Raw genomic sequence first — 72,089 nt, 5'->3', positions numbered from 1 at the left:
AAAAGCCAAGATCACACCATGATCATCGCATGAAGGAAGTGATGTGACTGCAATTCACACCAAATTAATGCATTTAGGGACTAGCAACAGCATTCAAATTGCACCAAAGCATTTGGGGGGGCCTATATTGTATATGTATTCTGTATTATGACTTATATATTACATATTTACTTTAGGCTAGTCTTATTGTTTATTTTATTTATTTATTCATTCATTTTTTTTAGCTGAAATACAGAAATCGCCTGGTAAAAAGTACAAAAAGTACAAAAAAGTACAAAAAGTACAAAAAATAAAAATAAAAAAATGCATAGGTTGCATATGCAAACCAGTTCCCTGAGAAACGGAATGAGATGCTGAGTCATGGAGTTGATGCTATAGTGGGAATGCCATCAGTGTGACCGGTGTCTGAAGCATGTGTAAACACCTGCCAATAATCGCTGCCCAACAACAGTCCATGTTGTCACAACCGGTGTGTATAAAAGGGTGCCTGTGTTACACGTAATCAACTCTTGTATTACGCACAGACAATTCCGAGGCATGGCAATAAGATGCAGCGTCTCGTTCCCCTTCTCAGGGAACCGTGTTGCATATGCAACCTAGACGCTGAGCTGTGTCATGGAGTTGACGCTCTGGGGAACAAATATGCCATGACGAGGGAATTTCCTGCCTCACTAAGCTGTGAATATGCAAAAACATAGTGGGTATAGCATAAATTGACTCTACGGAATACTCAGCCGGAGTCAGAAGCACGTCGACCCCAGGGTGCATCAGATGTGACTCAGATATGGCACTACGTCCTAAGTCAAAATTCCCAGATACTAGGGGAAATTCCCATTCTCTTATGCTCCATAGCAAGGGAAGACCTGAATATTACACCTTCCTCCCTCCCTCCCTCCCTTGTGGGCCAGGCCTCAGCTTTATATGGCCCTAAGAGCACAGCTCTATGGAAAAATTCCCAACATAGCCTCAGCTGTGCTAGGTACTGTATATCTTACTAGGGAGCAGCCTAACGAAGGGAGCGTCCTTTACTGTTACCACACCACAGGGGAGCTCCCGTTCTACTTAAACACCCTTAGTGTAATTAAGGGAGAGCAGCTCATATTCCTGACTTGAATAAAGGCATTTCTCCAGCACTCACTATAGTCAATGGCCAATATAGAATGCTACAATAACTACTCATCAGTTAGATCACTGATCAACTGGAGAGACCTATAGAATCACCCATCCAAATGTTAAGCTTCGCTTGTGACATCCTGGACTGTCATTGACCACTGATTATTGGTGTGTGTTTACATTTGCTTACACTGACACAACGGTTACACTGATGGCGTTTTCCCCATTGCATCAACTCCATGACGCATCGTTGATTTTCATTATAGCCATTGTTGTCGATTCATTGTCATGACAATGTTAAATGACACAGGAGATACAGTTGGGTGACCCCCAGTCTGATCTTAGAGATATCTATATGACTGGAACCAGAGGGTCTCAACATCATAATTCAAACACTGAATAGCAATGTGGGTGACTGACATTTTCATAACAGAAAAGGTTGTCTGGGCTGTGCCAAACATTGGCACGTGTGGTGCAGACAAATCAGGTTGTCTGGATGGAGCAGCATTGTAAGTTAAAGTCCTATAGGACAATTGCATGGCACTATGCCAAGGTCATGGGTTCAATTCCCAGAAGAACTGATAAATGTATTCTTTGAAGGGCCTCTTTGCCAAGTTTCTAAATTGCTTTGGATTAAAGCATCTGCCGGATGAATAATGATAATGTGAATTGCTGCGAAGCAGTTTTGCAGTTCAGCCTACATAAAAGGCAAGAATTATCTAAATGTATCGTTGTGCATATTTATAAACCACTTCAGCAACAAACAAACAATAAATACATGTCAAGGAATATCAGAATCTGAGACAGAGTTATTTTAACCCAAACAGGTGTTTATTGACAGAGAAGATATGCCAAGTTAAGCAGGTGAGTTATGATGCAGTCAGAGTAATGATGAGCAGATGAATAATGCATATCTCTTTCCTTTTTACCAGGGTAACAGAGGACTGGTGCTGACTAGAGCTTGAAGAGTGGAGAGCGCATACACCTATTTGCAGAGAATGGTCAGTAGACAGGTACATATAGTGTTTTGAACAATTAAATTACATGGGCTTGCTAAAGTATTACAAGGAGATAACTGGGGATACAAGGAGATAACTGGAGTATCACTAGAGATTCACAAGAAGACTTTACAGGTAAGTAGAGGAGGTAAGTACCAACAGACATGGGGCTGTGGGAGGTGGAGACCTAGGCAAAGCTGAGAAGACAAAGAGTCAGGGTGACACAGCTGATCTGGATGGCCAAGTCGGAGGGACTGAGGCAGAGACCTGGTAAATGGTGGGGCTGAAGCGATTGAGGTCAACGGTGCATCCGGAGGGAAGGTGGAGCTTGAAGGAATGAATAGCTAAGGCTTAGCCGGAGGCCTGGAATCCCAGTGGGATGATGGTCCATGGTGGAGAAGAGGGAGCATGGAGCCAAGGTGTCTCCTCCGATGGGTTGGAAGGGCTGAGGTGGAGTCCAGGGCACTGAGGCAAGATATGGAGCTTGGGTATTGTCACACCAAGACAGAGCTGGGGACCAAGAGGCCCAAGGCGGATCCAAACCATTGTGCGGCACGACTGAATGAGGAGCTGAGGGGGTAATGGGAGCCAGCGGAGGTGGGGCCAAGGGACTGGCTGGTTTAGGTAGAGGAGGTAGGAGAGGGCGGCTGGGTGTACCATCATCGAAAGGAGACATGGAGCCGGGCGGGAGATGCACGAGAGAGACTAGTAGCTGGACAGGACCAGCGGAAATGTAGGGGACTTGGAGCTGGGCAGGACCAGTGGAGACGAAGGAGACTTGGCTTAGGAATAGGATGTAACCAAAGAGTCCAATATATTGATCATACTCATAGGAAGCAAATGGTCAGACACGACGACTGGCTCCGGCTCCGGGGTGACCTTTCACATTCACGGCTGGTCTTTGGCAGGCGGTGGCTCTAGCTCTTGACTTGTGTTGGGCTCTGGCTCAGGTTCTGGGTCTGGGGTGGGCTCTGGTTCTGTGACAATGGTGTGTTGGTTAAGGGACTGTCTGGGCTTGGGGTTTCTGGCATTAATTGGCTTTGACTCGGTGTGAGGAGAGTGGAGAAGGACTAGGGTGGTAGTTCCAAGGCAGGTAGTTTCTCTGAGATGAAGACTGACGGCACCAAGAGGACTGAAGTGGGCTGGGGAGGCTGAAACTCAATGGTGTCTTCTTCCACTTTGCCACAGTACATATTCTATATATTCTAGATATATACTTCACAGGTAAGTAGAGTAGGTAAATCGTCCATTATCCATAATGGAGAGCAGACCAAGAGTGACTTTGAGGTGTGTCCTCTTATCCTGGTGTAGATTGGTGTGCTGAAACAGGTGATATTCGAGTGAATGCAGGTGAGAGACAGGAGGGATGCTGGGAAATGTAGTTTCTGACTGGATGACTAGACTGCTGAAGATGTACAGATAGAGAACATGCGTTACAATAAAATAAATTAGAGCTAAATTAATAGGTGGTTACAATAAATACTGTATTCAGAATTTTACTCTGAAATCAGTTCAAGCTATGTAATTTCTGTTTCTAACAACATATTACTGAGGAAATAACCAGATAATGCTGAATTGTGGGATCCTTCAGTAGTGAAATACCCACGCAACCATTATTCTTGAATCATTTTACTGTGTACTGTATTCAGAATTAATAGAGTTTTTAACTCTATTTAGTGTTTTTAGAAGTCACTATTATGGTGATTTATGTTTCCTTTGGGACCTTAGATCTCAAAGTTAATTTATTCCAAGCAGTGTATGAGTGCTGCAGTTGAATACACGGGTACATGGAGAAAATAAGCTAAGCATTGTGTTTTTGTGATAACTTGCAATCCATATTTTGCAATTACACATGCTGTTAAGTTATGCAGCAAAGCTGGGAACCATCACCATATCTGAAAATTATTTTAGTTTTAGGTTAACAAATTATTAGATCTTTACATATTTATTAACACAAATATTTACATTGGTGTTAACAAATTCCACAAAAAAATAAACTATTTAATAAAGTTAAGTGCCTTTATACATGTTAACTTAAAAATAAGCACTTACTAAAACTGATGTGTATGGTATAAAAAAAACCTTAATATTCAGTAATACTGCATTTATTGATTTGACTGCACTGAACACTATTGGATGAGAACTAAAACGGAATTGAGCTTGATTGATGACAGTACTGTCTTTTTTTTAAAGCTGCTTTACCTGAATTGACAGTTTCATAATTGACAAAAAAAATTGTTTTAACTGAACTGAAATTAACTGTCTTGAGCTGAATAACAACAACGCTATTGTCTTCTGTAAAGCTGCTTATAGCTGAATTGAACTTCATAATTGATTAACTTTACAGTTATTGAACAGAACTGAATCACCATTAAACTTACCACAGCTGAACATTGACTCTCTTTGTTATGGAACAGAGACTTAAAGAAAGTTTATAGTTAAACTCCTAATGTACACATTTTGTATTTATCCTTTTAATGTACACATTTTGTTTAGTTTTTTTCTCTTACTTTTTTTTTCTTTTTTTTTCTGTTGTATTACGTACAGGATCTTTGAATTACATGTGACCTAAGATTTAAATGTTCACAATGACCGAAGAAATAAATTACTACTACTACTACACTCGAGACAAAAAGTTACAAATGAGAAACAGGTTTATTGAAAGAATGACGGTGAGCACTAGAGGTAAATAGTAGTGGAGAGTGTTAGGTGACGATGGGAAATACTGACAGGTTATTGTTTTCTTGCAGATGATGGAGGTAATGGAGGTAGTGGATGCTGTGGTGAGAGATCGCTGGAACACTGTAGAACCGAGAGAGTTAAGTAGCAGGATGATGATGACTAGAACCAGGAAGACGAAGGAGACACTGGAAGATAGACGAATAATCCTGACATCAAAGGTTAGGTGAGAAAAACCGGGAGTGAGTCCTTAGTCACAAGACCAGACAATAGCCGCGTTTCCATTACAGATTTGCGCAAATGTTTTGCGCTTTTATCTAAATATCGATACAAAACTATTGCGAAATGACGGCGTTTCCATTAAACCGATGTTATGCGACTAAAACGTCCTTTTTTCTCTCGCGATAAAGTCATTCTAAAAATCACGGCAGCGGACGTTGGTTCATATAATCTCACAGCCACGGAGCCACCGCATTTGACATTATTATTATTAATGGAAGGAGACGTACGTGTTATCCAAGCATTAATGGCAGGGAAAGACCCTTATATTCCAAACTAAATATAAGGAGTTTCTGGGTGTTTCACCCTCATTTCTGCGCTGAGGTTTTGATTGTGGCATTTCTTTGAAGTTTAGAATCCAGTATTCCTATAGGCTAATTATTGTTTCTTTTATGAATTTAATAAAGAACTCTGTCTCCTATTCCAAACGATCCATGTAGGCTACTTTTGTGTCCATTCGTTTTTTCCTTTTTAAACCCGTAATTGAAAAACGAAAAATAAACGGTTGTCTTTTTAAAACGCAAAGTTGAACACCACAATTTTAATTTAAACTGGCTACACCAACTGCTGCGCAAAAAAGTAAATATCGACGAATTTTCAGATGTTTGTTTAATGACTTTTTTCCCCTTTATTAAACATGTAAAATATTCACAAATTAATATGGAAAACTTGTCGATTTTACTGGTTTTCTAAGGCCAAATTAGAACCTGGAATTGACATTTTCCCGCAGTGCTGAATAAGAAGAGCCATTAATAGCTATTATTAAACTATTGTTCTCTAACTCGGCTAAAAACATCTCCATCTCCGCTGTTAAGCAGATGCGCTTTTAGAGAGAAATGCACCTTTCATACGGATTACTTAATCAGAACAAAATGTATTAGCTTTCGATTCGAATTTGTTCGTTTTAAAGTGGACATTTCAAGCTTTAGCCTACATAGGTTATATTTTGTTTCAGTTCTCGCGCTCCAGTTCAGGGAGATCATGAAAACGCGCCTGATTGTTTTATTTTATTTTACAAAAGCACAACATTTTCTTGTTATTGTTTACACAAATAAAAGTAGTTACAAATAATGTATTATTATTTTCTGTATGACCAGAAATTATAGAGTAGGCTATAGGCTATATTAAGTTGTTTCACTGTTAATAGGAAAATGCAAGTGTTCACGCCCGCGCCTCCGTGCCATAGTGCGCGCTCCACACTCCACACATACCCTTAGATATGCGTCAAAATATTGTGTTTATTTGTGATAATCTCAGCTCTGTATTATTATTGTCTAAACCGTATTATGAATGACATTTGACGAATTGCTTTGTTCCTTTTTTGGATAAAAGCGTCATCTAAATATAGCCTAGTAAATGTTATAATAATGATGATAATTATTATTATTTGCGTACATGGACCCCAAACACACCGCGTCTTCTAAGTCAGGTGACTGTAAATGCGCAAAAACTGTTTCCATTGCAGTTTTGCGAAATATTCCTTTTTCGAATTGGCTGAAAAACCTCCTCATGCGAGCGTAAAAACTTTTTTGCGATAAACGAGAGTTTTTGCGAAATTGACGTGTTTCCATTGAGCGTATTTTCAATTCGCAATTTCAATTTGCGCAATTTGAAGGGTAATGGAAACGCGGCTATTATGTGAGTGTGTGAGGAGAGTGCTTTTATGCTGACTGTGCTGATGATCAAATGACGTGTTTCAAATGACACTATTGCACTCTAAAAAATGATGGGTTGTTTCAACCCAAATTTGGGTCAAATATGGACAAACAAAGCCGTTGGGTTACATTTTTTAATTAAAAATGTTAACCCAACGGTTGGGTTAGTCCATATTTGACCCAGATTTGGGTTAAAGCAACCCAGCATTTTTTATGTTTTTTTCTAGAGCTGATGTACAGCAGAATTTGTTCATTATTTTCCTGTTTATTAATGTGAAGCTGTTTTAAAACAATCTGTATTGAATAAAGCACTATAAATAAAGGTGTCTTGACTTGACCGGCTCAAAAATGCATGCATATTGCTATTATTAAGGAATATTAGACATATTTTCAGTGTGTACTTAGAACATTTTAATACAAGCATGCCAAAAATTGAGACTGAAAATATAAATTTTGATCAGAAATACCTTTTTATTTCTGTTTTGTGTAAAGGACTTTATGAGGTCTTATATTTACATAAATTGTGCTTGCATCTACTATTTCCTTTAAAAAGTTTATAACATATTCCTCCCGCTGCAAAACTCAAATGAATATCTTTCGTATGTAGGACGGCCAAGTTTATTCTCAAAGGTCAACTTCAGTGCTACAACACACTATTAACTTGTTTTATTCATTTATTTGGTGGTGGTGTTCTCTGCCTTCACTTCTGGCCTTGGACTGTGTCAGGGATGTATTGTGCGTTTGTTAGCAGAATATCTGTAAGCAGCATAAATGAGGGTGCTCATGCAACACATCATCCGAATGTTAAATCAAATTCGACACAGTGCTCAAAGAAACGCATTAAGCTTGAAGGGCCAGCTCATCACTTGTTAACAGAAGATTTATTATGATAGTCTATTATGATACTCAATGAGTGTGAAAATTGAAAAGTTGTTTTGTGGTTCACGAGATAAGCAAGGTAAGCAAAGCTAATGATGTCTGGGTCATTTTTAAATGCCCTGAAATAAAGAGAAGGACACTCGAAACTAAACTTTTCAACCTCTGGCTGACACTTTAATCTATAAAATGGCAAGAAATGATGATGATAATGCAAGAAGAGAGCTTCCAGTGTTCCCATGATGAGGCCCTTTAATGCTAATAATATATTATTACTTTTAATATACCTGATATGCAGATAATTTATTATTATAAAAAAATGCTAAAATGAAATAACAATGAGCAATACTTTTAATAGCATTTATTAATCTAGGCCTTTTTAAAATAATAGTAATAGAGTAACATTTCAAGCTGAGTTTGTTATATTATGAACGATTATGAATTAACAGGAAACTAGTAATAAATCAATTTAAATATTAAGAAAAGCTGTGAAATGTTTCTCCTTGTTCATTAAGCTCTAATGTTAAGTAATTGAATTGTATTGTAACATATATATTATAGTATAATGTGTAAAATATATTAGAAACATCATCTAGTAGTGGAAAGTGGATGACAAATCCTGAATTTTAATAAAAATGTATTTCCATCATCCAAAACACTACCTAATTCGTTGTCAAGATAAATTAAATTTCTTTCTTTTTTTCTTCTTCTTCTTCTTCTTCTTCATCTTAACGTATCTGCCTGTTGTAGTACAGTATATTTGCCCTGGAAAGCTAAATCTAGATTGATAAAAAATAAAAAAAATAAAAAAATAGATAGATAGATAAATTACAGACAAAAAACTATAACAAATATACTTGTCTATTTAACTCTATTTATTGCTCCAACCAGGAACCAGGAGGCATTAGCTGTCAAATCAGTCACTGCTCATTGTACAGTGAATTTCAGATTCTTTTGTCCAACAAAATAAAGGTATCTCACTAGAATGACAGTGTCTCTGAACGATAGGTCGACTTCATGTTTCTCTCTCAGACTTGCACCAGACATTTCCCAGACAGCACAAATACGAATCTGTCATTCCTTGGAGAGCGGCAATCTTGATTCATTGAGCAGGTCACTTCAGAGGTCAAGGATGAGCTTAGACAGAAATCACAACAAGAACAGTGCAGCCGCAACAAGAAAAAATGTAGGCTACATTATAATACAAAAAAATTAAAAATTAAATAAGTATAGAAATATGGCGTTTCATTATGGCTCCGGCTGCATCTGAGAGAGCATTTTATTTTTTAAAAATAACACGGCGTAGTTGAGAAATGAAAGCTAAACAATGACGACAACCCTTCCCCATTTCTCTACATCGGAGATAAAGCCGCTATGAGAAGCTTCGGATGAATGAAAGCCATGAATAAGCTCACTGAGATTACTTCATGTAAATGTAGGCCTCCTACTCATCCCTGCAGGCTTGAGCACTTACTTGGCAAGACTTTTCCAGAAGGCTGTTTTTACCTGTCACAACAACATGTGTGCCACACAAAGCCCCTTCATCAATTAGAGGCGTGATTATGGTAAGCCATGCACGAGTTTTGTTTATTCTTCTCACACAAGGGGAAGTCGTCCACGCCGTCTGAATGCCGCTTATATCACGTTCTGTCTTCCTAGCAAGCTTGATAGGCTTTTTCAAGGCCTGCGGTGGTGACTGTGCTTTAAGGAATTGGTTATTTGTCCACAGAGACAGAGAATATTCCCAATCCAGTCAACTGTGAAAAAGCAACATTTACAAAGCCTCCTGTGACAAAAAAGCTATTACAAACAAATTAGCCAGAGTTACGAAATTGTTTGCTAGTTTGAATGACTGTGTGTGTAAATTGTGTTTAAAAGGAATAATTAATCCCAAAATGAAAACTCTGTGATCATTTATTCACCCTTGCGTCGTTTCTTCCATGAAACACGAACACCATTATAGTATGTAAAGCAGGGTATGTCTAGTAAACTAGGCCGCAGGGGGATAATGTAAAAAACAAACAAACAATGTAATAAATAAATAAAATATTAAAGCGATATCATACAAGCAAGAATGGGTTATGGCTGCATATCACTTGAGGAAAGGATTTAATGACAGTCGCTTGTGTAAGGGGATTTACAGTCAAAGACACAGAACTACATATGATAAATGAGGACCCAGAGTCAGAATTATAATACATTACAGAACAGTTTTACTGAAGAAAGTTTGCAGTTTCATCAGGCAGAAGTCAGCTCCAAGACTCACAAGGAGTTTGCAGGCCGTCCCGCTTACAGTTACAAAGATCACAGCAAATATACCCTTCACCAAGGTTTACGTCATTACTTCAAGTTGAATGATTCTCACTGGCTAAGAAATAGATACACATACAGTAGTAATTTTCCGCACTAATGCAGATAGACTGAAGCATATCTCCATCGATTATGCAGCTGACACTCGGACCCTGAAGTTAGGCACGTCGTGACCCTGCAGGTCGCAGATTTGGGTTGCTGGGCGCCAGCCTGTCCCGAACAACAACTCAGTCAATCTCCAATAGTGCAGTGGTTCCTTAACCTGTAACCAAGAAGACTGACACACACACAGACACACAGCTTTTTCAAGGTTGGATTTGGCCAGGCTATAAACAGGAAAGTCTTCTCAAAACATCAAGATCATACGTTCTTTCTCTCAAGGAGAGGACACTTTAATACAATGCAGTAAAGTCTTCAACTACAAAATGGTCACTCAAACTATTGGCTCCAATGACCCTTGTGACTTATAGGTTTTGGTCAGGGTACCCTAGAAAATCAGATGTATGTATGTACATTGTAAAAAAAGATTAGTTGACTCAACTTAACTAAGTCAAGTCATCTTGTTGCTTTGACTGAGTTAATTTGAGTCAACTTATAGTGTCAAGTTTATTACACTTCAAAACACAAATTGATGCATAAACTTGACACTAAGTTGACTCAAATTAACTCAGTCAAAGCAACAAGATGACTTGACTTAGTTAAGTTGAGTCAACTAATCTTTTTGTTGAAGACATGTTGAAGACATTTCTCAAAAACAAAACGAGTCCATATTTCATTTCTGGAAGCCGGGCTAAATGAGCAAACTCTGTTACTGCAGAGAAGTCTTTCAACTCATTTGATTTTTAGAAGGAATAATATTGATTAATACCTTGATTATAATCACTCATTACATATACATTGAAGCAGCAGTGGATTCCAGAATCCACCCCTTCAATTGTTCAAGAAAGAATCAGTTCAGTGAATGATTCAATGAATCAACTATATAGATAGGCAATTTTTTCCGGGATTGTCAGTTTTATTCCTGAATTAATCAATGGTTTTAAATGAATAATTTAATCAATTAATCAATTAATAAATCATGATTATTTTAGGCTAAAGGCTTATGGCACCCATGACAAAACCATTGCTGTTATATCTGTAAATCCGACTTGTACGTGAGCTTACTTCTTTATTGTTCTCTTCACCTCGTTTCACATCACCGAACTGTGTGAAAAACATTTAAGCATTCACGTCACTTCCCGTTCCCAACCCTTAAAGTAACCAGCATTAATCATACCTTAAGTAGAGTCCGCTAGATTAACAGTGCATGTAGAGAACCCTGCTGAATGAGTGTTGATTGAATGGATAATAGCAGGGGTTGCAGCATTAGCACACGAGTTTTGCTGTGTAGGACCCTGAACTGGAGCAGACCGACAATGTGGTTCAGCTTTTGACGAGTCTAGTGGAGCTACAATTTCCACATCTGGACTTGAGGGTATGTATATTGTATGTCCGCACTCGAAGATATATCTGTCTCTGCCCCGTGAACTTGTGTGCATTCTTGTAACATGTCCCCACTGCTTACACTTGATTCATGTGCCAGGTTTATTTAGCAGCGCACTGGGAAGCAGAATCGATTTGAGAGGCCAGAATTACAGCTTTCTCTAAAGTGAGATCATCTTCCAATATCAGCCGCTCCCGTACGAGTGTATTGTTTGTTTTCTCAATTATCTGAACTTGTATCACCTCGTCTGAAGTACAAAAACAGCACGGTTTTGCCAGCCCTCTTAAATCAGTGACATATTGAGCAATCGACTCACCAGCGCGCTGTCTGCTCTGTCGGAACAGCCGCAGTTTCAGCAGGAGACTCTGTTTTTTCAAAGTGACGATCTAACAGTGTCACCGCAGCAGCGAAATCATCCGCGTCTCCGAGTGTGCGAAACTCACGCTGTCCTTTGGCTCAGAGACAGTGAAGGAGTATGGCCTTTTTCCTTTCCTTTTCCCGCTTCGTCAGGACAGCATCGAGGCCCATTGCTAACGGGTACGTTTCAAATGACCTTTTCCATTGCTCCATGGGATCATAGGCTCGCCGGGATAACGGGATGCCAGGATAAAAGAGGCTCGGGGGAGACAACCACACCATGGGAAAATCATCTGCCATTCTAGTCGCCAATTGTTATGTCTGTAAATATGACTCGAACTTGACCTGTTTGAAAAACATTCAAGCATTCACGTTTATTCCCTTTCCCAACCCTTAAAGTAGCCAGCATTCATTCTATCTTATTAAGCAACAAACACATTACTTTAACTAAACATCAGATTATTAGACTACCTAAGCATGCAAGGATTGCTGTAGACCAGTGCTTCTCAAATCATGAGGACTCCAGCACGGTCTCCCTCAAAACATCTAATTCAATGCTGCATCCCAATTCGGCTACTTATACTACGTCCTAAAAGTAGGTACTGCTTTGTGAAGAAGTACTTTTCAGTGTGTATCAGAAGAGTATAGGCAAGCTTTGGGACATACTATTCCGCCTTAATTGCATCTTTAACCGACCGCTCTGTCACTTCATCATCTTGTCACAGTTAATATCCTCCACATTCAATTTAATTTAATTTCCTACCGTATTGGAGAGAAATGTAGAAGCACATTGATCTGCCAGTCGTGGGCCTTTCATGCAGAGAACTCTCCTCACGTGTTTATGATGCATTTGTAAGTTAACCAAACAGATCTTCATAAAAGTTCACAATGCTGTTGCAGATGAAATATAATGTGGATAATATTGAATAAATATTTTTCTCGTCAGGCTAGATACTGAATATTATTCACTCAAACAGCTTATCTTAACCTCTCTACTTTGCTCTCACACATCCTCCATGTTTGTGTTTTTTTAGCACTTTTTATGTGTGTTTGTAGTTCTAATCAGATCCTCGTCCAACGCTCAATGGGTTGTGGGCAATGTTAGCAGATAGTGCATGGATCTGCACTTTGGATTCTAACTGAAAAAGTAGACCATCCGGGTATCTTTGGAATACCGGTACTCATTTCAACATACTATGATTTGGGACGCAGCACAAGTCTTGCAGTGTCTATTAATGAGCTTATGAGTTGAATCAGGAGTGTATATGAGGGAGACAACCATTGGTGTAGACTTGGCCCTGGAGGGCCACTGTCCTGCAGAGTTCAGCTCCAACTTGCCTCAACACACCGGCCTGGAAGTTTCTAGCATGCCTAGTAAGACCTTGATTAGCTGGTTCAGGTTTGTTTCATTGGGGTTGGGGCTGAACTTTGCAGGACAGTGGCCCTTCAGGAGCAGGAATGGACACCCCTGCTGTAGACCATCTACAAATGTTAAATACACAGATATGGTTTCTGTCTGAGAAAAAAAAAAGCAGCAGAGATTTATTTTGTTGTTATTTTCAAAGCTTTCAATATTAACTTTTATTTAGTTCTTTATTTAGTTTTATCAAGTACACTCTATTTTTATTTACTTTTGCAACAGCACATCAATGAATCAAAAATGAACCAATCAGCACTCAGCACTGCTCCTCAAACAATGTTGTATAAATAAATATAACTTTTGAATTTGATGTTATTACTGGTTGTTTTATTCTTCTTTCTAAAGACTAGATGAAAATCTTACGATAAAATGCAGTTTCATAGCAACCATGTTTATGTTTAACACATATTTATAATATTAAAAATTTTCAGGTCTATGCATGAACATATATATATAGCTGCCTTTATATTTAATCAAGAACTTTGAGAACCCCTGTCCTAACCCGTTGTGATGTGCTGAATTTAAATATGCTCCAGTGTGAATGAGATACGAGAGCAATGGCTGCTAAACTTCTTTTGTGCTCCACAGAATGAAGAAAGTCGTATGAGTTTCAAACAACATGAGGGTGAGTCAATGATGACAGAGTTTTTATCTGTGGGTGAACCATTCCTATAAAGTATGACGCAGATGAGAAGAAGAAAAAAATATAACTGAGCTCAGCCAAAGATCTTATTTATACGCTTCAGGAGTTTCTGGATGGCAAATTCGGTCAGCATACAGCTTAGGTTGCATTTCACAAGTGCTGAGATTGGGGAAAAGATCCAGAGTGTGTTTGTACTATCATTTAGAAAATAATGTCCATGTTTCATGTCAGTTCATGAAAAATGAGTGTTCATCTCTAATCGTGATGTTCCTAGACGGTGCCCGATGAGAAACCAATGAGCACCGCAACAGCTTTCACATGGTTGTAAATAGGCCAGCATGACTTAGCCTCAAGGAAACAGACGACCTACATTTTAAGGTTGGAAGAAGATACTATAAAAGCCTTTAGAAAGAATGTGAAAAATGAGGAGTCCAACAGGTCAAAGGCCACCAATGCCATGTGCACAATAAGTGCACTCAACGGTCCTCTAAACCGCAAGCTGTAAGGGCAAATGAAAGCGGAAGGAGCTCTGGGGCAAGTTGTATGCCACAAGATACGACTGGGTCATTTGTCCTTTTGAAGGCGTAAAGGAACATGGCAAATTATGGACACCATTTTTCAATGGTGCATGACATCAGTCATCCTTCATCTTTAACTCATCTCCTTTCCAAAGGCCCATTGAGCATATGTTCTTTTTTTATTGGTAATGTATACCTGCAGTACTGATATAACATGTCAGAGCATCTAATATGTGCTTCTAACAAATGAGACCACATGCTGCCTTCTTTACCAGTCATCATTCTCTTAAGAACATTTCTGGAAGCACAGAGCATCTGTCAGTGCCCTATAACCACTGATTTGTACATTTCTCTGTCTGTTCTCCCCTGTGGTTTCTAAAGAAATGCACTTCACTCCAAGTTGCTTTGAGGGCTTGACGCTGATGTTCTCTGACACTTTTGTTTTAAATCATTTTCACTTTTTAAACATCGTGCTACGCACGGAAGCAGAACGCAATCCGATTTGCTCTGTTCTAACAAAGTGATTGGGGAAAAATTGCGGAAATTGCGGTCCTGACCCGTTTGATTTTATTCATGACCAATATGCATGAAACCCATTTTAATTGGATTAATCAACATTATGAAATGCCACATGGGTGATAAAGAGGACACAAAGGCAACAATGGAAAGTTGAAAGCTAGACCAAATGCGTTTGAATCTCTTTTTAAAGATCCGCATGAGTTTTCTGGGTGCATTATTAAACCAAAAGCTTTATTTATTTATTTATTGCACAGTGTATTGACTGAATCATGAATCATTGCATTTAATGCTAAAAGGTTGCTAATGTTTACCAAAGGGGAAGCTGAATTGATTATGTCTCTATGGAAACAAAATGGCTGATGTTTCATCTTTGGTTTTGTGCCTGAAAGGTGTCCTGCAGAACTATTTCCTTATTAATTAGCATAAACAGTGGTGCTCCAACATTGACCTAATGAAATATGCAGGCAATGTCAACGTTCAAACATTTGTATGAAGGAAATCTACGACAGCTGGAAGGTTTAAGTTTTTACAACAGGTAGTTTATCATTACAATAGACTTTATCACAAACTCTGCTAAATTGTAGCATCTACTGTAAATTAATTGAATTTATTATAAATTTAAGGGTAAGATCAGGTATAATTAGCTCTTTAACATAACAGTAGCAGGTTTGCAGTTTTTACAGTGTATATGTGTCACGGTTGGTAGATCCGCTGTCTCATTCTAGTCTGTGTGTTTACGTGTGTGTGTGAGGGCGTGGGTGTGTCTCGGTTCATTCATTGTTTCATGTGGGCGCGGTCACTGATCATCTGATTAGTGAGAGCTGAGGGTAATCTCATCTGCCTATTTAATGCCCTGTCTTCCGTCTCATGTTTGTCAGATCGTTGTTTGATGTCTCCCTGTCTGCGTGCCGGTTCCTGCTCTTCCTCGTGTTTCGCCTGCACTGCACTGACTGGATTACTCACCGCCGATCTCACCACGGACTCTTCACCTGCGATCTCACCACGGACTCTTCACCTGCGATCTCACCACGGACTCTTCACCTGCACTCTCACCACGGATCGCCTGTCTCAGCCCCTGTGTCACGCTCCTCTTCTCCTGCTGTGTCCTGGCGATCTCAACGAGAGGATTTCGTCATCTGTCATCTATCTAGAGTATTTGTTCACATTGTGCACTCGCACTTGTTTCCTCTCAGTTTCTCATTACAGAACGATCTGACCAACCATGGAAGCAGCGAGCGCAGAGTCCTTCAAGGAGTTCGTGGAGCACAGTATCGCCAGGATGGATCAGCAGGAGGAGAGTATCTCTAACACCGGACGCGCGGTTCAAGCGCTCGTGACACAGGTGTCCGGGCTCACCCAGCAAATCCAACTGCTGACTCCTCCCACTGTGCCGCCCACACCGCCTGTTCCCCCCGCCATGCCGGAGGGCAGAGATCGTCCCGAGCCACGTCTACCTGTTCCTGAGAGCTATGCTGGTGAGCCGAACTTTTGCAGAGCGTTTCTCACCAAGTGTTCTATGCATTTTGCTCTACAGCCGAAGACATTCGAGACAGAAACATCTAAGGTGGCCTTCGTCCTTACCCTACTTAAGGGTAGAGCGGCGTTGTGGGGAACAGCGGTGTGGGAGAATCAGGACCAATGCTGCGCCTCGTTCCACGCACTCGCCGCGGAGATGAAGAGGGTCTTCGACCGCGCAGTGGCCGGCCGGGAGGCGGCCAGAAGACTAGCCGACCTGAAGCAGGGAAGCTCTTCGGTGGCGGATTACTCGATTGAGTTTCGGACCCTGGCGGCGGAGTGCCAGTGGAACGAGGAGGCACAGTGGGATATGTTCCTGCATGGGCTGTCCGACCGTGTGCAACGAGAGATCTACCTGCTGGACCTGCCTCCCAAGCTCAACGAACTCATCGACCTGGCGCTGCGGGTGGATGCTCGTATCAACCAGCTGGACCAACATTGCGGGTTGTGGGACAACCCCACCCGCATCCACGGCAGCGTTGCGCCAAGAGGCAGCCTGGAGGAGAGCACGGTCGGATCCATCAACGATCCGGAGCCCATGCAGGTAGGGAGAGCCCGGCTTTCCAGGGAGGAGAGAGAGAGGCGGAGGTCCCAAGGACTCTGCCTTTACTGTGGCGGCCGTGGACACTTTCTACACTCGTGCCCGGTAAAAGAGCATGCCCGATAGTAAGGTTGAGGCTACTATCGGGTGGGATCTCCGCCGGGAAGTCCTCACCGTCCACCCTCCTCCCTGTTAGGCTGAGATGGGCCAACTGCACACACGTCTGCCAGGCACTTGTGGACTCCGGGGCCGAGGGAAACTTCATGGACAGTCAGTTAGCACACAAGCTTCACCTTCCCATCACGTCTCTTCCTCATCAGATCTCGGTCAGTGCCCTCAATGGTCAACAGCTCCCCAACATCTCCCTCTCCACTGCCCCCATAACCCTCATCACCTCGGGCAACCACATTGAGACTATTCCCTTCCTCCTTATGGACTCCCCTGTCGCCCCTGTGGTATTGGGTCACCCTTGGCTCACCAAGCACAATCCTCGTGTGGACTGGGGTTCCAACACGGTTTCTATGTGGAGCGAGTCCTGCCACGAGTCCTGTCTTGTTTCTGCCTGTCCGTCTGTGTCTGTTTCTGTGTTACAGGAGAAGGCGGCGGATATATCAAACGTGCCTGCAGAGTATCTGGACCTGAAGGAAGTGTTCAGTAAGTCTCGGGCTGCTTCTCTCCCTCCGCATCGTCCCTATGACTGTGCCATAGATCTAGTGCCAGGTAAGTCTCCGTCTAAAGGCAAGCTTTACTCTCTTTCTGTACCAGAGAGGGAGGCCATGGAGAAATATATTTCTGATTCTCTGGCAGCCGGATTCATCCAACCTTCCTCTTCTCCTGCGGGGGCGGGGTTCTTTTTTGTGGGTAAGAAGGATGGTTCTCTGCGACCTTGTATTGATTACCGAGAGCTGAACAACATCACGGTAAAGAACACCTACCCTTTGCCGTTGATGTCTTCAGCTTTCGAGAGGTTGCAGGGAGCATCCATTTTCACAAAACTGGATTTACGTAATGCCTATCATTTGGTCCGCATCAGGAAGGGGGATGAATGGAAAACCGCGTTCAATACCCCCAGGGGGCACTTTGAATATTTGGTTATGCCTTTCGGGCTTTCCAACTCCCCAGCGGTTTTTCAGGCACTCGTCAATGACGTGTTGAGAGACATGGTCGATCAGTTCATATATGTCTACCTGGATGATATATTGATTTTTTTCTTCGTCTCTCCAGGAACACGTTCAGCACGTCAGACGAGTGCTTCAGAGGCTGCTAGAGAATGGGCTTTTTGTCAAGGCGGAGAAATGCGAATTTCATGCACAGTCTGTCTCTTTTTTAGGATACATCGTCTCCTCTGAGGGAATGCGCATGGACCCTGACAAGGTTAAGGCTGTGATAGATTGGCCAAGTCCAGATTCCCGTAAGACCCTACAGCGGTTTCTGGGGTTCGCCAATTTCTATCGGCGTTTCATTCGCAACTTCAGCCAGCTAGCCGCACCTCTGACTGCCTTGACCTCCCCCAGAACGACGTTCAGGTGGTCGGACACAGCTGAGGCTGTGTTCTCCAACCTCAAGAGTCGCTTCGTTTCGGCTCCCATCCTTGTCGCCCCTGATTCCACACGTCAGTTCGTGGTGGAGGTCGACGCGTCAGAGGTGGGGGTAGGAGCAGTTCTATCCCAGCGCGCGTCCTCAGATGACAAGATGCATCGTTGCGCGTTTTTTTCCCATCGCTTATCACCAGCCGAACGTAACTATGACATTGGTAACAGAGAGTTGTTGGCCGTCAAATTAGCGTTGGAAGAGTGGCGTCATTGGTTAGAAGGGTCGGGGGTACCTTTTATCGTTTGGACCGAGCACAAGAACCTTGAATATATTAGATCTGCCAAAAGACTCAACTCCAGACAGGCTCGGTGGGCACTTTTTTTCGGACGTTTTGACTTTACTCTCTCGTACCGCCCGGGTTCCAAGAACATCAAACCCGATTCATTATCTCGTATTTTTGATCCATCCGAACGCCCGGTGACTCCCGAGTGTATTTTACCCGAGAAAGTAGTTATCTCCACACTCGTATGGGAGGTCGAGTCGAAGGTCAAGACAGCCTTAGAAGGGGTAACGCCTCCGCCCGGTTGCCCGTCGAATCGTTTGTTTGTGCCGGAGGGGTCACGGTCCGCCGTTATTCGATGGGGTCATTGTTCCAACGTGGCTTGTCATCCAGGGGTAAGTCGCACTAGCCACTTAATAAAGCAACGATTCTGGTGGCCATTAATGGCTCGCGACATTCACGATTTTGTTTTGGCTTGCTCAGTTTGTGCCACTGCTAAGACGTCTAACCGACCTCCTGATGGGTTACTTCGACCGCTGTCTGTCCCTTCGAGACCCTGGTCCCATATAGCGCTAGATTTTGTCACCGCCCTCCCGCCCTCTAATGGCATGACGGTTGTTTTAACCGTAGTGGACCGGTTCTCGAAGGCGGCACATTTCATTCCCTTGCCCAAACTACCCTCAGCCAAGGAGACAGCGGTCACGGTTATTGATCATGTCTTTCGGTTACATGGCCTCCCGATGGACGTGGTTTCTGACAGAGGTTCCCAGTTTGTGTCCAAATTCTGGCGAGAGTTTTGTAGATTATTAGGGGCTACAGTCAGTCTGTCTTCGGGTTATCATCCCCAGAGCAATGGTCAATCTGAGCGAGCCAACCAAGACCTGGAGAGAATGTTGCGATATTTGGTCTATAAGAATCCTTCGTCCTGGAGTCAACAACTCTCTATGGTGGAGTACGCACATAACTCGTTGCCAGTGTCATCCACGGGCCTCTCTCCGTTTGAGTGTAGCTTAGGATACCAGCCACCTATCTTTCCGAGTCTGGAACCCGAAGTCGCGGTCCCCTCCGCTCACGCCTACGTCCAGAGGTGTCACCGCACATGGACTAGAGCCCGTGAGACTCTGCTCCAAGTGGGGGCGCGCACCAAGGCTAAAGCCGATCGCCACCGGTCTAGGCCACCCGTGTACGTCGTTGGTCAAAGAGTGTGGCTTTCTACTAAGAACATTCCTCTCCGCTCCGTGTCTAATAAGCTTGCTCCCAAATTTATCGGCCCATTCACTATCACCAAGATTATTAGTCCGGTGACAGTCCGCCTCAACCTTCCTCCAGCGTACAGGAGAATTCATTCCGCCTTTCATGTATCCAAAATTAAACCCGTGTTTCATTCTCGTCTTAATCCGCCTGCCCCGGTTCCTCCTCCGCCGCGACTCGTAGATGGGGAACCTACTTATTCGGTACATCGTATCCTGGACTCGAGACGGAGGGGACGCGGGTTTCAGTACTTGGTGGACTGGGAAGGTTACGGTCCGGAGGAGAGGAGTTGGGTACCTGCTCGAGACATCCTGGATCACTCCCTCATCGATGATTTCAATCGGCAGGTAGGGTCGTCTGGGAACGCCAGGAGGCGTTCCTAGAGGGGAGGGTACTGTCACGGTTGGTAGATCCGCTGTCTCATTCTAGTCTGTGTGTTTACGTGTGTGTGTGAGGGCGTGGGTGTGTCTCGGTTCATTCTTTGTTTCATGTGGGCGCGGTCACTGATCATCGGATTAGTGACAGCTGAGGGTAATCTCATCTGCCTATTTAATGCCCTGTCTTCCGTCTCATGTTTGTCAGATCGTTGTTTGATGTCTCCCTGTCTGCGTGCCGGTTCCTGCTCTTCCTCGTGTTTCGCCTGCACTGCACTGACTGGATTACTCACCGCCGATCTCACCACGGACTCTTCACCTGCGATCTCACCACGGACTCTTCACCTGCGATCTCACCACGGACTCTTCACCTGCGATCTCACCACGGACTCTTCACCTGCACTCTCACCACGGATCGCCTGTCTCAGCCCCTGTGTCACGCTCCTCTTCTCCTGCTGTGTCCTGGCGATCTCAACGAGAGGATTTCGTCATCTGTCATCTATCTAGAGTATTTGTTCATCAATAAATACATTGTGCACTCGCACTTGTTTCCTCTCAGTTTCTCATTACAATATGCTCTCACTCTCTAAAATTATGTGAAAATAAAATTGATATTTGTTCAAATGTAAATCTAAACGAATTCCATATACATTTTAAACATGCAGATAACTACCATCAATTATTATTCTTTTTTTTACAAATCATAAACCACAGAACTGTTCATATGGAATACATATTAGAAATGGATCAATGAAGTGTCACCATTAAAGGTGCATAACGATCTAACAAATTGTTCAAATGCTTTAGTGACGAGAAAAACACCCTACATCTGTCATTGGCCAAGAGAGGTTTTCTTGACCACATCTATTCAGTAATACAGCAAATCTGAGAGGACTCTTGTTCCTGCAGTTCTGTATAAATTCACACTGAGCCTGATCAGCTGTAGGAGTTCTTCTCTAAGACCTCATGATATTAAGCAGTTAAGCGTATAAACACGCAATCGCTAAAATGCTGACTGCCCCCAATGACTATGCAGGACTGTATTAATAGAAGCACAATTATCATCAATGTTACATAAATGTTGCATACTAAAAATAGACATTTTAGTGTATTTTCTATGGAAATGTCATCCTTATAGTAAAATAAGAAAATACAAGAAAAAGTAACTATCACTCAATATGGAAAATTACATCTAATTGCGACTTTACGTTCAAGTCAAGTCAAGTCAAGAATATTTGTATAGTGCTTTTCACAATACAGATTGTATCAAAGCAGCTTCACAGTATTAATTAAAATAATAATAAAACGTCCATGTTTGGTAATGCTAATCAATAGTAATATTGATTGATTCATTAAATTGAATATCCCCAACTGAGCAAGCCAAAGGCAACAGTGGCAAGGAAACGAAAAACTCCATCAGGTAACCTAATGGTGACCTAAAACTCCATCAGGTGACCCAATGGTGACCTAAAACTCCATCAGGTGACCTAATGGAGAAAAAAAACTTGGGAGAACCCAGGCTCAGTCGGGGGCCAGTTCTCCTCTGGCGGTTATGAACTAGAGGCCGGATTTAACTGTAAGATTAAAAAATTATATGAATGCCTGGCTGAAGAGATGCGTCTTTAGTCTAGTTTTGAACTGGGAGAGCGAGTCTGAGCAACGAACAGTATCAGGAAGGCTATTCCAGAGTTTTGGAGCTAAATGTGAGAATGCTCTCCCTCCTTTGGTGGACCTAGATATCCTAGGTATAACCAAAAGCCTCGAATTTAGTGATCTTAAACAGCGCGATGGATTATAGGGCGATAGAAGATCCGATTCACAACCGGTCAAACAAAGATATTTTCCCATAGCGCTATGAGTGCAGCATTGAGAGTAGCCTTTGAAAGGGAAATAACATTTATGTCATAGCTTTTTAGCAAATATATTAAGTCTCCTCCACTGACCAGTTTATAAGATATGATATTGTATGACATAAAACATATATAAACATAGCATGGCAGATGGCACTGCACGTGTGCAAGTATTTTTTCAATTCTTAATTTTTGTGGTTGATCTAATTCTTTCAGGTCTACATCAGCTCGCCTTTCAATCTGATCAAAGTTTCATTCGGATCGATTGAGGTGTTTCCAGTTTCCTAGGGTTTTCAGTCTGGCTTAGTCATCAATCTGATTATAAACATATTATATGTTTATTAAACATATTATACACATCCCAGGCCTAGTTCTGCAGTGGCTGCAAGCTGTGCCACAAACTGTATAGTGACTGTATATCTTATAACTGTAATTTTATATCTCAATATGTGACTTTCAATTGCAACTTTGTTCCTTGTAATTGTAACTTTATAACTCACAACGTGACATATCTCGGAAATGTCACGGTAACATTTTACAGTAAGTTCCCATTAGGAAACATGTCCATTAAATAGGACATTTAATATTCAACAATATTATTGATCTGCCTGCATTGACTCCATTAGATGAGAACTGAACTGAGCTGGGCGATGACATCACTGTTTTCTCCAGAGCTGTTGTATATATAAATGAACGAAATTAATAACTTTTTTACAACAAAAATGAACCATCACTGAGCTTACTTAAGCTGGACTGTGAGGCTATTCTTCTAGATCTGCTGTACAGCAGAAACACTTTGTTGGATTATTTTCCTGGTATCTCTGTAAAGCTGCTCTGAAATAATCTGTACTGTAAAAAGCTCTGTATGAATAAAGGTGACTTGACTTGACTAGTTAACTAACATTAACTAACAATAAGCAACACATAATATGTTACAGTTTTTAAGAATCTCTGTTGCCATTAAAAGTTAATCTATTCATAGTTAGTTCATGTTATAAACAGATACAATGTTTGATTTTAATAATGTATTAGTAAATGTTGAAATTAACATGAACTATGATTAATAAATGCTTTAGAATCATAGAATCATTCATTGTTAATTCATGTCAACTAATGTAGTTTCTCCCTATAGATTTTGTCAGTGTTAGTCTGTGGGATTTTTTCAATCCCATGTGAAAATCACTTAAAAAAAAAAAATCCCTCTTCAACAAGACGCATGATCTGAGGTCTGTAGCATGAAAGGTGCGAGACAAATTATGAGACCAAAAAAATAGTAAAAATAGTAATCATTAATTCATTAACCATTTCAGTTGTATCCAACTCTTGTAGCCATCTCTTACCAAACGCGAGAGACTGTCCATGAACATGGCTTGAGACACACACACACACACACACACACACACACACACACACACACACACACACACACACACACACACAGGCAATTAAACAAAAAATAGTAATAGTGAGCCGTAAAGATGTATTCTTTCAAAGCATGTGATTTCTGTGAAATGGGGAAAGGAATTGTAATGGCAAACACAACAAACGCAATGCCTCTCTTACCATAATTATTAAACTAAATGATGTTTGTGCAGTGCCTGCAGTACAGTAGGTTCCCTTTCAAACCGTTTAAAGGGATCACCTCAAAAAATCCAAGCATTTACTACTGTCACATCCCAGGCCTAGTTCTGCAGTGGTGGCTGAGGCTGCAAGCTGCGCCGCAAACTGTCAGCAAGGAGATGTAAAGGGGTTGCTAGAGGTATTCCTGTAAATATTTCACTGGCCTCCCAGGGCTGAGAGACTGAGGCTCAGCACCGGTAATGGTATGCCGTGGCGGGAGGCTACTGGCAGAAGTAGAGCAGAATAATGGAAACAGATTGGGTTCCCGGATCAATTCCCAGTTGGCTCCCCATCAGCTGCGGCAATTATTCATGCCACCGACAAAAGATAACGGCGAGTTAAAAATAAAGCCACGACAGGGAGCGTAGGATCACCTTAATTACAAACAACAGGAAAAAATCTGCTCTGGGAGATACCAGCCCCTCCCAAACATGCCCAGTGCCTGTCAACCTGCGTGTGTGTTCAGTGGTCCATTAGTAGTTAGTTGTGTAAGGGTGTTACAGGGTTAATGAGAAAGATGCTGTAGAGTACAAACCCCTTGTGTATTTAGTTTGGATCGATTTGGGTGTTTGAGGTGAAAACCTCTTTTGTTAAGCTGAGCCTCGGAGTATTACCAAGGGTCCCAAAGCCTGTATTTATCACACAGCTAAAAATAAGGGAATTAAACAAGTTCACTTCTCCTCATGCAGGTAATTATATTCATTCGATTGAGGCAAAATAGCTCAAGATAAGAACTGCGGATGAACGCCGCAACGGTTTCCCAAGGAAAATACTGTTTTATAGCTCAGAGGACTTAAAGTAACTGTTCACCCTAAAAACGTAATTTATTTTTTCCTTTTCTCGCCATCATGTTGTTCAAACCCCATGTGACATTCTTTCATTCTACTTTTATAGATTTTGATATAGGTTTTATGATTTGCCATATGCTTCGGTACCCACTTATTTTATTGGAAATATGGGTTTAGAATAACATAAGGTGAGTAAATTATGACGTAATTTCATCATCATTTCAAAATGGCGAAAGTTTGTCTCGCATTTTAAATTTCTACATTCTTTTGGAGACATACAAATAATTGTTACCTTTTGTATCACAGACAGATTTACCAATAATTATAGCCATTCACTCTTGCTCATAAATGAGCAAAGAATTTTAATCTTTGATGATTTATATTGCAAACCAACTGCATGAATGTCATGTCCTAAATAATGATAAGTATTCTTATTAAAATATTTATGATGAATTCTGATGAAAGCTGAATAAAAAGTTTCCCATTGATGTATGGTTTGCTAGGATAGGACAATATCTGGCCGAGATACAACTATTTGAAAATCTAGAATCTGGAAGTTTTCCATTTATGTTTGCGATTTTGCTAAATACACTCACAAAAATATATATTTTTATATATATATACGGTAGGAAATGTACAAAATATCTTCATGGAACATGATCTTTACTTAATATCTTTACGTTCCCCAGGCCGATAATTTTGACCCATACAATGTATTTTTGGCTATTGCCACAAATACACCAGTGCGACTTTTTGTTTTTTTTTTACTTTGTTTTTTACTTTTTTTTACTTTTATTGGATAGGACAGTATCTAGACAGGAAGTGAGATGGGAGAGAGAGAGGGGGGATGGGATCGGGAAAGGTCCACGAGCCGGGACTCGAACTCGGGTCGCCCGAAGCGCAACAGCGCTACATGTCGGCGCACTTGCCCACGAGGCTATCGGCGCCATCCACCAGTGCGACTTATGACTGGTTTTGTGGTCCAGGGTCACATATAATGAGTTTTGAGATATTTTGTATTAAAACATTTTTTAAATAAAGCAGAAAATTTGTAAATATACAGAGAAAAATGCATGTCGTCAAACTCTGATTTTGGCAAATCTGAAGAAAGTCTGTGATATTGCTGTAACTGTAACCAACCCGATCACACTAAATGCGTCTCTATAGCACGCCGTGATATGTTATGTTTGCTTTTTTGGGGCAAGGACTTCGGTGTTAACAGTTAAGGTTTTCTGTGTTAACAGTTACTCTTAAATTTAATGAAATCAATTAATCTGAAATGTCAATTGTTAATGTTTTTGTTTTATAAATAACTTTATTTTAAACAAAAACTTTTATAAACTAGCCTACACGTTATGAATTCCTCAGTCTTGACAATGTTGCTGAATTTAATGCAAAATCATTTGTCCAATGTGACATTGTTTGATTTACTGTTGCAAATGTATGTTAAATTATTGATGATTTTGTTTTACAAAATGTCATTGTTGACTATTTTATTATTGAATGTTTTTTTTTTTTTTTTTTTGTCATGCACTGATTTTTCTAAATCAATTGAATTATTACTTAAATGTTTAGTGGAAATTCAGGGTTTTGTGAGTTTGTCTTAAGATTGCAACAAATAAACCATTAAATGTTTGATTCCAGAGTGTAAGGCTTCTTTTTTCAAACATAAATTCAGTGATATTTCATGTTATGTATGATTTTGTTTTGTATTTATTTTCTAAAAATGAAACCTGAAACTTTTCTTAAATTGTGAAAAATTAAGTTAATCCAAAAGTTTTTTTTTAATTTAGTGCCAATTAAACAAATCTCTCTGGTACAAAGAGTATTTTTACTTTCAGTTGACTATGGAAATGTGATTTGAGTAAATAATTTTTTTTTAAGTTGAGATAAAGTAAACCAATTACTTGTAACAAGTTGAAGTAATTTTTTTACTTTGATCCAACGACTCATTTTTTTCAGTGTGTTTATCGTGTAATTTATACGCGAAAATTAGTTTTTATGTGCATAGGATACGCATGGGTTGGTTAGGGTAGGTTTAGTAGTGATGTGGGGAGCGTGTGTGTTATGTTGATAAAAAAATGAAGACTAGTTTCAACTTTCAATGTATCAACTCACTCTTTTATTTTCCGGAACCCACACGTCCAAAACGCCCACCTACGGTGGCCTCACAGTGTCAGAATGTGCAACGTAAAACAGGCATCCTGAATAGCAGAACTAGAACTGTCTATATATATATATATATATGTATGTATTACATGAACACAACAGTGTGTATTATACGTTTGCGTAGAATTAGTGGTGTGGGGTGTGTGTGTATTACACGCAATGAAGTGCGTATTAAATGCACGCCAAAACTGCGTATCATATGCACGTAAAAACTAATTTTTGCGTATAAATTGCACGTTAAACACACTGCGTGCTATAGAGACGCATTTACGTGAGAACAGGCTGCTGTAACTGTAACTGTAGAAGAGACACAGAAATGGGAATCTTATGCAGGAAACTGAGAAATTGAATCTCGTTAAATCAGATTTCTCTTTCCAGTGCGCTGACAGAGATTTCGAGCTTCAATCATTAATGCTGCAACTTGTTCTTGTTAGAGTCAGTTTGCCAAAAACCTGGCATTTGAAACTTATAATGTTCAGTCTGTCTGCTGTTATGGCATATATATCTGACATTGTGTCTGCAATAAAACCGGGTAGAGAATCCTTCTTAGTAATGTGAGCAGGAGTCTTTCTTCCCCAATAACACATTCACTTCCACTCTGCGTAGCACAGCTCTTGAGAAGGGGTTCTTTCCCGTTACTCGCTCGCTTGCATCTTAAAAACTTATTGGAAAGAAATGTCATTCTCAAAGGTTTAATCCGGACTGTTTCCTAACATATCGCATTCAGACTGGGTGGCCTAGATGCTTATTTCTTTTTCACACAGCTGAGGGAGCCATCACAGCTAATAAGTAATAGATTCTCTATTGATTTTTGAAAATATGGCTGTTTGCAGCTTTCATGCCTGAGTGCGGAGGTGAAGAAAAAGAGAGAGGGCCAATTATAGACACAAGGAGTGATAAAGCGATATAAATAAGGGGAAATAGTGGGAAAATTAAGTCAGTCGGATTTAATTGGTGAATTATAATTCAGACCATATTTCACAGCATGACTCCAATCGTAAGTTGGATATTTTCTGCTTATCTTACCAAAACACTAGCACAATAAGAAATATCTGGAACATGTTCACGTTCCCTGACTTAATATGATCCTTATTTATCGCTCCATGCTTTGTGTCCTTAATCCTGAGCTTCGCCAGGAATGGCATCTCCACAAAGGCAGTGAGATGTGAGTCTTAAGTTATTAATTAAGGAATCCCTCCAAAATAAGTAGCAGGTTTGCCTCCGGCTATGTTCTTGATGTGATACGATTTAAGTAGAGAACGATATGGGAATACATGTTAGCAGCCTAGAGAGAGAAAAACTGGGCAGATTAAATCTACCAAAAGCATGTGCAGTAGATCCAAAAGCAACACAAATACTACACACCATTATGGTAACACACATGACCCTAATGCAATAAACATTAATGTAGCAACGTTAGATGTAACATAAAACCCTAATGTACATAACCGACAAGAAACAACTATGAAGAAACTTACATTAATATGAAGTGTCACGCAGGGGATTCTGGGAATGTCAGTTTACGTTTTTTTTTCACTGTAAATTATACAATGACGTTCTTTTTCACTTCCAAAAACGGTAAATTTAACAGTATCTTACTGTAAAATGACATTAAATGTAAGGTTCGATCTATTACAGTTATTCACCGTATATAGTAAGGAAACGTACTGTTAACCAATTAGCATGTTTTTACCGTAGCTTTTTTACCTATAAAATCTAAATATTTTTTTACAGTGTGTATAAAGGCATTCAAACAAATCAACCCTAATAGACATGTGAATTGCAGGTAGGACTGGAAAGCAGGTCTAGTCTATAATTAAGTTATGTCCTCAGTGTGCTTTATTAAATTACTGCATGTGTATAGGGGGTTGTGTAAGGCTTAGCTTCCCCTGGACACACATTTTCTCACTCAGACCACGAACTACTTCTGCTTCTGATTGCTTTTAAAGGGAAGAAGAGCTGCCCATTCAACTGTTGGTCAAGGATGCAGTTTTTCCACAATATAATAGCAAATGGCCTATTGACACTCTTGAAAGCGTCAAAGGTTTCAATTTACAACGTTTTGCAGCATTGAGTAATGTAGCCACTCACATATATCGGTTGATTTTTTTAAAACAAATTGTCTATCAGACGTTTGAGTCAGAATCCATTCACCATTCAAAATTGAGTTTTTGTCCAGTGCTGAGTTCTGCACGCTCGCAAATCCTCTCATTATAAGTTAACTTATAACAAAGTGTGGACATTTGGTGTGTTCAACTTGAAGCTGCGCTGTGCAGGGGTGTGTTTCCCGAAACCATCGTTCCAACGAACAATCGCAAATAGCATTGCAAACTTGTGTAGTTAACGACAGCTCTCGACCTGTGGTTAAAAGCAGAGTTTCTAGTTTACATGACATGTGAATCTGGAAATAAAGCAAAATAACTGAGATAAACGAGAAATAGTCCTCAGATGCCATGTCTGTAATTTATATAAAAACATTTAGTGTTAATTCGATCTCAAACAGTTTAATTAAAAGAAGTTATTACTCCACCACGTGCGTGACGTCATAAACCAACGTGGTTGAACGACCACTTTGCGATAACATGGTTTCGGGAAACACTCGTGATGAGCTATATAGTAGATTTCTCCAACGATGTATCATACTATGGTAGTGTAGCAGCGAGTAACGTACCCCAGAAAGATTTCATTTATGTAATACACCGATCGGTCAGATCGCAGTGCCGCTTCAAGTCGAACACACTTCTATGTAACTGATTATGAGTTTGCGGTGAATTGATGTGAGTGAAACCTATTTTAATAATTATAAAGCGAGCACTCTTTGCATGCTTTTTAGGCGATATATAACCCATTCAGAATTTGAATAAAACATTTGTTTTGTTGCTTTAGGTAAGGCAATGGTTTGTTATTATGTGAATTGGCTGCCATGAATGCTTGTTTGGCAAGCAGGACGTGGCGTGATTGTCGATGAGCGATCCCTGCGCGACGCACCGCTCTCGTATCTCTCACGGAGGAGCGGAAGCATAAAAGGAGGAGCGACGACAGTGAAGGACGAGAGAGGCCAGGCCTGGACTTTACCTTGTGTTTTGTTGATGTTGTGGAAATTGCAGTCAATTGCAAGAGACTACTTATCACGTTGAGCACACGAATGCGTGTCTTTATTTATTTATCAGAAAAAACTGTGAAACTCAAATGGCGCTGACAAGCGTCTCACGTCATCGCGCATTCAGAACATTTAAAGGGACCGCGATCCCTGAACAGTCATGAAGAAACACGCTAAGAACAAAGTGCTGCGTTTATAATCAACAGTGTATAGAACTACGCTTAACAAGTGAATTATGTATGTCACATTCACTACAATGTTTTATTATGTGTGTGCGCGGCAGTTGGCCGTGAGGGGCTGCCGTCTTTACTTTCATTTTGTATTTATTTATTTATTAAAATACATAAAATGTTCCCGTCTCTTTCTTCCCATAACAACAACGAACTTTGCTACAGCTTTCTTTCTGTTGAAATGATAGTGATTTGCGTACTTTTAGTTGCATAACACGTAGGGCCCTATTTTAACGATCTGAAACGCAAGTATTAAACGCGAAACGCAAGTAACTTTGTGGGTGGATCTCAGTCGCTGTTGCTATTATACCGGCGGGATAAATGTCTCTTGCGCCCGATACAAATCTAAAATGGGTTGGTCTGAAGTAGCTTCATTATTCATAGGTGTGGTTTGGGCGTAATTTGAAATAAACCAATCAGAGAGTCCTCTCACATTCCTTTTAAGAGCAGGCGAGCATGTTCCGGATTGTTATTATAAAGGCGGATTTGCCAGCGCACGCCGGGAGCGGTTCACAGCCGAGGAGACCGACGTTCTCGTAAAAGACAGAGAAGTGACATTGGGGATGGGAGAAACCCACCCAAATTAGCTTCGGTTAAACAGGTGTTGTCATGATAGAACAGAAGCGGAAGCAATAGCAAGTACTCAGTGTTTTATTTGGACAGTAAATAAAGGATGACAGACGGGGACAGTGCAAGCAGATGATGAAGGTGAAGACGACGAACTCCAAAGTAGAACACGAAGACAGGATACCGGACAGGACGACTCGAACACCAGGAACACCAAACACGAACGACATCAAACAACGATCTGACAAGGATGATACAACAGTGGTGAGTATATATAGTGTGGTGATAGATTGCAGCTGGTGATGAGGGAATGATGATCAGCTGGAGCGGATCAAGTGATGTCATACATTCACGCCCACCACCCACATGCGCTCGCACCACAACATAAACACAAGACTAGAAGGAACAGAGAATGCGTCTACCGTGACAGTACCCCTCCTCCTAAGAACGCCTCCTGGCGTTCTCAGACTCCTTTACCTGCCGATTGAAGTCATCGATAAGGGAATGATCCAATATGTCTCGAGCAGGAACCCAACTTCTCTCCTCCGGACCGTAACCTTCCCAGTCCACCAAATACTGAAATCCGCGTCCCCTCCGCCTAGAGTCCAGAATACGATTAACCGAATAAGTGGTCTCCCCATCTACGAGTCGCGGTGGGGGAGGAACCGGGACAGGCGGATTAATGTGAGAATGAAACACGGGTTTAATTTTAGACACATGAAAGGCGGAGTGAACCCTCCTGTACGCGGGAGGTAATTTGAGGCGGACTGCCACTGGACTAATGATCTTAGTGACAGGAAACGGGCCAATGAATTTGGGAGCAAGCTTATTCGAGACGGAGCGCAAAGGAATGTTCTTAGTAGAAAGCCACACTTTTTGACCCACGACGTATATCGGAGGCTTAGACCGGTGGCGATCGGCCCTAGCCTTGGTGCGCGCCCCCACCTGGAGTAAAGTCTCACGGGCTCTAGTCCATGTGCGGTGACACCTCTGGACGAAGGCGTGAGCAGAGGGGACCGCAACCTCGGATTCCAGACTGGGAAAAATAGGTGGCTGGTAACCTACGCTACACTCAAACGGAGACAGGCCCGTGGCCGACACTGGTAACGTGTTGTGTGCGTACTCCACCATAGAGAGTTGTTGGCTCCAAGAGGAAGGATTCTTAGATACCAAACATCGCAACACCCTTTCCAAATCTTGGTTGGCTCTCTCGGTCTGACCATTGCTCTGGGGGTGAAACCCAGACGAAAGACTAACCGTCGCCCCCAGAAGTTTACAAAACTCTTGCCAAAATTTGGACACAAACTGGGGTCCCCTGTCAGAAACCACGTCCGTCGGGAGGCCATGAAGCCGAAAGACGTGATCTATGACCGCAACCGCCGTCTCCTTAGCTGAGGGTAATTTGGGTAAGGGAATGAAATGGGCTGCCTTCGAGAACCGGTCCACCACAGTCAAAACGACCGTGTTCCCTTGGGAGGGTGGGAGGGCGGTAACAAAATCTAGAGCGATGTGGGACCAGGGTCTCGAAGGAACCGGCAGCGGCTGGAGTAACCCATCTGGAGGTCGATTGGAAGTCTTACCAGTGGCACAAACCGAGCAAGCCAAAACAAAATCATGGATGTCACGAGCCATGCGGGGCCACCAGAATCGTTGCTTGACTAAAAAACTAGTACGATTAACCCCTGGATGGCAAGCCACGTTGGAACTATGACCCCACTGGATGACGTCAGACCGTAATCCCTCTGGCACAAATAATCGACTCGGTGGACCGCCGGGCGGAGGCGTTACCCCTTCTAGAGCCTTAACAACCCTCGATTCGACCTCCCATGTGAGTGTTGAAACGACTAACGTCTCGGGCAAAATACACTCGGGAGTAACCGGGCGCTCGGAAAAATCAAAGATGCGAGATAGGGCGTCGGGCTTAATGTTCTTAGAACCCGGACGGTAGGACAAGGAAAAATCGAAACGACCGAAAAAAAGAGCCCACCGAGCCTGCCTGGAGTTCAACCTTTTCGCAGTTCTGATGTATTCTAAATTCTTGTGGTCAGTCCAGACGATAAAAGGTACCCCTGACCCTTCTAACCAGTGGCGCCATTCCTCCAACGCTAACTTAACTGCCAACAACTCTCTGTTACCAATGTCGTAGTTACGCTCAGCCGGAGATAACCGATGAGAAAAAAACGCGCAAGGGTGCATCTTGTCGTCTGAAGAGGAACGTTGGGACAGCACTGCTCCTACTCCCACCTCTGACGCGTCGACCTCCACCACGAACTGACGTGAGGAATCAGGGGCTACGAGGATGGGGGCTGAAACGAAGCGGCCTTTGAGTTTGTTAAACACAGCCTCGGCTGTGTCCGACCACCTGAACGCCGTTCTGGGGGAGGTCAAGGCAGTCAGAGGTGCGACTAGTTGGCTGAAATTGCGAATAAAACGCCGGTAGAAATTGGCAAACCCCAGGAACCTCTGCAGGGCCTTGCGGGAATCCGGGGTTGGCCAATCTACCACAGCCTTGATCTTCTCAGGGTCCATCCGCATCCCTTCAGACGAGACGATGTATCCTAAAAAAGGGACAGACTGTGCATGAAAATCGCATTTCTCCGCCTTGACAAAAAGCCCATTCTCTAGCAACCTCAGAAGCACTCGTCGAACGTGCTGCACATGTTCCTGGAGAGAAGATGAAAATATCAATATGTCATCCAGGTAGACATATATGAACTGGTCGATCATATCTCGCAGCACGTCATTGACCAGTGCCTGGAAAACTGCGGGGGAGTTGGACAGCCCGAAAGGCATAACCAAATATTCAAAGTGCCCCCTGGGGGTGTTAAAGGCAGTTTTCCACTCATCCCCCTCCCTGATGCGAACCAAATGATAAGCGTTACGCAAATCCAATTTTGTGAAGATGGATGCTCCCTGCAACCTCTCAAAGGCGGAAGACATCAGCGGCAAAGGATAAGTATTCTTTACCGTGATGTTGTTCAGCCCTCGGTAATCAATGCAAGGTCGCAGAGAACCATCCTTCTTCCCCACAAAAAAGAACCCCGCCCCCGCTGGAGAAGAGGAAGGGCGAATGAACTTGGTTGCTAGAGAATCAGAAATATATTTCTCCATAGCCTCTCTTTCAGGAACCGAAAGCGAATATAACTTGCCCTTAGGCGGAGACTTACCTGGCAGTAAATCTATAGCACAGTCATAGGGACGATGCGGAGGGAGAGAAGCAGCTCGAGACTTACTGAACACTTCCTTCAGGTCCAGGTACTCCGCGGGCACGTTAGACAGATCCCCTGTTTCCTCCTGAAACACAGAAACAGGTACAGACGAACAAGCAGACATCAGACAGGACTTATGACACTCCTTGCTCCACTCCAGCACGGCCTTATGCTGCCAGTCCACGCGGGGGTTATGTCTGAGGAGCCAGGGATGTCCAAGGACGACGGGTGCAAGGGGGGAATCCATGATATAAAATGAAATAGTCTCTGAGTGATTGCCGGCAGTGATCAGGGTGATGTCTTCGGTGGAGTGGGAAATGGTGGGAAGGTCTTGTCCATTAAGGGCGTGAACGGCAATCTTGTGTGTGAGGGGTCTGAGGGGAATTAGAAGTTTCAGTGCAAAGCCGTGGTCCATAAAATTACCTTCCGCTCCCGAATCCAAAAGTGCGTGACAGTCGTGCTGGTGAACTGACCATCTAAGTCTTACCGGAAGGAGCGTGGAGGTAGATGTCGTCGTGGATGAGGTCTTAGCGGAGATCCCACCCGATAGTAGCCTCGAGTTTACTATCGGGCTGAGCCTTTTACTGGACAATTGTACGCAAAATGACCAGTCCCTCCACAATACAAGCAAAGGCCCTGGGACCTCCGCCTCTCCTTCTCCTCCCGGGAAAGCCGAGCTCGGCCCACCTGCATGGGTTCGTGATCGTAGGTGGGGCTGACCACGTCCCTGCCACTGGATCTGGGCTCGCTGGGTACTCCGAAGGGACGGGTGGGCAGAACTCGACGCTCTACCCGAGACAGCCGAGCGTCCACCCGCAGCGCCAGGTCGATGAGGCCAGTGAGGGTCTTGGGCAGATCCAGGGCGTAGATCTCCCTCTGGACGCGGTCAGCCAACCCATGCAGGAACAAGTCCCACTGCGCCTCCTCGTTCCATCCGCACTCCGCCGCCAAGGTCCGGAATTCAATGGAGTAATCCGATACCGTCTTCTCCCCCTGGCGAAGCTCGGCCAAAACCCTGGCCGCCTCTCTTCCCGACACGGCCCGGTCGAAGACGGTTCTCATCTCGGCGGCGAGGGTCTGGAACGAGGCACAGCATGGGTCCTGGTTCTCCCACACTGCCGTTCCCCAGAGCGCCGCCCTCCCGGTCAGAAGCGTCAGCACAAACGCCACCTTGGACTGCTCGGTACTGAATGTGTGTGGTTGTAACGCAAAGTGCATCGAGCAGCGGTTCAAAAATGCACGACAGAAAGCCGGCTCACCAGAATAAGCCTCCGGGACCGGGAGGCGGGGCTCCGCTCGATGAGAGTCCGCTGGAGGTGGTGGGGGAACGGCTGGTGTGGGCGGCGCAGCGGGAGCTTGTAAGCGTTGGATCTGCTGGGTGAGCTCGGACACCTGCGTCACCAAGGCTTGCACTGCGCGACCCGTGTCGCCGATCTCTCTTTGTTGATTATCCATCCGGTGAACAGTGTGATGGATGAAATCCTCCAGGGTCCCGGATGAAACACTCGCTGCTTCCATTTGACGGTCAGATCGTTCTGTCATGATAGAACAGAAGCGGAAGCAATAGCAAGTACTCAGTGTTTTATTTGGACAGTAAATAAAGGATGACAGACGGGGACAGTGCAAGCAGATGATGAAGGTGAAGACGACGAACTCCAAAGTAGAACACGAAGACAGGATACCGGACAGGACGACTCGAACACCAGGAACACCAAACACGAACGACATCAAACAACGATCTGACAAGGATGATACAACAGCGGTGAGTATATATAGTGTGGTGATAGATTGCAGCTGGTGATGAGGGAATGATGATCAGCTGGAGCGGATCAAGTGATGTCATACATTCACGCCCACCACCCACATGCGCTCGCACCACAACATAAACACAAGACTAGAAGGAACAGAGAATGCGTCTACCGTGACAGGTGTATAATAATTTGGGTAAATGTGTAATCTAGATTTATGCCTATTTTTTTTTCCACATCTTCACGGACACATCAATGATTTCCCACGTGTGTTAATATTTTCCTTGTAATAATGTATAATTTGCAAAAATGAAAACTGCTGCGTCTGTTTAGATTAGAGAATCAAAGTGGATGCGCGTTGTGCACACGCTACATTATGGCCAAGCATGTGCGCTTAAAATAGCATATGACTAACTTTAGACTAGACCACTGTCTTTAGACTAGGTTTTTCCTGGTCTGTGGTGGAATTGTTTTCTCAAACTGGAAAATAGCACCAGGGAAGTTTTGCGCCATAACACGCCGCCTCTTTTCGCTGAACTGCCCCCGCGAGCGCAAGTTCATTCACTAATTTACTGACGTGCGTCTGTGGAGGGAAAAGTCCGCTGTGCGCGGGTGCAAAATAGGAATGATACATGCGTCGGTGTACAAAGTCAATTGCGCTGGGTGCAAGATAGGGCCCGTAGTGTTTATTGGGAGATTTTATGCAGGGATGTGAAGGTTGTTGCTTGGCTTGACTTGACTTGCCGGAGCCCGTACACCGCAGGATTTCAATTCTCATTCACTACACGCTTCATGCAGATCAATCAGCGGCCAAGGCCTTGCCATCCGTGCAATATGCTTTAAGATAAACCATGTGTAAATTCATAAGTCGACAGCATTGCTGAGTATTTTCTGCTTAAAACTTGCAGTGAACCAAAGACAGTCTCAAAAACACGGTTTGAAATCGCTGGTGTTTCTGACGTCACAAACGACCTTGTAACCAATCAGATCAACGTGTGATCGTCAACCAGTGGATCTCTGAGTGAGTGAGTGAGTGAATGGAGGCGGGGTTAATTTGCATATTCATTGAACCGCGTATACTAAATGAGGCAAGGGTGTAGAGTTACATTCAGCTATTGCAGTTATGTTTTTTCAAGGACAAAACGTTTAAATATGTAATTTTGGTGATCAAAGGTCAATTTTAAGTGATACAATTATTGACTACAGGGAGACGTTAAGCTAAATCAAGGAGTTTGAGAATGGTTTATACTTGTAGAATATAACAGTGTGTGTGCATTAATGTCTGTTATGTGTGATGTAGGTGCAAAACTTTCAGGAAACTTGAATGTTGACTAGATGTAGGCTACTCAATGTTGGTCAATAGTATCCGACATGAAGGATCAGCGAATTAAACTAAACTAAGGCAATAATCAGCAATGTTCACACAAATAACTGTATTTAAATACTTCATATAAAATTACACAGAGTTCTTAAAAAGAAATGCGAATTGACAACATTGCGTGATGATGAACCGATGGATAATTTTTTTAATCTTTCAGATCTGTCTGAAAGAAATTAATCGAACTTCTCATCACTATGCTTGGCTAAACTATTTAATTGAAATACGTTAAATGTGTTTTTCATGAGGAGGCGCATCTAGCCTTACATTGGAGTTGGTTCACTTCACCCTCCGCCTATGTACATGTGATGTTAGTGAGAGCAGAGTATAATACAAGGAAATATGCCATCATTCATTGGACAGTCTGCTTCTGGTGAAACCTACAACATGCTAATGTGGAACACTACAACATGAAGCATTGCAACAACATGTAACGCAAAAGCTGGATTAAACAGCAGAGGATTGACCCCATGTGGATCCCAGTTTAACCTCTGTCTTTGATTATATTGAATGTCAGGAGATGTGACACGAAATCTGTGACAGCCACATGGGCTACATATTACTGAAGATCATCCAATACGAGACACTATATCTTTTTTTGGATGGTGTCAAAGGTGCTCAGTGTTGATCTGTCTTCTGGAGGACATGAACTTCACGGTTTTCTAAATCTATCTGTAATCCACATCACACTGCTGCAGAAAACAAGTCCCTTACTTCTCTTGTCAACCCACATAGACAATCATTCTGACCATATCATTCCTATAAAATCTGTTGTTTGTCTGTTTGTGTCGGAAAAATGGATGTTCACATCATTCATGCATCAGGTTCAGTCATTAATAATGATTATAATAATCACTAACTCTGAGAGAGGGGTATCATTTTTGTAGGTATTGCAATATTGATGTAAAAATGTTTATGCATATATATATATTAGGGCTGTCAAAAGATTAATCACAATTAATCACATCAAAAATAAAAGTTTGTGTTTACATAATATATGTGTGTGTGTGTATAATTATTTATATATATAAAAACACACACAATCATGTATATATTTAAGAAAAAATTGGTTATATTTATATATAACATATTTATATATAATATAAATTATATAAATGTATACAGTATATATAAATGCAAATATTTCTTAAATGAATGTGTGTGTATTTATACATAATACTGTAAATACACACATATATTATGCAAACACAGACTTTTATTTTGAATGTGATTAATCATGATTAATCTTTTGACAGCCCTAATATATATATTTTTATGAATGATATATGGTGATATATATATAAAAATGTGTCAAAGATTAACACATTTTTCTAAGCTTTTTCCTGTGAGCTTTTTGCTTTTTTTTCCCCAAACCTGCAGCTGCATTTGTCTTTTTGTTGCCAAATAATTTTGTTGGATAAAACACTTTAAGCAAGCTTGTTTTGTTCTTTATAAAAAATTTACAAAAAAAATAAAAATATTTTAAAACATTTTTAATAATATTTGAAGTAAAGGGTAAAGATGTAAATTTTCCTATAGGCTGGACAGTTGTATGGACCACTTGCATTGTAGTTGTATGGAAAAGAGCAACCAGGACATTATTCAAAATATCTCCTCATCTGTTCCATAGAAAATTGTCAAAAAATCAAAAAATCATACAAATTAAGTAAGTATTCACATTTTAGGAGTCTCACTTGTTTGTTGCACGTGTTTTTTTTACTAAAGCGACTCACACAACTTGCTTGAAAACACTTGCTAACCTAGACATTGTCGCCATCATTTTCAAATTATGTTGATAAATAACTATTTACCTTGTCTTGGGATATATTCATTCAAATGTCATTGTTTGCAGTAGCCATACAGACTATAGCCAATTCCAATGGGTCCCCAAACACATGAGCATAGTCTGTGTGAACGTTGTCTGCGAGTGAACATGACCAGGGCTGATCTGAGTGAGATGCTGCTCTCTGCTGACTACAGTGTGGTACTGTGACATTGCACTGGGTGCCATCAACTCTGAAGTGGCACATATGGGCGATCGATCCTGCCGAGCTCTGGGCTGTTTAAAGGGTTCAGTTAAAACAGACACAAGCACTGTTGCACGTGAGCAACAGGACAATAGCATGTGCCCATGAGACGGATGGATTTTTTTTTTTCATGGTATCGGTTGCAAACTTTGCAATGTGCATTTTACAGACTGTAACCATGCAAAAGTGCTCAACAGATGTCTTTAAATGTTCTCATCTCGGCTGCTTGCTGGCTACAGCTAATGCTTCAGCATTGCCTCAGAGATTTCCCTGATATACACCCCAGAATGAATCAGAATTCAATACAATACAAGCTCTACTGTAATGTACTGTTTTTTTTTAAGGCAAAAACATTGCTTTTTATGCAATGGCCAATTGTAGCTTTTCATAATGTTTTGCATCAGACCAGTGGAAAGAACATCCAAACAAAAAGGTCAAGTGAAGCACATTGCATTGTGGGATGTGATATTCTGTGCAGTGTGAGGATATAGAGCACATTTAAACAAATAGGTCAACCTGATTTTCCATGCATGCAGACAGTTTGCCCACAGCACACAGAATACATTCTGTATTTCTCATATAGATAAGAAAATAGTGCGCCAATAGCACAGATAAAACGGTAATCATATTATTCCAAACTTAGCTCATGTCCAAGTCTAATAAACAAGGGGATTTGTTTTAAATAGTTTTCCAACAGCTGCTCAATATCGCTGGTATACTGCCATCTGTTGGCCAACTTGACCTTAAACAGCGTCATAAACTCATAGGCTCTGTTGCCCAAAGCTTTTCCCCCCCTCTTGATGACTCATACTGACATGCACAGTGCAAGAAATCTGATTAAGTCTTCTTCCGCAAGACAAGCTGTAGTGTATGCAGCAGCTAAATCCGTCGTTCCCAACACACACAGTCACGCAGACTCATTTTCCTGATGAATTTACAATTCCTCAGGAGCATTGACTCGAAATTGGCTTGCACTGGCATATCTGCTCTAGTTTCACTTCGAAGGCAAGCAGTGCGGCTGGAATTTCCTCCAGCCAGGAGTCATAAAGGAATTAGCCATTTCTGTGTTTGTTAGCTGAGGCTATTCCGTCTCTATGGCACATGAAACATGTTGTGTGTCATTCTGCATACCTCAGCCAGAGCGAGATGCTGCATTGTTCGCTCGGCGAGCTGGTCTGCGCGTTCATGTTACGTAAGCCGAATAGATGTCTGCTTCTGTCTCCCCCAGTGCCCTTCCCGCGAGAGGCAGACACGTTCAGTGGCAGCTGCATTGATTTGAAGAGCCGCGGGCAGCTGGGGGATCACAACAAGTTCAGTGGCTGTTTGGGGACATGACGACGGAAGACGTCTTAACAAAAGTTCGGGCAAGCATGCTTCCTTTACCTAGAACAACTGGACTCGCATCACCCGGCACACACTATAAAAAATTATGGTTATTTTACTGGTAAATAATTGGTTAATAGTATGTTCCCTTACTCGCCACAGTGAAAAACTGTATTGGAACTAATGGGAGGTTTTTCAATTAAACAGTAAAATACATGTTTTTGGAAGTGGAAAATAACAAGTCATCTTTTGATGTACAGTGAGAAAACGTAAATTGACATTCCCAGAAATAAATATGAATATAAAATATTAGAAATAATAATTTGTTGTACATTAGGGTGTTTTGTGTGTTTGACACTGAGCACCTTTTGTATATACTGCAGTTTGTGGAAAAGCATGTGATTTGAAAGACTTTCTCTTTACAACCTGTGTTTTAAAGGTGGTTCTAAGTATATTATATACAGGTAAAAACAGATTTTAGTAAATTGGTATACCAACATACATTTTTTTTTTTTTTTACTGTAAATTTAAGGTCAATCTGTAAAACTTAGAAAAAACATACTTTTTTTCATACTTTGCAACATGCATCTAAAACACTTTTAAGGTTTAAAACCATAATAACTAATTATTTGATAATGAATATGGCCATGAAAACATGCAATCATGCTTCAGTATGAAATAATTCCACCCTGGTAATTTGGAAAACCAATAGCAGTCCATCCCTATTTAAATGCTAATTTTCAGTGCACTTTTTCCTTGAGTAAGCTGTTTGACTAATTAAGTCTATAGTGACTGGAATATCGACAAACTAGTCAAGACCAAAAATATGTCTACATCCTTTATATCTATATCCTATATATTTTCTTTCAGGATTCCCAGATGTGTGTTGGGGACAGGAAGGGAATTGACCCAATCAGAGATAAATGGCTGACGCCCCAAATAGCCAATCAAATGCACTGTTGCTATCTGTAATTTTTCCGGACAATTTTAAGCATACTGAACTTTCGGACACATGACCTCTTGTTTTGGCAAATTCCTATGGCGAACAGGGGTTGTTATTGCAAATGTAATAAGTGATCAGTTGACTTAAACCCGTTGTCTTACAATTATTAAGTACATAAACTTCATGCTTAATGTAAAAAAATAAAAATAATTAAGATATGTGGAATTGTCAAATTCACATAACTTAATTTTTTACATTAAGCATAAAATTGATTCATACAGTGGCTTGAAGCTCTTCGACAATGAGCATGTTTTTGATTTCTAAATTAAAATGTTTTTTTTATATATATATATTTAGATGGCCATAAAGTCAGAAATGTCAGGGTGATACAACTTTCTGATATCATATAAAAAGAAAAAAGAAAAGAAATTTATTTCTTATACACACACCAGCAACTTTATTGTCCAACTGCTCATCAATGCAAATATCTAATCAGCCAATCACATGGCAGCAACTCAATGCATTTAGGCATGTAGACATGGTCAAGACAATCTGCTGAAGTTCAAACTGAACATCAGAATGGGGAAGAAAGGAGATTTAAGTGACTTTGTACATGGCATGGTTGTTAATGCCAGATGTGCTGGTCTGAGTGTTTACAGAGAAACACTCAGAAAGGTCAGAAAAAAAAAAGAAAATATCCAGTGAGCGGCAGTTCTGTGGGTGAAAATGCATTGATGCCAGTGGTCAGAGGAGAACGGCCAGGGCTGCGTTTCCCAAAAGAGCGTAGGTCCATGCCACCAATGGTCTCTTCAATCAACTTCTCACAATGTTTGAGAAACGATAGAAAGGCAACAGTAACTCAAATAACCACTTGTTACAACCGAGGTCTGCAGAAGAGCTTCCCTGAACGCTCAACACATCCTACCTTGCACTACGCTAGTTTCTTCACTTTGCTAAGATGCACTTTGTACGTTTTTCACATGGTGCGATGAGGCAGAGCTGAGGTTGAATATAACGCAAAAAAAATGCTCCAAACCAGTGTTTATTCAGGATAAAGATGTCGACAGAGTAGAAGAATTTTGGAACCATTGTAGATACAATCCTAAAGTTTTCAGCAAAATACAGAGCTTATTCTTAAGAAGGCACATACGAGAATGTTTGTTCTGAGGAAAGTGAACTCCTTTAGTGTTAAAAAGCCTATATGTGTATACATTGTATAATACCTTCATTGAGAGCTTTTTGAGTTTCTCATTCCTCTGTTGGTTTTCGGCAACTTCTCTAAAGAATAAGAATCGCCTCCAAAGTCTAGTTAAGCCGTGCTCAAAAATACTAGTGTTCCTTTACGGAGCTTAACCGAATTTTATGAGCAGCAAGCTTTAAGGAAAGCTAGGAGTATTATGAGTGATGAAACACTCTCCCTGCGTATGAATGTTGAGCCACTGCCCTCGGGGAGACGTTTATGAAGTATCAAGTGTCAAACAAATCGATACAAGTTCACTTTTGTACCAGAAGCCAGTCGTATTTGTAATGCAAGTTTTTTTTTTTTTTTTTTTAAGGATTCTTGAGGTGTAATTTTATCATAAAGCATTGTGCGTTGGAATGTCTGTGGAATATGATTGTTTTTAATGTGTTTTGTTTAGTTTGTGATGTGATGCCACTGCCCAGATATAATTGTCCCTTGTGGGATTAATAAAGTGGTAACTTAACTTAACTTACCGTGAAGCAGAAGGGCTACAGCAGCAGAAAACACACTCCTGTCAGCTGAGAACAGCAAAATTTTGGGCCTGATGAGTCTTGATTCCTGCTGTGATATTCAGATGGTAAGGGCAGAATTTGGCATAAACAACATAAAAGCGTGGATCCATCCTGCCTAGTATCAACGGTTCAGGCTGCTGGTGGTGTAATGGTGTGTGCGATATTTTCTTGGCACACATTGTGCCAATTGACCCTTCGCAGGGAGCTTGATTGACAGGTGATCTGACCAATCATACTTCGCCATCCGCCATTTTGTCCGACAAAGCAGTCAGGAGAGTTAGTAGAGTAACATGGGAGGATTTGAACTTGAGAAACGGAGTGTACTGACGCCTTTCCGCGGTTAAAACAACATTCCTTCTGATGTTCATTCATGTTTATTTGATGCTATAAATGAACTAGAAGGAAGAGATGATCGGTTCACGAGTAGCTTTAACTGATGCTCTACAGCGATCTGACAGACACATTAAAGAGCCACAAAACGCTATTTATTGTTTAAATTTCTTTAAAAAAATGACCAAATTTGACAGGTGAGACTTTGTTTAATATGTTTAATATCAAAAGTAACCGAAAAAGTAAGCTGGTCTGTCCTGTCTGTCAGTGTGTTGTCAGTCTCCTCTCTGCTCCGCGATGTGTGAGAACATGGTGTGGCGTGAGAGCGGTGTAGCTTGTCGGACATAGCGACAGTAACTAAGGGAGGCGGGTCTTTGCGAACGGTCAATGGAGCATAATTTAAACGCCACAGACGACCTGAGTATTGTTGCTGACCATGTGTCACGACACACACACAGGAAAAGTTAAGGTCCAGGCGCAGTATTTATTAGGGGAAATCCGTACTCACAAAACCAGTCCAGGCAAGGGTCAAAATCCAGTAGAGCAATCCAAAGAAACAAGACATGAACAACAAACGGGCAGCAACAGGAACGGAAGTGTGGGGACATTAAACAAGGACTCCGTGACAAACACTGAAACAGACAGGGTATATATACACAAGTGCAAACAAGGTGACGAGAGACAGCTGAAGGAATTGAACAATCAGTGACAGACAGGATTATGGGAAGTGTAGTGAAAATGCCTAGACACCGTGAAAACTGAGACCTCTAATGTTAAACCCAGGGAACCACCAGACACTGTGACATAACCTCCCCTCTACGGAGCGGCTACCAGACGCTCCAAGACCACAAGAAACAAACAAAACAAGAGTCCAGGCGGGAGGAGGAAAGGTGGAGGATCAGGGGGTGGGATGGGGTACCAGGTCCATGGAGGGGAACAGGAACAAGGGGGAACGGCTTAAGCGCCGGCCAGGGCGAAGCAGACAGTCCATCGGGCGGCCACGGCGGTGAAGACCCCTCGGGCGGCCACGGCGGTGAAGACCCCTCGGGCGGCCACGGCGGTGAAGACCCCTCGGGCGGCCACGGCGGTGAAGACCCCTCGGGCGGCCACGGCGGTGAAGACCCCTCGGGCGGCCACGGCGGTGAAGACCCCTCGGGCGGCCACGGCGGTGAAGACCCCTCGGGCGGCCACGGCGGTGAAGACCCCTCGGGCGGCCACGGCGGAGACGACCAGGGTGAAGACGACCACTCGGGCGGCCATGGCGGAGACGACCAGGGTGAAGCCGACCACTCGGGCGGCCATGGCGGTGAAGACCAAGGCGGAACAGAGACAGACCCTGGCTCAGGAACAGTTACAACCGGCTCAGGAACTGGAACAGACACCACCGGCTCAGGAACGGGAACAGCAACAGACACCACCGGCTCAGGAACTGGAACTGCAACAGACACCACCGGCTCAGGAACTGCAACAGACACCACCGGCTCAGGAACTGCAACAGACACCACCGGCTCAGGAACAGAAACAGACACCACCGGCTCAGGAACTGGAACTGCAACAGACACCACCGGCTCAGGAACTGGAACTGCAACAGACACCACCGGCTCAGGAACTGGAACTGCAACAGACACCACCGGCTCAGGAACTGGAACTGCAACAGACACCACCGGCTCAGGAACTGCAACAGACTCCACCGGCTCAGGAACTGCAACAGACTCCACCGGCTCAGGAACTGCAACAGACACCACCGGCTCAGGAACGGCAACAGACACCACCGGCTCAGGAACGGCAACAGACACCACCGGCTCAGGAACTGCCACCCACACCGGCTCGGTGGAAGTGACGTAAGAAGTCTCTGGCTGGCCGGAACTCATGTGCTTCCTCCGTGCATGCAGTACAAACACCACATAAAAAAGGAAGACAGCCCTCCTTGCTTTGGCAGGACTGATGGTGTAAAGCCCCGGGGCGACCTCCGGGACGACAGCGGGCTGTTCGGGGGCGACCTCCGGGACGAGAGCGGGCTGTTCGGGGGCGACCTCCGGGACGACAGCGGGCTGTTCGGGGACGGCCTCCGGGACGACAGCGGGCTGTTCTGGCACGGCCTCCGGGACGACAGCGGGCTGTTCGGGGGCGACCTCCGGGACGACAGCGGGCTGTTCGGGGACGGCCTCCGGGACGACAGCGGGCTGTTCTGGCACGGCAGGAGTGACGCGAAGCTCAGGCTCGGCAGGCGTGACGTGAGAAGTTTCTGGCTGGGCGGAACTCATGTGCTTCCTCTGTGCGTGCAGTACAACCACCACATAAAAAAGGAAGACAGCCCTCTTTGCCGTGGCAGGACTAATGGTGTACAGCCCCGGGGCGACCTCCGGGACGACAGCGGGCTGTTCGGGGACGGCCTCCGGGACGACAGCGGGCTGTTCGGGGACGGCCTCCGGGACGACAGCGGGCTGTTCGGGGACGGCCTCCGGGACGACAGCGGGCTGTTCGGGGACGGCCTCCGGGACGACAGCGGGCTGCTCGGAGGGGACGGCCTCCGGGACCTTGGGGAGGCTGAAGGTCTTCCTCCTCCTCCGCCGTTTCTGGCGGAAATGTGCAGGCTCTGGACTGGACGGGCACCACGGCGAACAGAGCTCTGGGCTGGGCGGAATCAGCGGCGGATGGAACTCTGGGCTGGACCTCACCAACCCAGGGCCGAAGAGGGACCAGAGTGGAGAATGGTGTCTTGCTTCCACTCGACCACTTCCTCCACTGCGGCCTCCACGGGTCCCACGAAAAATGACCAGACGGGTTCCCTCAAAACGCTCTCTCCTCTCCCGCTCGGTGGCTGGGGCAGAGAAGTTCGCAAACATACTGCTGGATCCTTGTGTTTGACGGAGTCCTTCTGTCACGACACACACACAGGAAAAGTTAAGGTCCAGGCGCAGTATTTATTAGGGGAAATCCGTACTCACAAAACCAGTCCAGGCAAGGGTCAAAATCCAGTAGAGCAATCCAAAGAAACAAGACATGAACAACAAACGGGCAGCAACAGGAACGGAAGTGTGGGGACATTAAACAAGGACTCCGTGACAAACACTGAAACAGACAGGGTATATATACACAAGTGCAAACAAGGTGACGAGAGACAGCTGAAGGAATTGAACAATCAGTGACAGACAGGATTATGGGAAGTGTAGTGAAAATGCCTAGACACCGTGAAAACTGAGACCTCTAATGTTAAACCCAGGGAACCACCAGACACTGTGACACCATGTCCATCCCTTTATGACCACAGTGTATCATCTTCTGAAAGCTACTTCCAGCAGGATAACATGGCATGTCACAAAGCTCAAATCATCTCAAACTGTTTTCTTGAACATGACAATGAGTTCATATATACTCAAGTCACAGTCGCCAGATCTCAATCCAATAGAGCACATTTGAGATGTGAAGGAACGGGAGATTCGCATCATGGATGAGCAGCGACAAATCTGCAGCAACTGTGTGATGCGATCATGTCAATATGGACCAAAATCTCTGAGGAATGTTCCCAGCACCTTGTTGAATCTCTGCCATGAAGAATTAAGGCAGTTCTGAAGGCAAGAGAGGGTCAAACCCTGTACTAGCAAGGTGAACCTTATAAAGTGGCTGGCAAGAGTGTATATATACTGTGTGTGTATTATACTGTACATATAAACACACACAAACGTTATACAGAAACTAGTGAGAGACTGAACAAAATTTTACCAATATAAGTTTTATACGATAAAAAGGCCAACAAATTCCATAGCTCTTTTCACTAAGTCCAGTAACCAACCTAGAAACTGCGCAGAACACCCTAACATCCACCTAGCAACCACACATCATACCCAAGCTGCTTATTAATATGTGAATCAAGTGGCATACCAACATGTAGAAATATATCACAAAGCGGAGCCCTAAAGAACCACATGAATGTGTCAAAGTCAAGCATCACACTGGAAACCTCCCACTACACAGACAAGCACCACTCACATTTTCCAGTTATAATTATTTATTTTATTTTATTTTGGCTTTAGTGACCTGAAGTCAATATGAAATAATTTTCATGACAAGGCAAGGGTTGTTCTGATTGTAAAATGCCATGTGATGCGACTCTCATAATTAAGAGTATTATGGTTTTGATTTCATTATTTGTTTAAAAAAAAAAAAAATTACATTGAGATATACATATGTATATTTAAAAGCTTTTTGGAAATAATGTTTAGGGTTGTGCACTCACATGTACTCAAGGTGTAAAGAAAATAGTTATTGATGGCTAGGGCTACACCACATGACATTATAAGTGTCATAAAATATAAAGTATAAAAGTTTCTCAAAACCATAAACGTTTTTAATAGAAAATGTTTGCTTCTTTATCATTGACCCTGATTGCAGATAAATTTTCAGTTGTTATTGGATTATGACAATTAAATTCTCCTAACATGTAATGATTTGTTTATTTTAAAAGGTTGACTGGGAATGATAAGATCACATAAGAACACCACGAGGAAGTGCACACACCCAGTCCAGTTGATGTGTATCTTACACTGGTGTTGTTCTCCCTGTAACCAGCAGAGGAGGTCTACATCAAGGAAAGCTCGGGTTGAACAAGATCAAACAAGGGCAGTGTGTTCCCCTGTACCCAACTGGACATCACTATATGATCATTAATGTGGGGATATATGACGAATCGCATTTTGTGCACGGATAAACTGAGTCGTGCACTTTTTTAGGGCTTAGTATAGACTGCTAACAGGCATATTTGATTCAAATATTTTGTCAGTGGTAAATACTGTATCACTAAAAACATAGCCAAGGAAATCGTGACCTTAATAATCCCCATCTTTGATTTTATCGGAAACATTTTAAAAGATGACTGGCACTATTACTCACAGTTCTTATGCTCTGTTCAGACTACTTTTTATGACTTAAAATTCATTTCTCAATTGCAATGATGTGTAAAAAATAACTCAAGTTCTAAATGAACCTGTTTTTTCCATGTTAACCTTTTTAATGTTTCTCTGACCTGATGGAAACCCTGTAGACAAATATTTCCAAGGTTTTTTAATGCCTTTTTTCCCTTGTAAATGTTTTTTAAGAAACATGTCCCAGTTAATTTGACTCCTATTTTTTTGAAATACACTAAATATAAAACATAATTTATATAAATAAATAAAAAACACCCCCACTCCGTCCGTACCTACTTTATATTTAAAGGATTTTTATTTAAAAATGGCTAAAAAAAAGGAGAAAATTGATTTGAAACAATAAATAAAAAATAAACAGACAATTTGAAAACCTATTGAACAATCATTAAAAAAAGTGTTGGAGTCACTCTAAAAAATAATGTGGTAAATAACTTTCCAGACGTTGAAGAATGTTATATAGTATTCTATAATAAATAGCTATAATAAACTCATAGTATTCGTGAAATATCAATATGTTACTACATTAAGTAAATTTTCAAGCTATTTTAAAATGCCCTTCTCAGACCTCAAACAATACAGAGGTTAAATCTTGAAATGAATCTTTCTGACTTTTACGTCAAAGATAAATGAAGAGTTAAACGGGCAACAATTACCCAGATATAAGTGAGGTATTAAGTTCTGAACAACTTGACAGCTTTGTGAATTTGGCCTTCAGAGACTCTTGACTTTTCTTTTTTTCCACCACAGGAACAGGATCAGGCAAATTGGCCCGTTCCACTGCGCTCTCGTAAGTGGCTCAGAGTCGACATTATAAAACACATCCGTGAACACTTTAGCGGTTCTGTGTTTGATTAGCACGACTGGGCTGGTGTTTTGATTAAAGGAAGCTTGTGAGTAAAGTGCTGACCATAAACCGTTTCCTCATTGCATCAAAGTCACGCGGACGCAGTAAAACGGCCATTTAACGTCCACATTTATAGAGCCACAACCTAATGAACAAGCCATAACAAGGCAATAAAGAAGTGAAACAGAACTAATCCAATACATTTTATAATAACAGCATAATCAAACACTTATATCATGTTGAATAGATCCATATTTAATCAATGATCATTTAGTTAGAAATTCAATACATTCTACTTTAGCTGTATTTTCATATTTATGCTGATCTGTTAAGCATCACATTACGCTTGGTTCATGAAAATCAATATAAAGTGTTGTATATTGTTTTACTTCACTGACTTTTTTGAAAAATATAACTCATATTCATACATAATTCATTATGCGAGAATGTATTAGCTTAGAAAGGCTCATTCGTGGAGGTAAAAAACTGTAAAAAATATATTTTATCTACTGTAAAAAGAGGAGGTGACCGTCGCGGAAAATTAATAAAGTGAAAAAGATGAACAGAATAGAACTTGCTAATGCAATTGTCACTCTCACATAATACGTTTCTCAAACATGAAACGTAAATATCAATTGAATAAACCAATGCTTATGTGTTTGCTCTCCAATTGCCATTTACTGTCAGATTTCAGTCAATTATAATTACAGTTTAAATGTATATAAAATGTGGCATAAAAAATAAACTTCCACATTTTAGTTTTAAACTGCATATTCCATACTTACTGTCAAATTTGTCTCTAGGTTGTGAACACAAAGTGAAAAAAAGTCTGTAATATTTTGATTGTAATATTTGTAATATTAATATTAATATTTTTAATATTAATACTTGACAGTCAAATCTCAAATTTCATACCAATGCATTTCTCATATATAAAATCGTCCAGCTAGCCATTTAATTAGTTTCAAACTAAACTTTTGGTGAAATCAGTGTCCATCAATTATAGCTCCAGGTATGACAACAATCTCTAGATAAGTAAAAACAAAGCGTAATGAACATGTTTTTACAGGATAAAAACCCCCCCATCAAAAGTAGTAGAATTTAAACAATAATTTGTACACTAAATAATTAGTTTGACAATATATTACATAAAGATGTATGACACAAATATACAAAAAAAAAAAAGGTTTGGCAACCGAATTATCCATCCACAGGGTAAAATTTGATCTCTCAGTCAGTGAAAAGTGAGGTAAAATGTCCCGATTTTCACGTCAGGTCTTTTAAGGCGCGAGTGAAGGCACATTATGACATTAAATTTTTTGGTCGTTGCTTTTTTCGGACACCCAGTGATTGTAAACATTGTCTTTCTGGTCTTTTTGTACATCCACAGAGCAGTACTAGTCCACATCGCAGCTCTTCCTCATGCGAGGTGATACATGCTGTACCCTAAAGGACTTCCGTAGAGTCCCATTGGAGCAACCGGCAATAAAGGCCTGTGGAAGGGGTACGACTGGCCGTAGAGCGAGACCGCCGAATGAAGCTGCGTCCCGAGAGGAAGAGGCAGGCTGAAGTTGGGGTGCAGGGAGGGTTTGGCGGTCAGTTTGAGCTTCTCCAGCTCGGCCTCTTGCAGACGCTTGGCCTTGGCCCGTCGGTTCTGGAACCAGATCTTCACCTGGGTCTCTGTGAGGGTGAGGGAGCTGGAGAATTCGGCTCGCTCTGCGATGGACAAGTACTGTTTCTGCCGAAACTTACGCTCCAAGGCCAAGAGCTGTGTTGTGGTGAACGGTGTACGGGGTTTGCGGTTGGTCTTGTGCTTGCGGAGAGGACAGGAACTTTCTGGACCTGTGGTTGAAAAAAAAAAAAAAGTTGAAACATTAGTGTAACACAATGTAATTCTTTGTACATTTTAGGTTGTTGATTTTAAACTCTTTTTTTTTTTACTCTCTTAATTTTAAAGTAATTAACCGTGTAAAATTAATGTTTTAATAATAGTGTTCTCATTCAGTAAATTTTCTAAACAAGCCTTCGCCGGAAAAAAAAATCCGCTGCCTTAAATTTTTAAGTACAATCAACTTAGATGTTTAAATCATTTCAACTTATATTACATTAAACTGACTTTAAAAAATTGTTGAATCTTGTATAACTTCAAAATAAGTTAAGTTGAAGCATATGTTTTCATAACCTATTGATCATATACTTTTTTTACAGTGTGCATAATGCATGCACGTGAATGTGTAATTTATTTTAATTATTTTTGTGTTTTACTTGATAGTTTTAATACTTATTATTGGGTATTTGGGGTGGAGGAAAAGACACAATTCAAACAATGCTATTGTTAACAGCCAGGCTTTGTTGTGTTTAGTAAACATGAGTATACATTAATCTACTCATTAATATGCTGCTTAATAATTACAAACAAAAAGTGTTTCATTTATTTTCATTTATAATAATGCTGTGTTCTTAATTAAATCTGAGTTTTCTGCTTGAGGCTTCGTATTTTCAGAGCAGTGGGTCCTCATGGATCTCTAGTCTCCATGAAATATATCTTTCACACAGTCTCTATAAAACATGCATTTGCTTCAGTTGCAAGATGCCTAATGAGAAATAACCAGCAGCTAAATATGTTACATTTATAAACCCCCTAAAACAGTCTGTAGAGAAGATAGCCTTTTTTTATATCTCTTATAATTCTTTTCTAACAAAATTTGCTTAGTTGCAAGATAATTTTTACAATTTTTAACTTAATATATATAATTTAAGTTTAAAGCATAAGCAGTTAGTTCAGAAAGTGAAATTGCTTACGAGTTTGAGAGAACCTGGAGTTCATAACCCATGAAGTGCAGTCATCCGGCTCAGGGGACTCGGATTTGACGGGTGAGGTCTGTATAAAGTGCTTTGGTATTCCAGCCGAACCACAAGAATCCCTGATCTCAGTCTTCCCAAACTGACTGGAAACATCCTCGCGTCTTCTTTCAAAGTCCTTCCTGGGTTTGTGGCTCGATATAAGAGACTCCACGCTGAATGGATGGCTTGACACTGGAGTTTTGCGCGGCTCCATGTCCCGACCTCCTCCGTCTGATTCCTTCAAGCTCGCGGTCGCGGACATCCTCCTCGTCGCGATGAGCCTCTGGACGCGCGACCTTCACAATCACTCTGACGTCTCACGCAAAAAGCATGAAGTCTTTGATGCCTTGAAGCACGCGGCCACAACAGAACTTTCAGCCAATCAGAGCGCTGCCAAAATAAGGCTCGCGCTTCGTTGCTTACAGCAGCACACGGGAACGGTAAAACTTTTAGCCAATGAGAACGCTGCTGAATTATGGAATTCTTTCGATTGGCTTATTGAGTGTTGTAAGGAAGTGTCCGTCATTATGATTAACAAAATGACAGCGACCGATTTAGAGAAAGATTCTGCAATTTTGGTAAGGCCATGGATAAATAGGACAGAAAGATAACAATGTACAGTAAGTTTATTGTGACTTGGATGATAAAGACTATTAGAGTTTCCAGTAGGCTATAAATATGACAGATTGTTTCCCATAATTCGTAATCCAGCAGCTAACTTTACACAGTTTGTTTTACATGTTGTGGCGTGTGAGTAGATATACAGTAGGCTACCGGTCAAAAGTTAAGGAATAATTACTATTTTTTTTTTTATTTGAAAGGTATCTTATGCTCATCAAGCCTGCTTTTTTTTTTATAAAAAAAAAATGCGGGAATAAACGTAATATTGTGAAATATTATTAAAATTTATAATAATGGTTTTCAATTTTAATACAGCCTACTTTAAAATATAATGTATTTCTGTGACGCAAAGCTTAATTTTCAGCATCATCACTCCAGTCTTCATTGTCACATGATCCTTCTTCAGAAATCATTATGCTGATTTACTATCAATGTTGGAAACAGTAATTGTGCTGCTTAATATTTTTTTTATAACCTGTGATACTTTTTCAGAATTCTTTGATGAATAAAAAGTTATAAAGAACAGCATTTATTCAAAATAGAAATATTTTCTAACAAGATAAATCTTTACTATCACTTATTTATTATCACATCCCTTTTCAAAAAAAAGAAAGAAAAAGATTATACTGACCCCAAATTTTTTAACGGCAGTGTATATTGTTACAATAGATTTCTGTTTTAAATAAATGCTGTTCTTATGAACTTTTTATTCATCAAATAATCCTGAAAAAAGAAGTATCACATGTTATAAAAACCCCCCGATAAATCATCATATTAAAATGATTTCTGAAGGATCATGTGACACTGAAGACTGGAGTAATGATGCTGAAAATTAAGCTTTGCGTCACAGAAATACATTATATTTTAAAGTATATTAAATAGAACAACATTACTTTAAATTGTAATAATATTCCAAAAAATATTCCAAAAAATTATTGCGTTTCTGTATTTTTGATCAAATAAGCATAACAGACTTCTTTCAAAAACATTAAAAATAGTAATTAGTAAATAGTTTTAAAACTTTTGATCCATACTGTGTGCAATATATATATATATATATATATCTTTGTGTGTGTTTCTATTTGATCAGTTTCACACCAGGAATGTTGTGTTTAAGTATGTTAAAAACAGTTAAACTTTTAAAAATGCATATAATTTTGTTCCGCTCTGTGGTCTCTGCTTCTGCTTTAATGCAAGTGTCTTCTGCGAACGTCCCATTACATCTCACTTTACACAATCTTCTACAAACCAGGACACTAGCTATTAATGAAGTATAACAGCAGCCCAGACAAGAAACAGTGCTTGAGGCACTACAATGCAATGTATTATTACTATCCAAATCCAAGGTATAAAGTGAAGTGTGATTATTAGTCTAAAAGCTATTTTGCCGTTTGTTGTCTGCTATTTTCTTTGCATGCCATATAATCTCCTTGGGGGGGGGGGCTGGGTATTTGTTCCTGGCTACTGTGGTAAGCGTCTAACGAAAGCATTAGTGTGTTTACTCTTCAAACACAAGTTATTTTCAAAGTAGAGAGAGAGAGAGAGAGAGAGAGAGAGAGAGAGAGAGAGAGAGAGAGAGAGAGAGAGAGAGAGAGAGAGAGAGAGAGAGAGAAAGAGAGAGAGAGAGAGAGAGAGAGAGAGAGAGAGAGAGAGAGAGAGAGAGAGAGAGAGAGAGAGAGAGAGGAAATGTATCTATAATGAAATGTATGTCTGGACACTGAGGCTGTTCTATAATAAGGCATTAAACAGAGATGGATTGCTTTTGGTGTCTCGTCTTAAATGGGGGAATTGTTTGTAACCATGACACTTAGCGTACTTGGGCAATCACATTTGAAATAAACACCCCCTTCCTCTCCTGTAATGAATAGGAGCAGCAATCAGCTGCTTGTTGGACTGGTCTTTATGTGTGTTTGTATGTGCACTAATGCTGCAGGGTGAGATTCTGCTAGCTTCTCGTTCCCAGGAGCCTCAGCGCGTTTATTAAGCAGGGTGATTTCACAGACAATCTGAGGTTTGCGAAGGCGCCAGTGAGCGGGGAGATGAAAGGCGCCTCTCCTCGGGGGAGAAACTGTGGCAGTTTAGCGGCTCCACTCAGGAGGAGTCGCCTCCCTCTACACACACACACACACTGACACACACGCAAACACACAACGCATGCACACACTCAGCCGTCACACGCCCCTGCCCTCGGGCACCTTGTCGAGCACAATCCGACTCTTTGCGTAGATGGACTGAGAAAGACTGCTGAACTGTAGTGATAGATGAGAAGGATGTACGTTTGCAGTTGAGTATCATGGGAGCTGACAGGAGACTTATGAGAAATATGAGAAGAAAGCAATGTTATGCTTTAAATATTGCGTTCAGAAGGAAAATCAGCCTTTAGGATAAGCCTTTTTGAAATTGACCAACACATCCTCTTTCCTTCCTGCCTGATCTCCTTGACCTTTAGAAATAAACAGATACAGTTTTGTCAGAGAGTACTGAAATGTCTGAAAGATTGCTCCTGGTTTTTCTGGTATGTTTGGACACACCTTGAGCATTGTAATTATGGGCTCAGCTTTGCAGTGCAGGAATGCTTGTGTAGGCATTTACATTTCTTCAATCTAACAATCTGTGTACACGTCTATTTGCCCCGCTTTACGCACGCTATGATCCACTAAATCAAACTTGTCGGCTGGCCATATCATTTCTTGATCTTTCTTTACTCAATAGGGATTTCTGTCAACTGAGCGTGATAGAGATTAACAAATGTTATCTTTTGGTTAGAATGGCACAGTTCAAAAGCAATATGATATTTTGCCAAGTTTGCATCATCATTGGTCAGGAACATAAATCGAATACTCCAGGACTATGGGGTCATAAGTCAAGTCAACTTTATTTATGCAGAGCTTTTTACAGTACAGATTGTTTCAAAGCAGCAGGAAAATAATGCAACAAAGTTTGTTTCTGCTGCACTGTAGATCTAGAAGGAAATAGCGTCTCAGTCCAGCTTAAGTAAAGTAAGAAAGTGCAATGCGAATCTCCTCTTTTTTTTGAGGAGAGCAATTCATGTGTTGTCTTTGAACTCAGATAACGCAGTGAATAAAGGATCACAAGCCTTGTCTCGCTAATTACACTGCATGACAGGACTTGGCACAGGTGACAGCAACTGTCATCACTTTGTTTTTATTAGTACCTTATTAGGCTTCCGGAGCCTTCTCTTATGAGCAAACATTTGCTGTAATGAGAGAAAATTGCTACCCACCAAAGGAGGATGGCGCCAGCTTCAATTAGCTCAAAAGGAGGAAGGTATTACTTAGAGGCAAATAAATTATCATGTAATATAAAAAATGATTCACTCAACACGGTAAGTCCCCTGTTGTCTAGCTTCTGTTGATTCAAATACTTGCTGACTAATTTTTCTTTTTTTATAACTGCAAATGTAACTGTTGCTTTAAACAGATGGTCTGTTTCTTCTTGAAAAGTTTTGAAACTGTGTCATTAATTTGAATGTTTTGTTTGTTCTTACTGGGAGTTTACAGACACACAGTGTATTAAGGCATCAATTCTTAATGTAGCTTTACATGTAATCTAAGGCATTATTACTGCAATGTTTTTCTTTAAAGCACAATATGCATTGTGAAAAGTGTAGAGTAAATATTTTAAAAATGGACTTAATATCCCAAAAAACCTTGCAATGTGTTTCAATAAATGTGTAAGAATATATCGTGTCACAATATATCGCAGTACAACAATGCGTATCGTGGATAGTGACAATATGTGTTGTGTATAATTCACCCAAAAGGAACATTTCTGTGTGAGAAAAAATGAGGTGGAATATTTGTGGGTCCTGATAATGCCAAAAGTCTTATGTTACCAGTAAAAAGTGGCCACATTATATTAAATATATCTAGCCAGTGACAGAGTGCAAGCATATTTGTCTAAAATAATTCTGTATTTTCGGCTTCAGAATTATGAGTATTGACATTGCGTCCAAAGCCTTCATTTCCACCCCAATGTAATGTCAATTTTAGCATTTTAATCAACTGTTTTACCATATGTCTTGGAGTATCGCAATAATATCGTATCGTGATATGTATCGAATCGTGACATGAGGGTATCATTACAACCCTAGTTTCTAATATACTGCTTTTTATTTACTGGATACATCCTCGCGCCTTCTTTCAAAGTACTGGATTTGTGGCTAGATTTAAGAGACTCCACGCTGAATGGATAGCTTGCGTTATATATTATATTTTGTAATTTTGTATAGGCTCCGGCACCAGAAACACGATATGTATAGGTATTACATAACACATTATACATTATACAGACATTACACGGCATAAGCTTTGCAACACGACAGGCGATTTGGAAAATGTTTAGATGGATTGATTTTGTTTTGTTTTTTCTATCTAGAAAATCAGTTATAAGATACATGGTCATATGGTCATAATCAGTGTATCTCCACACTGATTGTAAATGAATGCAAATTAACGACTTGACTCAATAAAAAACTCAACTTTTAAGCTCTATGTACAACACATCCCTACAGAGAAGGACCAAACAAACACTGTTATGGCTGGCCTCTTCCTGATTCTGGGTCCTCTTATTGGATCCCTGGAGATGTGCCGCCATGCCAGATCCCTGAACCGATGAAGCCATTAGGGTTCATGACTCACCCACCTTCATGACTAAAGTTTCCATGTAAACGCCCACAAGTAAATGAAGGGGCCCTTTCGCGACCTCTCATTTCTCACAGACAGTGACTGAGCAATGCATGGAAGCCTTGATTTACGAGGAGGGTTTACAACACTGAAGACAGGCTTTTAATTTAGGTCGAGGCCCTAGCTTGGCGTAATTGTTTTTTAAATGTAGGGAATGGTACAAAAAATATCGGTTGCCACAGCAAAGCGTGAAGGAGAATTACCCCTGGAGATATCCACTCAAGTTCTTCCATCACCTTAAGTTGGACTCATTGTTGACCTGAATGTTGTCGGTTCACCTCGAAGAACTCTTCAGAATAGCGCGTGGTTTCTAAATATGGACACTGTAGGAATATGAATGTAATCAATGAAACAGACTGAGACTGTTACTCACAAGTGCAGTCACAATAAACCCTCTAGACCCAAACACAAACAGGGCACGGCATGTCACCCGACACCTGGACAGCGGGTGTCCCATTCATTAATGCGATCCTTCCTGCCCCCCAGCCCAAGCAGACGTTTGCCTCCGACCCCAACAACATTTAATGAGAGAGAGACGCCAGGCACAGTGGGGCAAGTCAGAGTGGGAGGGACTCCCCCCAGTCCCCTCGCCTGAATGGACCCTCAATAGGAGCAGACTGCCACAGGGGTCTGTCAGGAACCCTCCGCCCACAAGTTCAAATGTCAGTGCCCCGGCATGCGCCCTCAGAAAAAAAAGAAAGAAAGAACTTTAGTGGTTTGCTGCCTATCGTCTAATTGACTGGCAGGTCTGCAAATGAGCAATTCCCTGCTTGTTTTGGTGGACAGTTTCCACTTAACCAAGGATTGACAATCTACATTCTTCTCATTTTTTGCAAACTTGTAGCATTATTTTGAAAATCTCTTGCTGGGTTAGAGGTGAAAAAACTAATGAAACATTGACTGATTTGTTATGTTTTTGTCCAGTCATTGAATCAGAGAAGTAGCCACTTAGCCATGACAGTCTGAGAGTTGAATAATTGAGTGTATATTAGATGTGACAGGTCAGCTTGAGTGTGTTTGTTGTGCGGTTTGGAGTAAGTGAGTGGTGACAGTGTGTCGTGTTAGCAGAGGGAGTCGCTCCGGGACGGTCAGGTTGATTTCATTAAGGTGATGGGACACATGTGCCCCCTTTTTCATCTGCTCTTCGGCCCCCTGCTACTCAGAGTCTTTCAAGTCCCGCTGTCTCCCGATCTGAAGATAATTGTTCACTGTAATACTAGTCAGGAAATGAGCTGATCAACTCCAGATGGATGGACAAGGGGAAGGGGAACGACAGAAAGGAAAGAGAGAGAGAGAGAGAGAGAGAGAGAGAGAGAGAGAGAGAGAGAGAGAGAGAGAGAGAGAGAGAGAGAGAGAGAGAGAGAGAGAGAGGAAGAGACAGGGCACTAGAGCTTTGTCTCTGTAAATCATACATTAAATATTAATGTTGATACTCTGAAAACCCTTGGTACCACTTTCTAAGACATAAAGTAAATTACTTTAAAGTTGGCCTGCAGTCCTTCTCATATCAATACTATGAATTCTGATTGGATGAGCCATTGTAAATTGCTGATAATCATAGCGCACACATTCTGTAAAAAAAATACCAAATTGCTATATTACTTGCCAAGAGCAAACATCCGACAGTTAAACAAAACAAACTTTTTTTGTTAAATGACAATCACATCACTTTTTTCATGCCTTCAAATTTTATTCAATGATGTTTATATATTGATTATTTAGTTTGACCCCTTATCCCAGGTCCAATGTTAAACTATGGATTTCAAAGAGTGGAATTAAAATAACGCATTTCACTACACAGTTTTTTTTTAAGGTAAATATAATTTATGAATAGAATATTTTAATTGTGCATAATTTCCAATCAAGCTGTAATTACATATTTTTATGCAAAAAGTGTGAAATTAGATGACAAAATGCTAGCTGTGAAATTAGCTTTAGATTCCAAAAAATGCTTAAAATGTAATTTTCTTCACCAATATGCGTAGCTATTAAATATGCGTTTGTTCCAGGTTTGTTTGTTTTTACCACCATTTTATCGTTCACCATTTGAAAATTTGTAGTTTTTAATTGCAAAAGTAATAGCACACCTCTCCTCAACAAACCTAACCCTGACCATTTCTTAAAAATATAGGGTTAAATACAACAGACAGATAAGTGCAATGACAGTATTTTTTTTATTGCAAAAAAAAAAAAAAAACGTACCAAAGTAGATCAAATGACGATGTGTTGGATTTGCTGTCCCCTTTGGCAGTTATACAATATTTTTGTAAGGTAAGGAGTATAATTTTAGTTGTTAATTGCTGAAAAGCATATGGCCTCTGTGAAGGCGTGCATATCTCATTCAAACACATAGACTACCTGAAACATGATGCATGTCAAAATTGGGGATGCATGGAGCTGGGTCTCAACGGACTTGTTTGACCTGGATGTGGAAATATTTTCTGGTCCACCATCTTCACTGGTTCAGTCCAGTCATCTTTATCTTTGCTGTTTCCAGCCCAGTTCCAAGTCTTCGTCATCATCTGGTTTGTCGCCCAGCATCCCTCTCCCTCCTCCTCTGCCAAGGCCATCCAGTTCTTTAGCCCGTTCTTAAACCGAGTCCGTTGGCTTCCTTCAAGTCCATTGCTCCACCTCGGCCTGTCAACCAATCGGCTCTGCCTTGGCTGCTCCCTCCCTCGGCTCCTCCTGGGGCTGTTGTCCTTATGGCTACACCAGGTTCCCTCATCCCTCCGGCTCCGCCTTGGTCAGTCGTCGCTCTGTCTGCGCTATTGGACATGAGGGCATTCAGCTGCATTTTTTCCCTCCACCCATTTGGCTCCGTCAGGCTTCACCTTGGTTCTCAGTCACACCAGCTTCACCTTAGTTCTCTGGCACCTTGGCTCCTCGGCCATTAGTCAGGTCATTCATTCGGCCTCCAGGTGTTGCCAGGTCTCACCCCGGATTTCCACCAACTGCGGAACGGCTGCGGATCGGCTCCGCTGCGTGTTGGCTCCGTGCTCCGCCGTCCTGCAATACTCACCAGATCCGGATTTGTTGTGGAACGGCTGCGGCCATGACTGACAGCTGAAGTCACAAGGACCCACGAGATTCACATATGATAGCGCGATACAGCCTGCCCCGCACAATCTTCCCTGTGCTAAATTGCTGCGGCATCCGGGAAAAATAGAAGCTCTGCGTATCTGCTCCGGAGGGCTGTGGATCGCCGGAGCTGGGACGGAGTCGGAAGGCAGCCGGTCCGCAGTCAGTGAAAATACACATATTTACTTTAATGGAAACCTATTGACTCCGCCGCCGTTCTGCAGTTGGTGGAAAATGGGGGTGAGTGTCTCCTTGGATCCACCTGGGTCTCCTAATCTTCTGGCTCCACCGCTGGTGGCCAGACCGCTGACTCCACGCTGGCTACTCCCTCCATTGGATACGCCATGGGCCTTCGTCCTGTCTCTGCTCTGTGTCATACTCTGGCTCTTCCCTCCATCATCTCCATCTTAGTTTTCCCTTCCAGCCTCTCCAGGGTCAAGTCTCTCTCCAGATCCTCATCCACCTCTGAAACCCCTTCCCTCCCTCTGTTGGACTTTTGCAGCACGAGGATGTGCTTTCCAGGCGAGGGGTGTAATGTAACGATTATGTCCCGTTTAGTTTCATTTTTTGTCACTGTTCTAGTTCATTGTTTGTTACCATAGTTTATAATTAGTCTTGCATCTGTTCCTTGTTCTGTTGATTGCCTTCTCTGTGTATTTAAGCCCTTAGTTTCCTCATTTTATTCTCATAATTTTGAATTTGTAATGAGAGCAGGGTTTGACAGTTTCAATCGCTACTCGGGATGGAGACAAAGATTGTTGAATAAAGGTTTGAATTTGGGTCTGTTCCTCACAACAACAACAAAAACAACAACAATCATTTGGATTCTGAATATTTGGATTACAGTGCACAGATAGAATGAATTGCTTTAATAATGGTTTATGTTGACCTGTTGGTGTATTTTATGGTTGAATGTTTACAGAAATGTTAAAGGGGTCATGAACTGGCTTTTTATATTTTTTTTATATTGTTGTCTGAGGTCAACTTATGACTTTGGCTTGGTTTTTACATTCAAAAACATCAAAATGAATGAGTAATAGGCTATTTTCTACCCTGGTTTTGAGCCTAGCTCCTGAAACGCTCGGTTTTTACGGCTGTGCCGCATTGAAGACTTGGAACTAAATGCCCACTGCTATGATTGGATAACAGTTTTGCATATTATAATGAGTTTCATTTAATGCGTAAGTCGGTGGGCGGGGCTAAACAGACAAGTGTTGAAGTTAATCTTCTTCTGCGGAGGCAGCGTTTGATACCCTTTGACGTCATAGATCCCCAATTTGAAAAACCTGTCGTTCGCTGTGCCGGGTGTCAATAAAAGCTTTTATTGGACTAACAAGGAAGTTTTCAGTTCTGAAACTTATAGGATATTCTTATAGTATGATGACCTCTTATGTCAAAAGCTCAAGGAAAATTTGATTTCTCAGTTCATCACCCCTTTAAAGCGCAGTTTTGTTTAACATTATATAATCCTTTGAAAAGAGTTAGCACAAGAAGTCACACAAAACAAAACAAAATGTTATCATTTCAAATTATGCAAATGAGTGAACTGCCTGAAATAAGTGAACAAATGTAATTGAAAAAATATCATCTGAACAATCATAAATAAATAGTATCAGATTAATTCCATAAATGTAAAATTCACAATTATAAAAGATTGTAAACACCAATACGTCTATAAAGTTGTTCATACATAAATCATGCCTATTTTAGATGCTGCAATAAGACAATAATGTGCATTTTATTGTCTATGCAAATGTAAGTAAATATACATGTTGAACCAAATGCGTTTTACATATCAATACTAATAAGATCACATTGAAGAACCACACAATTTGAAGAATGATTCATGTTCATAGTACAAACACTGTGGGTTACATGATGAACTTTAATACTGTTCAAATCTCCAACCCTAGTGTTTGATATAGTAATAGTCATGATTGCCTTAGCAAAGACACTAATTAGTTTCAGCTATGTATTTAATGCTTCCAGGTCAAATATGTGACATAATATACAGAGCTTATACAAGCATTATGTGCACAGTATAGCTGAGGTTTGGGGAAGGAAACTATATCCCTCCAAAGTATAACAACAAAACTTTGTGTAATCAGCTTAATTTACTGTAATAAGCCACGGAAGGGCAGATGGCTTCAGTGGTAGAAATAGAAATCAAAGGAGCTTCAGATTGAGCTATAATTACATGTACACTAACACAAGCCATCGCATAATGTAGATACGGTTTGACTTGACAGTTTGTTGTTTAAGTTGGTTAACTGAAACGTTGTTGCTCGAGGAGAAAATGAAAAGGGGATGTTTGAAGAGCAATTTTAAGCATGGTTCTGATATAACAAATGTTCAGTTGATTTGGATAATCAGCACCAGTATAACATAGATAAACATTAAGAAATGATTAAAGATAGTATTCAAATTGTGTTTGGATTCATGCAATAGCACAACAAGTGATTTTGTTACTTTGTGACAGAACTGTGTACTCCAATTATCAATAAATGTAATGATTTATTGAACATGGGTGTCTCTTATTTAAAAAAAAAAAAAAACAGCGAAAAGCCATTATGTTTTAGAGTGGATAAGGAAGTTTCAGGCCTACACTGAAAAAAAATATTTTGTCAGTTCAAGTTATGAACTTATGCATCTCAGAGATGGTACAAGACGGGCATTTGTGGTTAAAAAGTATATGATTTTTTGAAAATGACCGACCGTTTTGCTGGATAAGACCCTTATTTCTCAACTGGGATCGTGTCTTTGAAGCTGCATTGAGACCTATGATTGAGACTGACATTTGGACCTTTAAACCATTGGTTGCCATTTAAGTCTATTATATTGAGAAAAATCCTGGAATGTTTTCCTCAAAAACCTCAATTTCCTTTTCGACTGAAGAAAGAAAGACATGGACATCTTGGATGACATTGGGGTGAGTAAATTATCAGCAAAACATTTTTTGAAAGTGAACTAATCCTTTAAGTAAAAATCAGTCTTTACAACTTTTAACGGAGTAACAGAGTAATATATCACTAAACCCTAAAGCTCAAAATAATTAATTGGTTTGAGTAGAACAAACTTAAACTAATTAGTTCAGTCAAACTTTTTTTGTTTTTAGGTTGGAGTGAATGGAATTAATGAGCTGTGTTTATTGAAGATTAAATACACTAGAGTCACTCAGTTTTTTATACTCTATATTTAAGAGTACTTGCATTTTAATTATGTATTGGTATATAAAGACAGTTTAAACAAATTTGAATAAAAGTTTTTTTAGACAATTCTGACCTACCCTACCTTTAATATTAAGTGGGAGATTTAGTAGTTATTAATGTTTTGTTATGCTAATTTAGAATAATTTCTGTTAATGTTGGTTTTAGGATAGTTACCATCATGGTGACGAGTGGTGCATGAGCTTGATTTGAGAGCAAATAATACCTTTATATTGTTGCACTCATACAGCAAGTGCTTCTGTATAGCATACTATTGCTAATATGTTAACAAAATAGTATGTTAGCAGATTAGTTTAAGTTTATACTAATAAAACTGTTCACATTGAGATTACATGAAAGTTTTAAGTTAATTGTATGAATTAATGTACTCATACATTTTATTTGTTCTTAACTTGAAATGTTTAAGTACAAAATAAAAATCTTCCAGTGTCTGCTAACTTAAACTTTGATTTTCAGAACTTAAAAAATTTGAGGCAATTGATTGACTTAAATGTTTTGAGTTCTGCCAACTTATTCGGGTTTACACTCAAGTAAGGAAGTTGTGTACTTTGTCCACTTCTGCTTTTGAACAACCAGGCTGAATAGAACAATATTATTACAGATATCTAATGAATAGTTTAAGCAAAACTCTAAAAGGCTGCTTCGGTTTAAATTTTGCGGTTACCACTACAGGCCGTTTTAACTCCACAAAAACAACAGTGAAGTGTGCGTTAGAACATATTTCGTTGGAAGCTCTCGGATGCATCCTGGCACACTCTCGTGTCAATAGATTGCAAAATTCCCAAAAACTATAAACACTTAAGCATGCAAAATACCACCTGTTCCTGTATGCGAAGCAAATGTCAAGTGGTCTGCAAATGACTGCCAATATCCCCGTTATTATTATGTTCCTGTTTTGCTTTTCGGGCTCTCACGTTCTGTCTCTGATGTGTCAACACAACACGCAGTGGCTGGGAACAAACAATCTAAGTAAATATATACAGATAGATAGACAAACAGATTGATATAGATTGATAGAATGAGAGAGGGAAAACTGCAGAGAGACACCAAGTCTAGACCTCCTATTTGGGGCCACTCCCTGTTTGCTTTGTTCAGTGCTATGTCTGCGCAGGTAATTACCCTTGATCACAGCATCCGGGGAGGGAGACGGGAACCAAAGGGGTCGGGGCCGGAGCCGGCGGAACAGTTCTCTTTGGTGCTGCTATGATAATGTCAAAAAGGAAATTGCCAATAAATTTAATGACATCACTTCTTTTTAATGAGGCATGCTGTCTTTTTGATGCCTGTCGTGATAAAGACTCCAATGAAGCTGCAAGCATGCATATCCAAATCAGGGCTAGATAAACTTCATAGTTGGATCTAAAAACAGCTCCTATTGGGCAAAGAGAGTCGGGCCAGTTCTGGCCAGTCCTGCTTTATCATATGGAAAATACCATTGCGATACTGTTCTAATTATATAGGTATGAAGGGCGTAATGAGCAGTTTGTTCAGGCAAACTGTTTCAGGTAGCCTGTAATTGTGATGCCAGTTCTTTTCTTGGTTTGATGTGGTTGACTCATAATGCTGATGCATTGTAGGTATCCGAGTCAAGATTGCATTTGAACATATCTAAGCGTGACAACAATCACCGCATCAGGGCTGGGTTATTAGGAATGCAAAAAAAGAGCTTACCTGAAGATCTTTTTTTTCTTCTGCTGTACACAAAAGAAGATATTTTGGAGAATATTGGTAAACAGTTTATGGGCCACATTTACTATGGAAAAATACGATGGAAGTAAACGGGACCCATCAACTGTTTGGTTCCCCATATTCTTCTAAATATCTTCTTTTGTGTACAGCAGAAGAAAGAAATTCATACGGGTTTGTAACAACTTGTGGGTGAGTACATGAGGACAGTATTTTAAGGCAAACTTTTCCTTTAAGCTCACTTGTGGCATCATGTTTTTAAAAAAAACAACAACAAATAAGTAAAAAATAAATAGGGGGGGGGGGATAGACTTGTCCCTCTGGGTTATGAGGCGCTTACAATGGAAGTGAATAAGAGCAAATCCTTAAACACTAGAATAGCCACTGACAGACAATATCCTGAATTGTTTTGTGTGTGCATGTGTGCGTATGCGTGTGTGTGTGTTTTTGTGTGTGTGTGTGTGTGTGTGTGAGGAGAAAAAAAAAATTTAATTAATAGGCTTAATGTTCATTACAAAGTGCAAAGTCAACAAGGCAGACTGCAAATCTGGCTTTAAATTTGAATGACTTCTGGTCAGTGAGCCGTGCTTAAAGGGTAACTGTCGCCAAAATGTAACCTAGGCTCTTTTTGTTAATCTACCCGAGTCAAACTTTCATGTAAAAGCATAAATAGAATTGAAATGCCACTTTTAAGATTGACCGTATTTTCGTTTTAGCTCAAAATGCCTTTTGAACATGGGGCACTTCTATGATAGCATCAAAATTTCTATTTTTAAAACACTAAGGCGGCTCGACACAACATGAAACTGTGCTCACCAGGGGCTCTACACATGAACTGCAGCATTGACTACATTGTTTGTTTACACAAATTTTACTAAAAAGAAAGGTTTTGTACGACTCACTTTATCGGTTAGGTTTTCCGGTGGCTGGAATTTTGTCACTCAAAAGTAGTCGATCTACTTCCTTCTTCCCACAACAATGAACTGCGTTACAACCGTGTATTCTGCTGCCAGGGCGTTATACACGTAATACGCATGTGCATGACAATTCAGAGGTTCACGGTTTTATCGTTTACACGGAGACTGTTTTCAAAAACTTGCACTTTATAACCCGTTTTCAAAAGATTGCATTTTCAGGCAGCCAGAACGCCTTTGTCATTTAAACGAACGGCCAAAACGGAAAAAAAGTTTTAAGTTTTTAGTTGTAAATGGTGTCGTGTAAACAGCCCCTACATTTATGATTATGTCCCAGTTTGTTTTTATGGTTACTTATAATTATCAGCTGTATCTTATTTAGTTCATTGTTATCTCCTGCATATTTCAGTTCAGTCTTTTGTCAGTTATGTGATGTGCTGTTTATTTCTTGTGTTCTTCTTACGATCTCCTGTGTTTATCATTAAAGACTGTTTAAAATATTCCTAGTTTGTGCGTGTTGCTTACAACACAGGTTTCATCACGCATACCTTTTTGTAAATATCATCTATAAGCATCATCTGAATTAAATACATTATGTGTTTAATGTCCTTGATTTTATTGTGGCCATTAGTTTCTTAAGAACAATCTTGTGGCAGATTTTGTTTTAGGGAACTGGTTGTTAATTCATATGAATTTGTATGTGTACGTTCTCATTCTTTTTGTACAATCTGAGATGGGGTTAGAGGTGGACCTTTCTAAAAATTCCTCATATTTGTACAAATCACAAAATAGCTACCATGGTAAAATATGTTCCCTTTCGAAAGCTACAATCGATGCTGCGCTGCTTAGCGCATTGGGAACGTCTTTAATCGTGACCTGCTGTGAATATAGTGTGTAAACACGTCGATGAAATCGACCGGAAGTAATATAGCCTCGGTCGGTGACGTCAACGGCGCGCACCCGCGACGCGAGGCTATAATTAGATGAGCCGCAGGTACATCGTCAGGTCTTTTGTCTTCAGAGATCTCTCTGTGTTTGGTGTGCAAGCATTTATCTCCTCTCTATCTACTACAGATCTTTGTTAGGAGTTATTTAGTTTATCACTGACAGTGTGCAGATTTTCTCTTTCTCATCTACGATCTAAAAAGGAGAAAGAGAAATGTGTCGACGGGGTAAGCGCTGTGTCCCTCCATGTTCTCGTCCTATGTCAGAACTGGATACACAAGCTTACTGCTTTGTTTGTTTGGAAAAGAGCATGCTGCCCTTGCGTTTGAGCATGGTGAATTCGAGCACAGTGGAATGTTCACAGTTAAAGTGCTTCGCGTTCGCTTTGCTTATTTCAAAGGGGTGGCACCCACAATGCGATTGTGGGGCTCGCGTGTCGATCTGGCTGAGAAGCGAGAGACGGGTGCGTCCTTTTCGCTCGCTCTCTCTCCAGATCGCGATGTCCTTTTGCCTGACTACCGAAGCGTGCCTCGGCGCTTCTTCGGCTCGGGCAGAGGACATTTAATCTCGTGAGTTTGCCGCCTACGAGCGTTCCTCCCGTGATAATAAAAGGAGAACTGCTCGGGGCGATCGTTCGTGCAGTGGCCAGACTACACTGATCACAACAAAAAGACACTCAAAGATTATAAATAAAGATGTAAATATAATATATATATACATGACGTGTCTTTGTGCCCTCGACGTCGACCAATTCGACTATCGCAGGTGCAAAGGCACGCGATTATATGATGCTGTCTCAGATTGGAGAGACGCGCGCGAGCTTTCTCTCCCCTGGGTTCGTATTATCACATGCATTTTCAGCGGGTCAGGCTGGTACCGCGCTGTACACTACAGGCATACCAGGCTGATCTTATGAAAGATTTAAATACAGCCTGTCATCCAGACCGTGTCTGATTGATATTTGGCTGTATTTATTGCTGATGAATTGAATGATGATGAGAAATCAGATATTCAATGCAATATATCAAATGCTTGTAATTTATTGTCTGGCTGTTCTTTGGCCACATTTAATTCTGAGGGATTAAATATTGTAAAAGCCATCTAAAAAATATATATATTATGATGGACTTTGAGAGTACCGACTCCGAGCACTTCTCTCGTTATGATAAAGCGTGTGAGAGGTTACTCGAGTTGGTGACTCGTGCAGTGGCCAGATTACAGCTAGACTGTCCTCCTTGGGGATCTCCATGACGTTAACTCGTGCATGGGGAAAACCTTATTCTTTGTGCCCTTGACGTCAATTTATTAGACTATCACGGGGGCATGTGCATACGATGATGCGCCAGTCCGAAGAGACGCTCGCTGGCTATCTCTTCTCTGTGGCTCATCGTCATTTAAGGAGTCAGCACTCCCCACCAAGCCGTGTATAATGTCATCCACGCTGGTGGGGGTCAGACTGGTGCTGCTCTGCACACTATGGCAGTGTTGCAGACGTACCAGGCTGATCTGATTTAAAAAAAAAAAAAAAAGAGGGCTCAAAAGCAGAGTGTGGCGAGTTGCGTTCCCCCTCGTAATGACTGGGGACCGGTTTGTCGCGCTCAGCAGCCTCATAATATACCAGAGACAGAAATCCTGAGTTTTTTGTCCCAGGTCTGTGGGGGTGTGCCCCTCCGGGATAGGGCATGTAAAATACATCAGTCAGCTCCTACCTGACACCCTCACGAAACCACTGTTACATCCCTGCCACCTTTGGTGATTCAGGGGGTAGCGGTGTCCAGCGAAATGTTGAAGGTTCTGTTGTTTCCTGTTATCGCCCAGGACACAGAACATTTAACATTCCCCCAATTCGAAGTATTAAATTTGGTACCCTTTAAGAGACTTTGGCAGTGTGAAAGCTACTGCCGAGTATCTCTTTTTGTGTCCTAAAGACAGTAAAAGGAATATGTTGCCCTCCTCGTTTTAACGGTGTGTTCCCACTACCATAAAACAGAAGTAGGCGCATCTGCTGTCACAAGAAAGAAATGGGGGACTGCGTCTGTTTTTAGATCTTTGAGGCTTGAACCGTTCCGTCAGAACGCTCAAGTTCAAGATGCTAACTATCAAGTAGATCGTGTTGCAAATTCAACATCATGATTGGATCTTCACGGTCGATCTTAAAGACGCATATTTTCACATAGAAATATTGCCACAACACAGGAAGTTCCCTAGGTTTGCTTTTGGGGGCGAAGCCTACCAATATCGGGTTCTTCCATTCGACCTAGCCATGTTACATAGACGATTGACTGATACTGGCACAGTCTCAGGAGCTTGCGCTTTCGACATCAATATCGATCCACGCTTCTCTCTATGGGGTTGAGTTGCAACGCTAAGAAGAGCGTTCACTCTCCAACGTGCTTGGGGTTTAAATGGGACTCTGTCACCATCGGGGGCACAACTGTCCCCCGCTTGTCAAGACCATTTTTTAACACCCTAAAGCAACATCTGGCTAGGTCAGGATAGGTCTCATGGCAGCTGCGTCCACAGGGATCCCTCTGGGCCTTTTGCACATGAGACCACTTCATTTGTGGCTCAAATTCCCCAAGGGCAAATAGAGGCAAGAGCACGCATTGGGTGCTTTGTGTCCTTTCTAAAAATCCATGTTTATGGTAAGTCACGCGCTGAACGCTTCGTGTACTTTCTAAAATCCATGTTTATGGTAAGGGTTACGCGCTGTAGCTTCGTTCCCTTTCTACGTGGTTCAGACCCCGGTTCCTCACCTTGGGTCCCACTCTTGGTGCGTCTTCTCGTCGCATAATGCTAACGACAGACGCCTGCCTGTCGGGCTGGGTAGCGGTCTTAAGTGATCGTCCAGCCCAAGGGTTTGGGGAGGCATCATCTTGACTAGCAAATCAATTGCCTCAAGTTGATGAAATATGTATTTCTGGCCCTGAAATACTTTCTCCCTCAGTTGAGAGGCTGTCATGTCCTAGGCTGTCATGTCCTAGTGCTAGAGCAGCAGCCTCTTACTTAAAATCACCAGGGAGGTCTACACTCACGCAATCTGTACAGAATAGTGAGGCAGATTTTCTCTGGGCCCAGGAAAAGTTCCTGTCACTCAGGGCAGTGTACATTTCCAGGGCATCTGAATGTGGGAGCAAATTTACTGTCCGGACAGAAATTACCAATGGGGGAGTGGAAATTCCACCCAGATGTAGTAAAACAGATCTGGATCAGATTTTATGAAGCGGAGGTGGACCTCTTCGCCGCCCAGCGGACAGCGCAATGTCTCCTCTTCTCTCTGAGTCACCCAGCCCCCTGGGTCTGGATGCGATTGCGCACACATGGCCCAAAATGCGCCTGTATGCGTTTCCTCCAGTGGCTCTGCTCCCAGGAGTTCTAGCCAGAGTTCGCCAGCAAGGGTCTTGCCTCTTACTGATAGCGCTGCGTTGGCCGAACAGAGTATGGTTCTTGGAGATATTTCTCTCCTCAACGGCTCGCCATGGGCGATTCTGGAGAGGAGGGATCTTCTCAGGCGGAGGGTACGATATTCCATCCCAGGCCCAACCTGTGGAATCTTCATGTTTGGCCCCTGATGGGTACCAACTGAGGGACACTGGGCTTTCGCCTGCCGTTATTGGGACCATTCTAAGTGTTAGGACTCCCTCCACTAGAAAGAGTTATGCCAACAAATGGGGTGTCTTTGAAGGGTGGTGTGTTGTACATAATGCAGATCCGGTCAACTGCCAGATTGCTTCAGTTCTGGATTTCCTGCAGGAAAAATTATCAACAGGTACATGCCCCGCCACTCTCAAGGTTTATGTGGTCGCTCTTTGGCTTGCCACGCCTTGGTTGACGGGGTGCCACTCGGGAGACATCCTCTGCTCGCTCGCTTCAATATTGGGGCCAGATGACTGAGGCCTCCCGTAAGAACCAAAGATCCCTTCGTGGGACTTAGCAATAGTCCTAGAGGGTCTGGTTGAGACCCCCTTTTTAACCTCTAGAGTCAGCGTCTGATAAACTTCTGACCATAAAGATGTTTTTTTCTTATGGCTATAACCTCTCTAAAAAGAATCGGGCACAGGCAGGCTCTGTCAATATCGCCACCCTGCTTAGACTTTGCCCCAGGAATGGTGAAAGTGATTTTGCATCCTCATCCTGATTACCTGCCTAAGGTACCATTCTCGGCTGTACATCCGGTCACTCTAGAGGCCTTCTGCCTTCCACCGTTCACAACGCTGGAGCGGGAGAGATCTCACAGACTGTGTCCAGTCCGTGCCCTTCAGGCCTACGTCCACCGCACTAGCCAGTGGCGTAAGTCAGAGCAACTATTCGTTTGTTATGGGGGCAGCAACAGAGGTGCTGCCGCCACTAAACAGACCATGTCACATTGGGTCAGGGATGCTATTGCTCTTGCCTATGAGGCGCGCGGCCAAGCTTCGCCAACGGGTCTAAGGGCTCACTCCACCAGAGGGGTCGCCTCCTCTGCTGCCTTGGCAAGAGGTGCCCCCTTGCAGTTTGTTTGTGATGCGGCAGGCTGGTCCTCTCCGCACACATTCATAAGATTTTATAGTTTGGATGTTCATACCACTCCGGGCTCTCACGTCCTTGAGTCGACATCGCAAGCTAATGTCTAGGGCTTTCCTACGTTTCTTGTGAGCACACCTACACAGCCGTAGGGAGTCCAGACACCTTCAAGCACGGCGGCGTGGGTATTCTCGTTCCCAATGCGCTAAGCAGCGCAGCATCGATTGTAGCTTTCGAAAGGGAACTTCTCCGGTTACTTAACTGTAACCTTGTTCCCTGAGAAAGCGGAACGAGATGCTGCGCTACTTTGCCGTGCTGATGATGTCCCAGGACTGCTCTTCAGACAAAATATCCTGACGATGCACCTGCGGCTCATCTAATTATAGCCTCGCGTCGCGGGTGCGCGCCGTTGACG

General features: G+C 41.7%; 1 protein-coding gene across 1 annotated transcript; it reads right to left on the bottom strand.

Moving 5' to 3' along the window:
• Positions 1-48,654: 48,654 nt before the first annotated feature.
• msx2b (muscle segment homeobox 2b) lies at positions 48,655-52,386 on the bottom strand. The gene is made up of 2 exons (XM_079585104.1): positions 51,953-52,386; positions 48,655-50,992 (listed from the first exon to the last, which is right to left on the bottom strand). Exons 1-2 carry the CDS (start codon positions 52,254-52,256, stop codon positions 50,571-50,573), a joined length of 726 nt encoding a protein of 241 aa, XP_079441230.1. The 5' UTR covers positions 52,257-52,386; the 3' UTR covers positions 48,655-50,570.
• Between the last annotated feature and the right edge of the window lie 19,703 nt (positions 52,387-72,089).

This window comes from Phoxinus phoxinus (genome assembly GCF_949152265.1).
Source record: "Phoxinus phoxinus genome assembly, chromosome: 17".
In the NCBI taxonomy this organism is placed as follows: Eukaryota; Metazoa; Chordata; class Actinopteri; order Cypriniformes; family Leuciscidae; genus Phoxinus; species Phoxinus phoxinus.
This window is presented reverse-complemented; position numbering and strand designations above follow the sequence as displayed.

Coding starts and splice junctions, on each gene's coding strand:
- msx2b (XM_079585104.1), bottom strand. CDS start 52,256: ATGTCCGCGACCGCGAGCTTGAAGGAATCAGACGGAGGAGGTCGGGAC. Junction 50,993..51,952: donor CTCCAGGTTCTCTCAAACTC/GTAAGCAATTTC, acceptor TTTCAACCACAG/GTCCAGAAAGTTCCTGTCCT.